This window comes from Emys orbicularis, chromosome 2, assembly GCF_028017835.1.
Source record: "Emys orbicularis isolate rEmyOrb1 chromosome 2, rEmyOrb1.hap1, whole genome shotgun sequence".
Lineage (NCBI taxonomy): Eukaryota > Metazoa > Chordata > Testudines > Emydidae > Emys > Emys orbicularis.
In genome coordinates, this window is record NC_088684.1 from 56553614 (window position 1) to 56625702 (window position 72089).

At 41.3% G+C, this 72089-nt stretch overlaps 1 protein-coding gene across 1 annotated transcript; it reads right to left on the reverse strand.

Moving 5' to 3' along the window:
* Positions 1-10050: 10050 nt before the first annotated feature.
* PI15 (peptidase inhibitor 15) lies at positions 10051-39200 on the reverse strand. The gene is made up of 5 exons (XM_065400164.1): positions 38928-39200; positions 13950-14068; positions 13464-13596; positions 13198-13313; positions 10051-10186 (listed from the first exon to the last, which is right to left on the reverse strand). The coding sequence occupies exons 1-5, from the start codon at positions 39198-39200 to the stop codon at positions 10051-10053; spliced, it is 777 nt and encodes a 258-aa protein (XP_065256236.1).
* Positions 39201-72089: the final 32889 nt, after the last annotated feature.

The window sequence follows — 72089 nt, forward strand, 5'->3', positions numbered from 1 at the left end:
CTAACAGACGTATTGGAGCATAAGCTTTCATGGGTGAATACCCACTTCGTCAGACGCATGTCGCATGGTGCCACAGGACTCTTTGTTGCTTTTTACAGTTAGAAACTGTAATTCTCCAGCATGGCCTGTTAAGAAACCAAATGGTCATTTTCAATTGACCATTGATTATTGTAAAGTAAATGATTTAGCTAACCCTATGGCCCTAGAGGTAGCAGCTTATCCAAAGATGATTTCTAAAATATCTCTAGAAATGAAATGGTTTTTCATATAGATGTTAGCAACGAATTTTGGAGCTTGCTGCTTGCCAGGGAATGCCAATATAGAATTGCTTTCACATGGGTGGGGGTCCAGTGTGTATGGACAGTCCTGCCCCAATGATATAAGGACAGCCCTGCTGTTTTCCATACTGGATTCCATCTTTAACCTGGTGCTTTTCCAGTGAGGGGGGGTGGAAACCCAGAGGGACAAAGGGTCCCCTCCTTATGCAAAAGATATATAAAGGGGTGGAACAGAACAAAGGAGAGAGAGAAGAGCCATCATGAAGAATCCCCTAGCTACCACCTAAGCTGGAACAAGAGCTGTACCAGGGGAAAGAATTGTGCCCAGTCCTAGAAGGTGTCCAGTCTGAGGAAAAAACTTACTGAAACATCTCTGAGGGTGAGATTATCTGTATTCAGTTTGATTAGACATAGATTTGCACATTTTATTTTATTTTGCTTGGTGATTTACTTTGTTCTGTCTGTTACTACTTGGAACCACTTAAATCCTACTTTCTGTATTTAATAAAATCACTTTTTATTTAGTAATTAACTCAGAGTATGTATTAATACCTGGGGGAGCAAACAACTGTGCATATCTCTCTATTAGTGTTATGGAGGGCAAACAATTTACGAGTTTACTCTGCATAAGCTTTATACAGGGTAAACCAGATTCATTTGGGTTTAGACCCCATTGGGAGTTGGGCATCTGAGTGCTAAAGACAAGCACACTTCTGTGAGCTGTTTTCAGGTAAACCTGCAGCTTTGGGGCAAGTAATTCAGACCCTGGGTCTGTGTTGGAGCAGACGGGAGTGTCTGGCTCAGCAAGACAGGGTGCTGGAGTCCTGAGCTGGCAGGGAAAACAGAAGCAGGGGTAGTCTTTGCACATCGGGTGGCAGCTACCAAGGGGGTTTCTGTGATCCAACCCATCACAGGCCCATTGCAAACAGTTGACAAGAAGGTGTGAATATCAGCAGAGAGAAATTAGTTTTTTGTAGTGACCCATCCACTCTCAGTCTTTATTCAGGCCTAATTTGATGGTGTCCAGTTTGCAAATTAATTCCAGTTCTGCAGTTTCTCGTTGGAGTCTGTTTTTGAAGTTTTTTTGTTGAAGAATTGCCTGTTTTAAGTCTGTTATTGAGTGTCCAGGGAGATTGAAGTGTTCTCCTACTGGTTTTTGAATGTTATAATTATTGATGTCAGATTTGTGTCCATTTATTCTTTTGCGAAGAGACTGTCCGGTTTGGCCAATGTACATGGCAGGGGACATTGCTGGCACATGATGGCATAGATCACATCGGTAGATGTGCAGGTGAACAAGCCCCTGATGGTGTAGCTGACTGTTACTTATCACCTTATTATCTTCTAGGTGTCTGGAAATTGATTGCTTAATTATTTGTTACATTATCTTTCCAGTTACTGAAGTTAAGCTGACTGGTCTGTAATTCCCCTTGTTGTCCTTATTTCCCTTTTTATAGATTGGCACTGTATTTGGGGAATGGGACACTCACCAATCTACATGTATTAATCAGCCAGGGGATTGTGAATTGGTTTCAGCATTAGGTATCGATAAACACTTCAATTATTTGGGAGAAGGTAAAGTACACTTCCATGTTAGAGAACCTGCTAATTTTCAAACTGAAACTCAAAATATTGCTGTTGTGGGCACTGTGGTGGCAGGTACCTGTTGCATCAACCAAAGTATCCAAGAAATTCAAGTAGGAGACCAAAAATAAATGGTATCCATCATTGTATTAAAGGATCAGGAAATTTCAGGGACATCTTGAAGGGGATTTTCTAACCAAGTCCTATCTCAGTTGAAAAACCAGACATATATTACACAACTTAATGCAAAATTAGAACATCAGGTAGGGAATATTAAGGTAAAAATGAATATTTTTGATGGAAAAATTGCAAAACAAGTTGAAATTATCAAAAATGTTATCCAGCATAGTTGGTGAGAATTGGTTTTGCAATGGTCACCTACCACAAATAGAGTTTTGAATGTAATGCTACATCTTATAGTTGTATTATGCATTATACAAATTGTTTGTGTATTAATTATGTTTTTAATGTGTTGTTGGACCAAAATAATGTATTTTAGACTGTGAAGTATTCAAGAGAAGATGAAAATCGAAATGAACTTGTTAAATTAGTTAAGTACATTGTAAACAGGACCTGAAATGAAGCATAACCCTAAGGAATATCCTCCCTTGAGGGCTGGCGAACCAAGGACAGGTAAGATCCCTAAAGGACAGGGGCAACCTAAGACAGGCCCATTGGGAAAGAAAAGAAAAGGAGTGGAATGTAGGCTGCGCTAATAGTATAGTGCCAGTATAATGAGTGCAGCCTAAGGGCTGTCTATCAAGGTGCCTCTTGTATGACCTTTGTGGATCTGCACATCTGCAGAATGGACTCCTGGCCTGAGGATTGCAGGTCTCAGAGTCTTGTTATGGTTATGATTCATGTGAAGGGCACTAGTCTTGCTCTGCTGAGCAACAGTTCTTACTCTGTCCAGCAACAGTTCCTGATTTGTTAATTTGTTTACCTATCAATCACTCCCTCATCGTCAGTATTTATTGGACAATTGTTAATACATATACTGTTACCAGTTCTTTGGAGAAAGTTATCTGCTGGACAGGTCACCCCACTACATCTCTGCTTGAAGCAACACTCTGATGTCCGTATTACTGACTTCTATCCAGACAGACCATGAGGGTAGCAGGAGAACCTGAGGGGATTACTACCACCCAGAGGAAGGATAGGATGGTAGCTAGATGGATAACCTCCCATCGATGCCACCTCAGATGGTCTTCCATTCCACCTCTCAGTCCCTAGTGCTGTTTCCCTGAGCTCCTTACTACCCCATATCTCTATCATCTGGTCTATCTCTAGATTTACAACCAGAGCTTCCTCTGATCCCTGTGGCTACTTCACCTCCCTTGGCCTCTTGCCAGACTCCCTACGCCAGGGCAAATCTGGGGCTTATTCTCCCACTAGACTTCCTCCTTCTTCCTGACCAACTCCCTTTGCCTCTAGAGAGTGACTGCAGGCCCCTTCCCTGTAAGCCTCCTTCTGGTATCACTTCCTGGGCTTCATCAGCAGTTAGGATTTATCAATCCCTGCCTTCCCTCCAGGTGCAGCATATAAGGTTAATTGGCCCTTTCTGGCCCACACTAACCCACTTAGGGCTTGTGTGGAGAGAACACCCCATCACACCCATTTTTCTGTTCCTTTACTTCCACACTATCTCTCAAAGCCCCAAAGCCCTTTCTGCTCCAGTAAGCCTCTGAGAGTTTTCCCTATTCTGATCCCAAGGATGTTCCTTCTCTCTGATTCTTACTGTTATCTCTGATCCTGTTTCTCTTTGTCTCCAAACAAACAGTTTCCAACATGTCTGATGAGAGCACATTAGTTAGATTAGATATAATACTGAAGAATATAGGTTCTTATACAATAATGAGTCTCTGTGTACTGTAGGTAGACTGAGGTGCTTTTGAGATGTGGCTTTCTCTGATTGGCTCTGGATGGCTGCTCTGTTCAAATCTCATGAGATTAGCTTGTCCTGGTCAGAAGCCCCAATAATATAGCTCCTCACCATTAATTCAAGCTGAGGCTTCAAATTCATGACACTTGAAGATAACAGTAGCAGAGATGGCCAGACCTGCTGAGACCCAAAGAGGGATTTCAGAAAGGCCTGTTGGGGCTCAGGAAGGAAGAGGAAGTAAATATCTAAACATTTTCAAATTGCAGTTATGTCCACCCCCTTAGGTCCCCTAACACTTGCTTTCCAATTTGACTTCTTTATCCAAATAGATTACGTAGGGTTTTAGTTAGACAAATAAAATAAAACAGCAAAAGAAACAAACAAAAGTGCCTCAAAGGAACATCAGGTGTAAATACGGATCATTTTAATTATTTATTTAAATGCATAGACATTACACATTAGTTCAAAATAATCTATATTTCTTTATGTTTTCATAACATCAAGAATTGAAACAGGAATACTAATTGATATCTCAGTTGTAACATATATATATCATCATATAATATGGAAAAAATATGTTCAATAATTCACTGCAACACCTGTGTCAAATGAACTTTCTTCTATGACAAACATTTTGAAGAAAGAAAGAAAGAAAGAAAGAAAGAAAGAAAGAAAGAAAGAAAGAATCCTAAAAATGTGTGAGAAACAAGAAATTTCATTGCATAAATACTTAAAACATTTTGGGGTTGATTTTCGATAGCAAGAACCAAATCTTCTGTTGTATGTATGAATGCCAAAACCGTCTATTCTGTTATGGTATGGTATGGAATGGTATGGTATGGAAGAAAATGAAGAGAAAAGCAAATATACAAGCATTTAGTAATTATAGACTATCTGAAATCAGTTTACTTATTAAATGAATCCCAGCACTCAAGCACCTCTTCAATGAAACAATAAGACCCTGCATAAAACAAAGAGATTTACTTCTTCAGAGCAATCCCATATTGCCACTAACTCCCTGTGAGGAGGGTATTACCTTCAACTTTGTATATAAATAGTTTCTGCCTTCTGTGATGATGTGCTGAAGCTCTAGTGAGTTTGTAGGAAGATTTTTATCAGGATGAACAGCATAGAAGGTTGCACTATATTGTTATGAGTTAAACATGGGGAAACCCGTTTTCCACCTTAATTTTGTCATTTTGCAGAAGACAAGAAAATAATTTTGAATTCAAAATGTTTTATTCCTGTTGTCTCTGTAGTGCTTCTCAAAAGAGAACTCTGCACAGTAATGCTGTTTAGCGTGTTGGAAGTGGGTGGCTCCTAAACTAGGAGTTTAAACCCATTCCATTAATCAGTCTGAATCAAGTTTTGCAATCCATACCAATATAACTAGGAAGTACTTCCTGTTTGCCAGACAATAACCGTATCCTGAGCCAAACTCAGTAACCAAAGATTGAGCAGAAAGAAGGCCTGGAAATTATGTTTAATAATAAACTAAAATGTCATAAATTAATCAGAAGTATTCTTTTTCCTCTAGAAGAAATGAGAAGTTGAGGGGATCATGTTCATTGTATGCATAACGATGGTGAATTCTGAGGGAAGCTCTGAAACCCAATGTATGGATTCACATACTTTCTGGTTATCAGAACCAGTGCATAGTTAAAAGCCAGGATGCAGGAATTTACATACTTTACAGTTACAGAAAACCACCAATAAAAATGGCAAGTCATTTGTGAGTTGCCCTCAGGTTGGCTGAATGAAATCAACAGTAACTGAGGGAAACTTTACTCACAAGACTCAAGGCTTTACAAAATATCTTATTACTATGTGGATAAGGCCCCTGTCAGTAATGATTTCAAATAGCCTATGAACACATTTTAATGATCCCAAATCTTCTCCCAGGGGAATAACCTACTTCAGAAACTCTAAGGTTCACTTTGCTCAAATGGCCCTGTGAAGCCATAGATCCCCCTTCCTAGGGATCAGTTCATTCCCCACTGAATTCCAAGGGAAATGAATTAGGCCTCAATTGAAGTCAATGGGAATTTTGCCACTGATTTCAATAGGTCCAGAATCAGACACTTAGTTAGGTAAGAGAAGATAAGGAAGAAAACTAGATTTCAATGGAGTTGCATGGATGTAACTGAAAGTAGAATTAGACTTCACATGTACATAACTCTCTTAGCAACACTGGGAGTTAAGCACAGGAATCTGGAAGAAAGTAAGCTCCACAGCTAAAGAAAAGACAGCAATTCCTGATTCTGGACCTATCGAAATCAGTGGCAAATTCCCATTGACTTCAATTGAGGCCTAATCCCTTTCCCTGGGAATTCAGTGGGAAGTGAACTGATCCTTAGGAAGGGGGATGTATGGCTTCACAGGGCCATTTGAGCAAAGTGAACCTTAGAGTTTCTGAAGTAGGTTATTTCCCTGGGAGGAGATTTGGGATCATTAAAATGTGTTCATAGGCAATTTGAAATTATTACTGACAGGGCCTTATCCACCTCCCAATCTTCACATAGGACACTTATTGACAATAATGAGAAAGTTCTTTAAGTGCAAAGTGTAATGAGGATAGGCTTTTTTGTTTTGTTTTTTAGAATAGTCTAAATTTTCCTCTTTGATGCATGTAAGGCTCTTATTTAAACCAATAGGAACCACGTACTTGCTTCCGAAAGCAGAATTTGGCCCAATAACTCATTGGCCTACCCACAGATGCTGTGCTCCATTGAAAATGGCTCACAAGCACTAGAACATGTATTGTAACATCAGAAATAAAACTTGTCTTCTGCAAAAATGTCTCCAGCACCAGAATATATAGTTTAGCACCAAAAAGGCAGCCTTTACTAACCATTTGCTCAGTAAATGACATAACAGTGAGTCAAAAATATCACAGGCAGTTATTATAACATGAAGGGCTGCACTGGGTTCTTAATGGCATTGCTGCATCCTTTTAGCTTTTTACGCCTATAACTCTTATAAGTGTCTCTTATTTTAAATCACAGTTATTCTTCATCCCTATTTTATTCCTTGTACAGTTTTATAAATATCTGTTTTATATTTAAAGTAGAACAAAAAATATTGTATCCAAAAGGAATATTTTTCCAATGGCCAGTCTATTGTTATAAAAGCACACTGCTATTCTGCTCTGTAGGGAAAAGAGTGCAGATTTGTAAACCTGTGAAATGGGTGGAAACCCCATGGTATTTGGGTTTTTTTGGGTTTCTCTTTTCTCAGCATAGCCCTGTAATGTTGAGGGAATATTATATGACACCTTTGGTCTTCAGCACAGTACTTTTATTCCAACAGCATTTTGTGTCAGGTAATCAATCAAGCAGCACTGACACGGGCTATCAAGGTAGATGTATGCTGGCATTGTCATTATTCAACTCAAGGGAAAGCTGATGAGAGAAATTGCAGGGATTCAAATAGATAATGCACGTTTATAAAAAATTGAAGGGTAAACTGCGTTTGGTTAGTCAAATGTCCAGTTAGCTGTAACCTTCTCTGTTAAATGAAATATGTTAAACTAAATGCTTGCTGCTGGTTTTCTCAGAAGCTGCTCTTATGAAATAGCTTATATCCAGATTATTTCCTGCTGCTGTAAATTACAGTGTGATTATGACAGATATAATTATCCGTAGCACCATTACTGTGTTTTGAAAAAATCTGCACCCCTGTTTGATAGTAGCAAAGTTTCCTATTACTTATATCTACAGAAAACAAAATATTCCAAATGATCAGCTTATTATTACCAAGTTAAAAAAAAAAGTTACAGATACAATAACATATATACCCGTTATAATACTTTCAGCTGAATTACACAATTATAAATTAATTTACAATTTCTCGTTCTGTTTGGAAAGTGTACCACACAATGTACAAGTTGCAAGTTACAAAGTGCATAGTTATTAAACATTAACCCTAATCCTTAGGCTCTGCAGCTTAGAACTTTTGTTAACATAGTCTCTGCCTGTTATTTTTTATAATTTTTTGCAAATGTAAGGAAATGCAAACATGTAAAATTTTATCTCTTACCCCTTCATCCTCCAAAAAACATCTGTCATGTGGAACAAAAATGCATTTTGCCTCTATATTCCTTAGTTAAAAGCTCCCATTGGGTTACAGAACATGGCCTATGTACCACTTAAAACGGAACCTTTCAAAAAGAGCCTTAAATGCTGCACAGAGCTTGTGTTTTCCCTCTGCAAAGGGGTGAATTTCACCCAGTTGGACTATTTGACCAAGTGAGGACTGCAGGACCTCAAGCCCATTGTTAACAGTAAGGAAAACCTGTAACATTTAAATTGCTACTAAAATAAAAGTTACAGAAACATCACATGTGGTTTTGTTTTTAAGTTCTCATGCCTAGTGGCATTATATACTTCTCTAATTATTGTCATGTCAGACAAAGGAATGTCAGCCAGAGAGATGCTTGAAGAGCTACAGTACAATAAATGACTTTCTCTGAGTTAGTGTCAAATCATAGATATCTGAAGTGTGATAATTCCATTTGCCATGTACTACTACAGCACTCATTCAGTCCATATAATTGATCCCTTTGGCAATAGGGTTGTCTACATGTAAATTATTCCCATATTTGTAATTTTAGTAAAGTTACCGTGTACTCTGGTGGCAGACTTTCTTAACCAGCCTTGGGAAGATGACATCTTTGCTTTAAAATAAAATGTATATATATATGATTCTGGTGAAGCACATGAACTTCCAAAGCTTATGAACTTCAAAGCTCCCAACATATCTGTGCCAGGCAGAGTGGAAATGTGGGAAATTGTAAACAACTAATCACTTGTATTCCCTGTTCATCATGAGCAAAATTCTGCCTTGTGATATGAAGGTACAACTCTCAGTCACTTCAATGACACTTGCACACATGTATCTGAGGGCAGAATTTGGACCCTGGTCTGTTATGGATACCATTCAGGACAAGCTATCTATACATATATACAGTGTTCTAGTTTCAGCTGTAGTCCCTTTCTCCATAAATTTTCTACTTAGCTCCCACAAGAAGTTTGCTTTTTGGGGGGAGAATAAATATATTTTTCTTCGCTGGTTTATAAAGATACTTCAGGAAATAGCTTCACCATATTGTTTAAAGGACTCTGTCAACTGTTTTACAGATTCTGTTTTTTTGTTGCACACTGTTAAAAAATCCCCCCCCCCCTTTTTTTAAATAAAAGTTCCCTTTTCACTTTGTACTTTTTATTTGGGATACCCTTTAGTCAAAATTGTGCAACACTTAGGCCTGATTGGAAGTTTTACCTGTAGCACTATTTCAGCTAGGGATGTGATTTTTTTTTTTTTTTTACTAACATATTTATACAGGTAAAAGCCCTAGTATGGATCCAGTTATACTTGTATAAAGGTGTCTTATGCCAATATAGTTATTCCTCTTCCCATATGGAATAGTTATACTGGTAAAGAGTGCCTTTATACCAATATAACTGCATCCACATTAATGGGGTTCTACAATGTTAACTATACAGTATAGTTAAAGTGATACAACTTTCTAGATTAGACAAAGCTTTAGTCTGGTTGGTGAACACTTGCAGTTCCATCATATTTCTTAGTGGTACAAGGGCCAGCATGACTCCCTATTCTTTACTTCTCTATCTCCACACAGGCATCATTGATGATAGCAGCAGCCGTGTGTGGAACTCTTGAAATACCTTAAGTTAATCACTGTTGTGCATGGGGGAGCTAACATAAGGCTGAATACTGGAGTTCCTCCTGCACATATGTTTACTCTTGCTCAGAGTCCCATTGACTATGCAGGAGTAAGCATAAGTGCAAATGGGAGTAACCATTTGCAAGATGAGGACAATGTAGGTGGGGAAGGGGGGGTACTTTTTTTGTACATTTGTACATTTTTCATTTTTAAAGCACTGGTGTAGTTGCCAGTGGCCATTATCTATCTATATCTATAATTTCAAAGGGAAGGGTCACATTTTAGACTTAAGTTGACAGTGCCCTTTTAAATTTTCTTTTAATATCAAACAGAACATATTCTTTAGGAAGTTACACTTTCTTAAGATGATATAAGATTATCCTTCTCTACATGATCATGGCCTGAAATGGAGAATTATAGTTATAAATTCCAAAGAGTTAAAAATGAATCTATACTGTACTCTGAAAGCTAATTATGCAAAAGGATATAAAAAGAAAACAAGGGTATTATTACTATATATATATATATATATATATATATATATAATATGTGCAAAATTCAATATACAAGCTTTTGTTACTCAGCTATATTATTTAAAAATAATGTAAACTTCTGTTAACTTATTTAAACCAATATAAGTAGTTTGATGTTATTCCTGGAAAACAAAGATTGTCAGTACAAGCAGCTCCATAACTAGGAGGGCAAGCGGAACACGGGACTCCTACTTTATACGGCACTTCTCCAATCCAGTTGCCCCTGAAAATATAAAGTAATACATATTTTTAGTAACTTAAGAAAAAATATCTCTTAATAAGTGCAAACTAAGTTTGGGTGATGTATTGCCTATCATGTATTTATAAAATATTTTCATATTGCATTGGTGACAGACACTATTTTCGGAATGACTTTTGCAACGTTGCTCTCTAGAAAGAGAAACCAACCAGAGGGCTCTTGTTAATAAGACATTAGTGTCACAGTGTTGTTGCAAAGTTTTAAAACTTTCATTGATTGCATATTTGTAATGTTTATTTTCAAGATGGGAGTGGGTCTTTTGAGGATCTTGTTACAGGGTTTAGCTGATCAGGGATCCATTTTGCTGGTTATTGAGTGTGAACTCATGTTGGTTTGCTCAAAGGAACTGGGAAAATGAAGGATTCGTCACACTGACATGTAGAAAGAGTGCAGGAACTGTGAGATGGCTGGAAAGTTTCACTGAAAGATGAAGTCAGGGGTCTACTGGGATTTCATGAGGGCCCAGGGATTTGGCTGGAGGTTGTGGGTGCCCAGTTTCTGCTAGAGGACCGAGGGTACAGGTAGGTAGCAGGCTGCAGAGGCAATCATGAGGAGTGGGGTAGCCTCAAATGAGGCATCTGAGTAAGCATCCAGACTTCCAGATGCTTATACAAAGCTCTAAACTTTTAGAAATTGACCCATCACTATTGACTCTGGGATTACAGGATGGTCACTGGAGAAAGAAAGCTAAAATTAGATTTTTACTTAAATGTTGCATTTCACTAAGAAAAGAACCTTCTAATACATGTGTGATGTGCTACAGCAATGAGTAATGCAGTTATTTGTGAAGCATTTTCTCATTCCCCCCCCTTCCCAGCCAATAAAGATGGAGCAAAAAGCCTAACTTTGGGTTGTGTCTTGGAAGAAAGTAGGAGTCTCTCAAATACTTTACTCATTCTTACTCCTATTCGAAATGGGCACAGCAGACTGCACAAGCAGGGAAATTTGCTAGCTTGATAACAGATACTGTAATCTAGAGAGAGTGCCACAAGTTGAATGTTGGCTTCATTCACTGTATCATGAGTGACTAATAGAGCTGTAGATTAAGTGTATCAGTTAATTAGGTCTAAACCATACACACATTTTTAAACAACCCTTCTTAACACTGTTTCTGAAATCAGAAACTCAAGTAGACAATGTGGACTACCTGGCATATTTTTCAACCAGTTTATAGTAGGGTATACATCAACTAATAGGAGGTATAGCGCTGATGTCCTGGGCAGATTCCAATTTGAATAATGTTATTCTGCACCTCTAAAACCCTCTAGTTTAAAATGGTTACAATGTTCTTCACTTCCTGCCCTCAACTATTGTATAGTGCTGTGGTATGTTGTGTAGCTGAGAGGTGCAAACGTCTTAGTGATTAGTGAAGTGAGACCTATATGTAGATATACAGGTCCTGACCTTGAAGTCCTTGCCAAGTTTCATTCATTCTTTTCAGGCAAATTTCCACTGACATCAAAACATGGACATAGGAATTGTCATGCTAGACCAGAATAGTGGTCCCTGTAATACCAAATCCTTTATCTGATAGGGCCAAATACTAGGGATGAAAATACTGGTCCCACTGACTTCACTGGAGCCAGGAATTCACCCAAAATACTTCAGAGGAAGATGTAAGAAACCCTTTAGCTTATGGGATAACCTGCCTAGAGGGGAAGTTTCTTCCTAGCTCTAGTCAGTGAGTGGTTGGCTTATGCTCTGAAGGATGATAGCTCATGTCTCGTTTAAAACACTCTTTTATCTTATCTAGTGTAACTATTGATGTTCTCATTATCCACATAAAAGTTTAACCCTTTTTTTAAATCCTTCTAAGCCTTGGCATCCATATTTAGTGGCAATGAGCTAATAACTTTGATAGAGTAAGGGCCTAGTAAAAACTGAGTTGGGACCTCAGGATTTCTTCTACAGACTGCAAAGTAAGTCAGAATTTTCAGAACAAAAGAAACAAAATGTAACATATCATTATTACAGGGTTAATAATGCATCAAATAATTAATCAAATAATTCAGCAGTTCTCAACAATGCCTCTTATTCATTTGCCATAATTGAATGAAATGAATGATATACCCTAATAATTTTGTAATTACTTTGTGTTTTGTAATTTTTGATACATATATACATACATTATAATGCCTGGGTTGCTATTAAAGAGAGGCTCAAGTTATGATATTTGAACCTGATTGGGATATCAGTCCAAACATCCCCAAAGTGTGGAGATTGGAGTCAGATCTGGGTTTACTGTCTGATCCCCCTCTAGTTCCTTTGCTACTACTTTTTATATTAATTGTAATAGTAAATATAAAGGACCTGCCTTCCTGTCTCCCAAAATAGAAGTGGTTTCTTCTTTCGAGGTTTTTTTCACAAAAATTTACCTGTTTGGGGGTTGCAACTCTTTAAAGAGACAGTTAAAAATTCTCTTCTTATGTATATGGCAGCTGAAATTACTCACACTCATTCACTGCCCTATTCTTTACCACTTATGGATCTGTGACATTTAACGTTTATCAAACCTGTACAACTCATTATTATTTGTTTGGGTTGTTTTATACAGCACCATGGGCATGCAAGGCCCTTTATAGAAGTTTAAGGCCCCAGTCTACAATGGGCCAGCTCATGTCAGTAAGTGCAAATCAACATAAGAATGGATTGCAGAACTGCATTCCCTAACAACGCAAGGGAGTGAGGAGAAAAAGGTGGGGGAAAAGAGTAATGCGAAGGATGAGCATTACAATAACAAAAGATAAAGAGATGTGCTTTTGTTAAATACACATCTTGTTATTCCCCTGTGGTTTGTTTATATACAAAAGTAGTACATTTTTATATTTCCAATTATTATATTTGTTTGAGGAAGCGGGCCCAGCACAAAAGCATGACAGGAATGCTAGCTGGAAAAAGGGAGTAAACAGTCCTATCAAATAACCCATACATGCATGAAGTATAAAAGTAAACAGAATGAAAAGAAAGCAACTCACTTTGGGGCATAGTTGCATACCAAGTAAACAGCTCGTCGCCAAACAGATCCCCAGACATTCATATTGTGGCATGTGTGGACTGCGCAGCCTATACGATTGGAAGTGGCCCAAACCATCTGAATAAATAATCATTATTCTTTTGGTGAAGTCAACATTGAAAAGAAATATTATTTACACACACACACACACACACACACACACACACATCACAGAAAAGTCCACTTTTGAACTATAGATTGGTGAAAGAAGAATGGAACTCATATAACCTGTGTATAATGTGTGCACATGGGTCCATAGCATCTCAGAGGGCATCTAGGGTTGCAGTCCTGAGGATATGGAAAAGCATAGTCTTTCACTTCATCATACCATGGCTTTACCAGCTGAAGAATGGATCGATACCTAGATTAATTTAAAGACATAGGTTGTGGGGGAGGGAAAGTTCATTTTTCAAAACTTGTTATGTTAGAACATTTGGCTTGGCATCCATAGTACAGTCCATTCACAAACTGCTATTATGTGGAGACCTGAAATCCTTGGTTACAGTAATATTTACCAATGATTAATTCTCATATTCCTGAATGGAATGAAAATCTTTATAAGCTGTAAACAAATTGAGTTCTTGCTATCGCACTAGCTAAAAGGTTCAGATTGGTGTAGACACCAGCTGTCAGATTGGAAATTGACACCAGCTGAGGATATGGCCCTCAATTTTTTTATAAAATAAAAGGTTTTACAAAATGACAGCTACCTACCTTCCAGTTCTTACAGACAGGTTTTGGCCCAAGAATCTCAGTAAGTAGGAAGGTCCATGGTCCCAAATGCATGTTGCAGCCCAAGCCTCTGCAGACTTGGCAAGAGTTTCATCCCAAACCTGACAAAGGAAAAAGTCCTTAGCAATGGTACTGAAAAATGTAGACAAATGCAAGATGCAGGTATGATATGAAATTATCAGGTCAATATAACATATCAGATCAATAGCTCAACACTTGAAGAAGATTTTTATAATACTTGATGTTAAATCTGTTGTTCCCATGAAAAAAATATGTTGTGTGTCTTACAAAAAATAAAATACAGTCAGAGATCTCCAGCATCCACAAGAACATGGCTACAGCATGTATGGGGACTTGTCAGATCTATCAGAGGGCCAGGATACACCACCAAAGTCCAGCACCCCGAGTATGCAGCTGTGCCCCATCCTGTATGGAAGGGTCCTCCTATGACACTATTCTCCCCATCCACTTTCCAGGAGTCTTTGGGGGCTCTTTGTATTGGATAGAGTCCAGAGTGGGCAGTGAGGATCCCGTGAATTGTTGGGGAGCAGGGCTAAGAAGACACACATTGTCCTGTGGAACATTCTAGAAAGGATAATGCAACCTCAGATGATATAACATATTCCATGAAACCCCCTACACATAGTAGGTGGAATAGCCAGCCTGGCTTCTTTGAAGCCACGTTGTCAGGAAAGCGAAGGGCCAGAGTGGAGGTAGAGGGTGTCCTAGGGACTCCTCCTCCAGGATCCACACTGAGCATGTGCTTCCATAGCTCATCCCACAGGGGATCAAATGCTGTTCCCCAGTGGAATAATCAGCAAACAATTCTGTGAGATCTTTTAGTGATTTCCTCCCCCTAAGTTTTCTTCCATGAGTTTTACTGTGAGAACAAATGATCCAGCACACAGTTCTTTATTACTAGGGATATTTGCATTAAAGGGGGATTTTTTCCCTTCAGGAGTTAAATAGTGTCTCCTGCTTGTATCTCATTTGTTCACATAGATCCTTGGTTTGTGGCTAGACTCAACCCTGCAAACAGTTATAAACAGAGGAATGTCAGTCAAATAATGTAAATAGCAGCAATCAATAATCTCTTACAGAATGAACACATATTCAGGGTAATGCCTCTAGTAATGAGCATTTTACTGATATCATAGAATATGTGCAAATCCCAATATATTTAAAAAATAAAGTTATGCTCAAGTAACAAAGTCTAGCTCCAGACTTGGATGCATGTTCATAATGTCTCAAAGTTCAGGGTATTCCAGTTCAGGCTTTTGGTCCAGGCCAGCTTTAACAAACAGCAAATAGAAACGCAAAAAATCCCCAAACAATCCGGATAAATATTTTATCCAGGCCAAAAATATATATTTAAAAACAAAAGCAAACCAAAAACATCCAGTGAGGCTGGAGAATGGAACATACACTTTGTCACATATGATGTAAGATGGACAATTGGGGATAAACATCATAGAGGACAATTTGGCACATAATGCCCATATCTTGACAATGAGCTAATGAGCTCTGATTGATTCTGGGAATTACAGACCAGTAAGAATTATCTCAGTACTAGAAAAATAGTTGAGAAAAATCATTGAAGTTAGGGTTATGGAGTGACTCAAAGGTACCCTCTTTCAGTGTAATCAAATATGAGATGCAGGAGAAGGCATTGATAGTTTAAGTTCATTTAGAATTTCAAAGTGCATTTGAGGAAAGAGCCTTTTGAGGAACTCTAGTCGCCACCAGAAGTAAAGTCCCATCATGGATTAAAACTGGTTGTGTCCCCCCCTCCTCCACCACCCCTCCCGGGCTACCTTGGCAGTTATCACCTATTTCTGTGACTAATTAATAAAGAATGCATGAATTTGAAACAACACTGACTTTATTGCCTCTGCAAGTGGTCATCGAAGGGGGGAGGGGAGGGCGGTTGGCTTACGGGGAAGTAGAGTGAACCAAGGGGGCGGGTTTTCATCAAAGAGAAACAAACAGAACTTTCACACCGTAGCCTGGCCAGTCATGAAACTGGTTTTCAAAGCTCTGATGCGCAGCACGCCCTGCTGTGCTCTTCTAACCACCCTGGTGTCGGGCTGCATGTAATCAGCAGCCAGGCGATTTGCCTCAACCTTCCACCCCACCATAAACGTCTCCCCCTTACTCTCACAGATATTGTGGAGCACACAGCAAGCAGTAATAACAATTGGAATATTGGTTGGGCTGAGGTCTAACCGAGTCAGTAAACTGTGCCAGCGTGCTTTTAAATATCCAAATGCACATTCTACCACCATTCTGCACTTGCTCAGCCTATAGTTGAACAGCTCCTGCCTACTGTCCAGGGTGCATGTGTATGGATTCATGAGCCATGGCATTAGGGGTAGGCTGGGTCCCCAAGGATAACTATAGGCATTTCAACATCCCCAACAGTTATTTTCTGGTCTGGAAAGTAAGTCCCTTGCTGCAGCCATTCAGACAGACCAGAGTTCCTGAAGATGCAAGCGTCATGTACCTTTCCCGGCCATCCCATGTTGATGTTGGTGAAACGTCCCTTGTGATCCACCAGTGCTTGCAGCACCATTGAAAAGTACCCCTTTCGGTTTATGTACTGGCTGCCTTGGTGCTCCAGTCCCAAAATAGGGATATGCATTCCGTCTATTGCCCCACCATAGTTAGGGAATTCCATTGCAGCAAAGCCATCCACTATGACCTGCACATTTCCCAGAGTCACTACCCTTGATAGCAGCAGCTCAGTGATTGTGTTGGCTACTTGGATCACAGCAGCCTCCACAGTAGATTTGCCTACTCCAAATTGATTCCCGACTGACCGGTAGCTGTCTGGCGTTGCAAGCTTCAGGGCTATCGCCACTCGCTTGTGAACTGTGAGGGCTGCTCTCATCTTGGTATTCTTGCACTTCAGGGCATGGGAAAGCAAGTCACAAAGTTCCATGAAAATGCCCTTATGCATGCGAAAGTTTCGCAGCCACTGGGAATCGTCCCAGACCTGCAACACTATGCGGTCCCACCAGTCTGTGTTTGTTTCCTGGGCCCAGAATCAGCGTTCCACGGCATGAACCTGCCCCATTATCACCATGATGTCCAAATTGCCAGGGCCCGTGCTTTGAGAGAAGTCTGCATCCATGTCCTCATCACTCTCGTCACCACACTGCTGTCGCCTCCTCGCCTGCTTTTGCAGGTTCTGGTGCTGCATATACTGCAGGATAATGCGTAAGGTGTTTACAGTGCTCATAACTGCCACGGTGATCTGAGCGGGCTCCAGGCTTGCCGTGGTATGGCGTCTGCAGGAGAGCAGAATGGCAGCGGAAGCGTGACAATGGTTTTCAGCTCTATTGTACCATCAGTTGCCAGAGCAGGAGAGCAGAGTGGCAGTGGAAGTGTGATGATGGTTTGCAGCCCTATTGTACCATCTGCTGCCAGCAGCACCCAGAACACAACAGCGGTGGCTGAGCTGAGCGGGCTGCACGCTTGCCATGGTATGGGGTCTGCGCAGAAAAAAGGCATGAAACGATTGTCTGCCATTGCTCTCACAAAGGGAGGGGTGACTGATGATATGTACCCAAAACCACCCGCGACAATGTTTTTGCCCCATCAGGCAGTGGGAGCGCAACCCAGAATTCCAATGGGTGGCGGAGACTGCGGGAACTGTGGGATAGCTATCCACAGTGCAACGCTCCGAAAGTCGACACTAGCCTCGGTACTGTGGACGCACTCTGCCGACTTAATGCTACTTAATACGCTTAGTGGGGACACACACAATTGACTGTATAAAATCGCTTCCTAAAAAATCGACTTCTATAAATTCGACCTAATTTCGTAGTGTAGACATACCCTAAGAGTAGTAAGAAAGTAAATAGCCAATTTTAGGTAGATGCTCCAGGGAGCCACAAGAATGTAACATTTTTTGATGACATTTGGATTAGACTAGAGAGATCTGAGCAATTTCAAAAAGACCTAACCAAAATTAAATTATATTTGGGTAACTAGCAAATTAAATTCCAAGTGGACAAATAAAAGCCAACGAACTATGTAAGTGTAGGCACACCTGTCTGAGGAGCCTCTGAATCTTTTCACAGATATCCTGATTAGACAAACCTCTAGGTACTGTATGCTGACTTTGAAGGATTGCAAGTCCCATGATGCACTCCCTGGATGCTCTCTGGGACTAGACAAAGCTTCCTGGGTCAGAGACTATTTCAGGGGGTCAGCAGCCTCCATTTTGTGAGTAAGGAACTGTCACAGACAGCTGCTTCTTCCCTTTGGACACATGACCAGGGCTAAGACTACACTACAGCTGACAACTTGTTAATGCTGAGCCCTTGCTCATGGACTCTGTCTCTACAGCTAGGCATTGAGGGCAGAAGCTGAAGACTGTTGGTTGTGCAGAAGATCTGAATCTGGTTTACAGACCATTGAGTAAAGAACAAGTTACCCCTGGGCTATTGCTCTCTAAAATAACAACTGTTACTGCCACCTACCACTGTGCAACCAAAGCTGGTCACAATACAAAAGTGCCTCACTCCTTGTTTCACCTGGACTGCCTTTGCTGGACTTACAGAGTGCCGGCTTGAACGCCTGTTCAGCCACTGCACCAACACAAGAGAGGGCTCAGGTCTGTAAACTTACGGAAGAGTGCATAGTCAGGGATGGGGTGGATCTGTGTATAATGCCAAGAGTGGTGGTGAGGTTTATGTTGCAACTTGCTGTTGAAAGCTGCTGCCTTTAGCTGAGCTACACACCACTACTGTTTTGGTATAGATATAACACGAGTCTATATGAATCTGTTGCATTTTGTATTGTATGTTGGTAGGATAACTTTAAAGTAAAATTGTTTTGGTTTTATTCTGGGTGTTTATTATCTGCATAAGAGCCATTATTTATATTTGTGTACCTGGAGGCAACCAAGGTATACCCATAGGTGTATACTGTGCCTGTCCAGGGCGAGGCACTGCCAGCTATCAATATTCATAGGAATTAGAGGAGTAATGCAGAGGGGTGGGTGAGGTTCTGTGTCAAGCGATGTGCAGGGGATCAGACTATAGGATCATGATGGTCCCTTCTGGCCTTAAAGTCTATGAGTCTGTGGGTGACTAGAGGATTCCCACCTAATTCCCCATCTCATCTGGGACCCCCAGGGTCTCCATTATCCTTAATGATGTAAGGTGACCAGGAAACTGGCAGAGGCGATGTGGGGGGAGTCACATGGGGTCACATGCCCGCCCCTCCAGATTTCTCAGGCCGCCTCTCGCTGGGATCCCAGCAGCAAGGAGGCAGTGATTCCCCCTGGCAGCGGCACTCACCATGTGTCTGTACAACGCAGGGAGGGAGGAAGCAGCAGGGCGACTGGCTGAGCTCCCCTGCCCCCCGCTACATGGGACTGCTTCTCCTTCCCTGCTGCTTCCCACTGCCTGCTTTACAGACCGTCCGCTGTGGTCAGTCAGGGGGGTGGATGCAGAGGTAATATGTGGGGCAGTCATGTGTCCCCCCCAGAATCTTTCAGTTGTGCCCCCTTCCATCCACAGTTATGTGTCACCTCTGGCAACAGGTGAGGGTTGCCTGCTTCTGGGTAACCTGGGAAGGATATGTGGGGGTGGGTAGAGGAAGTGGGGAAAGGAGGGTTACATAAGGAACAATTTAAAGGCCAAGCTTTTGAAGCTTAGTAGTGGACAAAATTACAGCAAAGATACCTCCAAAAAGGCACCCTCCAAGGTGAACCTTCAAAACTTGCTGAGTTCACAGTCCTAGCTGCAGTAATGGGGTTGTCCTGGAATAAAATGGTACTATAGTTCTAGCTCAGATCTGTGACTGCATGTGAAGATTTCAGAATCTTGTCAATGTAAAATTTATGAATGCTAATTGATTTTATGAAATTGCTGTATCAATAAATGTCTCAGTGTATATTGAATCAATCTTTTGCTATCAGGGTTTGTGTCACATCCCTCTGAGACAAGGGATAGGGTGGTTTGACAAGAACAATTAAGAGTCATTAACTTGAATGGCCTTTCATTCAAATGGAAGCACCGTAGAACAATGAGATATCTTTAGCCTAAGGGAAACTGGTGTTCCTCAGGTTGTCTGCAGAAGGTGGAGTTAGAGCAATGGAAAATCCCCATCAGAAAAAAAAAAGAGCAAAGACAAAAGGTTTTATGAACTGCTTTTTAAAAAAAGGACATGCTCAATGAATGAGAGGAACTTTTGACTGATGTGCTGGATCTGTGCCAGCTTGTTACAGAAGTTAGCGAGTCCATAGCCAGGATGTGAAGATTTTAGATGTAATAATCAGAGGACTGCGGTCTAAAAGAAAGATTTGGGGGGACCCCAAAGCAGTGACCAAAACCCAAGAAACTTAAGAGTGGTGAGGACTCACAGGGAGAGAATTGTGTACAGGTGTTAATTATTTTGCCTAGATCAGTGCATCTCTTGTACTTTGTCTTTGAGTAAAGTGTGATTGCTTTAGAAATTCTGCAAAGTCTGTGTGCTACTTGGTTCAACCCTCACATGTCCCTGAAGGGCTAAACTATAAACTGAAGTACTCATGAGGGTGGAGCTCTGGGGAGAGTGTTCTTGAACAACTTGGGCATCTTGGGAGGGGGGTCAGCATTTGTCCTAGGAGCCCAGGGCAGTTGGACTGAAGAGTCCCATTCCCTAAAAGTGGTAGCAGACAGAGAGTCTGTGGCCAGGAAGTATGCCAAGAGGCCATAGCCAGAGACTGTGGCTAGATCCTGCCCAGACGTAGGGGAGCTCAGAAGTACATGGTTCCAGCACATGGGTCTAAACACAGCTTCCTGGTGAGCAACCACAAAGGGGAGTTCAGTCAGGTATGTGACACTCCATAAACACCCTTCATTGCTAGTGATAATCATGCTTTTGCCATGAGCTGTCTTTGCCAGAAGCACTATACGGGGTGTGTGTGTGTGTGTGTGTGGTGGTGATGGGGGGGTGCCCATTCCCATGTGATCCTGGCTATGGGCTCACAATCATAGAATCATAGAATATCAGGGTTGGTAATATCAGGGTTGACCTCGGGAGGTCATCTAGTCCAACCCCCTGCTCAAAGCAGGACCAATTCCCAACTAAATCATCCCAGCCAGGGCTTTGTCAAGCCTGACCTTAAAAACCTCTAAGGAAGGAGATTCCACCACCTCCCTAGGTAACCCATTCCAGTGCTTCACTACCCTCCTAGTGAAAAAGTTTTTCCTAATATCCAACCTAAACCTCCCCCACTGCAACTTGAGACCATTGCTCCTTGTTCTGTCATCTGCTACCACTGAGAACAGTCTAGATCCATCCTCTTTGGAACCACTTTTCATGTAGCTGAAAGCAGCTATCAAATCCCCCCTCATTCTTCTCTTCTGCAGACTAAACAATACCAGTTCCCTCAGCCTCTCCTCATAACTGTGTCTGTGCAGAAATAGCACTTAGCTTCTGATTTTGACACAGTATACTTTTAAAAATTAAATTATTTTACCTAATAGCATCTTAGATTATTAAATCTAAAAACTGTACAAATCTCAGTTTTTTCCCCCACCATTAATTCTATGTTTACCTTTTCCACTCCACAGACAAAACAGAGCTAATCCATTCACTTCATTCTATTCAGTTTTGCTTTCTGGGGCTCATACATCAGCATAATGCTGCAGCATTTGGGAATGTTTGAATCCAAATAAAAAAAAAATCTCAGGACTTGTAGGAGCTACTGTAATACAGAATAATCATACATTCCATGTTTCCTTTCTCTGCATGACCAATGCATTATGAGGGCTCTCTGGGGATATGAGGCATGATGGCAGCCATCATACAAAGGAATAAGAGGACAAGATAGTAATATGAGCAGGGATTAAAATAAAAATAAGCACAGCTCCCCATGCTCCTCCCTAATTGGGAGAGTGCTACTCATACAGATCTCCCCCTCATCTAAGCCTGTGAGGTAAGGACTCATCAGGGAAGTCGGAACTGGGAGCATCAGGAGAAACTGGATCCTGGTTGAGGTGTTTCTGTGGCTCCCAGACTTTACCACCAATAGGTGTAGAAGCAGCACCTAGGGGAGAAGAAGAGATGTCCTACCAGCAAATTCCCTATCCAACTTTCCTTACAGAAGCACTGTCCCCTTGCTGGCCCCCACTCCCTCAAAGGCCTTGCCACCAGATCCTGATTCCCTCTAGAGGCAAAGGCAGACAATTTATCCAAAAAATATGTCTACTGCAGTATGTATTATCTCATAATGACATACAATCTTCTATAATATAGAAAATTATATCATTACTTCAAACTTTTCTGAGGAAGGATAACCTGAAGCCTGCACTTCTCTTTATTTTTGTCTCAATATATATTTTCCATGCTGGTCAAGTCTAAGTGAGCGGCATTTATGGGAATGGGGGGAGAAGCACAAGGAATGTGTCTCTACACAGATTCATACATGTGCATACACACACACATACACACGTTTGTTTGTGAGCATGATATTGTTTTATACACACATTTGCTCTTGTTCCCATTCTCTTCTTGCTATATCCTATCACCACAAGACGATGCAATAAACTAAGAGCTGATAATAGCCAATCCCATGGGCCCCAGGATCTACTTTAACCATCTGATAAGGGGTTAGAAAAAAATATTATAATGACAAAAGTTGACTCTGCCCTTGAACACTGCATTCCTTTAGGGTCAGCCATCCCAAACAAGACAAAGAAATAGAAAAAAAATCTGATGGCCATTATAATGACTAATAGCATGGAGAGGCAATTTCCTTATAAGAGATTTAAAAGAATAGGATTAGTTAGTAAGAGAAAAAGAAGAGTAAGGGCACATGCGATAGAAGTATAAAAAATAATGAACATTATAATGATGGTCAATCAGGAATTAGTACTGATCATGCAAAGGGAACTCAGCAACGAAAGAAAAAGGGAAGAGTGGAAAAGATTTGTATACACAATGGATCAAATTTTGAGGGGCTTACTCATTCATTAATCATGCAAACTCCCACCAAAGCAAACTGCCTTCTCTCTCCATCTCTAGATGCCTTATTCTCTAGAAACGTTATTGGTGTGGAGGTATTCACCTTCCTTCCATTGGAAATAGGCACCTGCCAGAACTCACTGGATCATTGTATTGAAATCCTCCCCACTCCTCAAATGATCCTAACTGAACTGCAAAGGAGTTACAGCTCTTGTCGAAGTAGCATTAGTAACCTGAAGTGTACATTCTTAAGCCATATTTTGCAGTTTCCCGAGACAAAAAGTCTTTTCCTAAAAATTGTTCTCAACATGTGTGATGCTGTATGATTGAAAATGACCATTTGTATCATTGCTGCTACCACTGTTATACAATTGCAACAACTCTTATGGAAGGTATATCATGTAAGGTGTCAATGGAAAAGTTACAGTCTATCAGATATAATTATCCTGGTTAAATCCATGTATTATCTTTGTATTTAAAGTTATGAATATTAACTATGTATTTGTATCCCAAATGTGTTTGTTATGGGGTGACACTTCTCAAATAGATTTACATCAAGGCTAGACAGCTATATGTGGATGGCCTATTAAGGACACTTCACTCTAACAATGGGCCATAGAAAAAACTTCATCTTGCCCATATAGCTCTCCCTGAGGATGCCTCAGGCACCGAGGGGCCAATGGCCAACCCTGTGAGTCAGCAAGTCATGTAAGGACATGTGATATGCTCATGTGACCCTGGACTCCATCTTGGGACAGTAAGTTTCAGGGGTCTGTGGGCTTTGGGATAGTAAATTTCCATGCACATGGCAGAGGATATAAAAAGGCAACTGAGACATCTCCATTTTGTCTTCATTTCCTGCTTCATTTCTCTGGACTGGATTTCTAACAAGGAAGCTCTAAACAAGGACCGATGACCCCCAATTTGTTTGAGTGATTCCAGAGAGGCTAGCAGTTTATTCCATCACTGCTACAAACTTGGTACAAGGACTTTACAATTATTTGTATATATATAATCTATTAACCATTTATAACTCTCTCCTTTTATTATTAAACCTTTAGATTTTAGTTACTGAAGGGCTGGCATCAGCATGATTATTGGGTAAGATCTGAGTTATGTATTGACCTGGCTAAGTGGCTGATCCCTTGGAAGGACCCCAATTCTGATTAAACTGGTTTTCAGTAACCACTCATCATAAAGTCCAAGTGTCTAGATGGTGAGCCAAGGGCTTGAATGCATAAGGGGGCTATGTTTTTGGCTTCTTGTTAACTAGTGTGGTGATACAGAAGCTCATTTATGTTACCGATTTGGTAAACTCTAATGATAGAATAACCACCAGTTTGAGGTGTGTCTGCCCTATTTCTTAGCAGTCTGTCCTGAATTTGGTATTCTCAGTCGTGACCCACTGAGGCATGGTGACAATATGGTCTCCATAGTTTTCTATCTAATACTAGACTTTAAATAGGATTATATATGAGCACTATCAAATGGATTGTAAACTGGCAAAGGATAATGATAAATTACAATGCTTTTTCCATTTGGAGATGGACAAATGTGTCCAGTGATATACTGCAGTGATTAGTGCTTAGGCTAGTTTTATTCAGCATGTGACTTGGCATAGAGAACAAAGAGTGTAGCTGCAGTTGACACTAAATGGGGAGATGTTGCAAACATGAAGCAGGACAAAAAAATAAATAAATCAAGGGATTTGGAAAGGTTGAAAATATAGACAAGAAATCCCATGATTATATTCTCCTCAGACGAATGCATCTGATAAAATGTAATCCAAAACATATTTATTCAAAGAACCAAGATACTTAAGAAAGAAAGAAAGAAAAAAGAAAGAAAGAAAGAAAGAAGCCAAAGTCTGATTGTATTCAGCAAACAAAAGGCCTGTCTCTGGAAGCCATCCATATATGTAACTCCTGCGGACTTCAATGAGCGTTCCACATAGACAGGTTTCAGAGTAGCAGCCGTGTTAGTCTGTATCCGCAAAAATAACAGGAGTACTTGTGGCACCTTAGAGACTAACAAATTTATTAGAGCATAAGCTTTCGTGGGCTACAACCCACTTCTTCGGATGCATATTGACAGGATCACAGCCTAACTTTTGGTCTGGATGGCAAAAGAGAAATGTGTATACAATTTCAGGCTGTGTATGCAGAAGTATCTTATCAGAGCAGGGAAGCAGTAAGGCCCTCTTTTTATGGTATTGATGAGACCACCCCTAAAATACTGTGTTTCTTTTGATTTATTAATTAATCATCATTAGTTTTCAGTCACCAATACAAGTTGCTAGCAGTTGTGAAACATAAAATAAGGCATAATTCTTGCATTGAAGAGCTTGCAATCTAAGACAAAGACAAAAGGTAGGGAAAATAGCACCAGTATTTAGTAAAGGGGTCCAGGTGATGAAAGGCCATGTCATGATAGTACACTTTTAAACAAATATTATCAGTCAGATCCTCAGATGATATAAATGAGCATAGCTGCAATGCAGTCTTGCCCAATATTTTTGCCATTTGCCAATAATAGTTAGACAGTTTCTTATAGGAGTCACAGTGGAAGTGATTTCTCCAAAGGGATTTGACTGTTGAGAGGTAATGGCCTCATGAACCAAACCAGGGAGGTTTCTACATGTTAGTTGAAATTCATGGATGAAATCCTAACCTTGCTGAAATCAATGGGACTTTTACTCCTGGCTTTAGTGAGGCCAGAATTTCATCCCTGTTTTTTTTTAACTCTCTTCAAGCAAGAAGTACAGTAAATCCTATCATTCCCATCAAGTACAGCAAACAACAGAGGAAAGTGTAAAACATACTGCTAATAATGAATGAACTGTAAGAAGTGAAATTAGTATTCTTTCATAAGGATTTTTCAATATAGTTTGCTAACAAACAACCTCCATTCCTGAGGTGTTTGTAACTCTGAGGTTCCACTATAGCTTCCATAGTGCCCAATTTGTAGCTGTTAACAGCATCCTGTCACACTATCAAACAGATATCTTTGAGACAAGGAAAAACAATGTATTTTCTAACTTTGCTGGGGCTGTCTGCAGTCAGAAGTCCTCCATCACCATTGCTTTCACAAAATCTAATGCAAGCTTGCTAAAGGGCTGCTGAATTATACTATACATATGTTTCAATTTCTAGATATACTGTATTTATTTCTTGGTAATTTCTCAAGAGCAAACTGCACCTTTTAAAATGGTCTCTAAACAAAATTACTTCTGTTTTATTAGTGAACTAAAATATTGAATGTGCTTATTCTTAAATACACTATTGCACTTGGCAGCAGCTGTTCAGGACAGTTTGAACATGCAAGCTTTGCTAAGGGCATCTGTGGATGATGAATGTGCAATGTCAAGATTAAATTATACTGACTAAAACAAAACAAATTTAAAAATCAACATTCTCCATTTTTCTGAGCATGCTATTGGGATATATCAAACTTTAATGACTCAGATTTTATTAGCATGCTGAGACCACATACAATTTTCACTCTGTACATGCACTACAGCAGTTTTCTTTTGCATTCATTGAGTGCCTGCTGTCTGAATACTCAATTTCAATAGAATTAATGTCACCTCTTTTTTTAGGTTTGCTTTTTTGGAGGAGTACTTACTGGTTTCAGTGTAGAGCAGGCTAAGGTCCCACTGTAACCTATCTTGAAATAACACATTATGCATTTATCACTGGATTAAAAGTTAAGCATTCATCTAGGGCTTGTCTACGTGAATATTTATTTTTTGGCAAGCTGGGGTGTGAATCTACCCTGTGCTAACCTCCCATGCACTAACTATCCGTGTGGATCCTGCTGCTGCACACTAACAGTTTGGGAGTGCACTTAATCTACTCCCATTTCAAAGCAGGGTCTAATTCAGCACCCATTGATATCAATGGCAACTTCAGCGGGGGCAAAATGAAGTCCATGATTGTATTCCCTCATTATATTCAGTCATCATGGAAAAGTGGGGTCATGTAGAGTTAACAAGGACAGCTAAATGTTTCAGCTTAAATGCTCTCAGCAATACAATATGCAAACCATGCTGATGTTTAACTGCCACTGTCAGATGTCAGAGTTAGCATCCCATTAAACTATATGGAGCAATTCCTTTCAGAACTGTTGTTTCAATTTGTCTGTTTTTGGAATTCCTGGTGGCTCATGAACCACACTGCATCAAGACATCCTGAAGATTTTCTTAACTAGAAGGGCTAGAAATACACACACACACTATGTATACTTAATGGAAGCTTAAAATCTGTGCAGATTGAAGGGTCTACAAGAGAAGTGCCCATGTGTGAGCATTGGTTTAGTCCCAGTCACAGCTCCAGAGGAGCTGGAGTTGATATACAGACCTCAGTCCCTGAATAGCACTGGAAGAAGCATAGGGCTCTTCACATCACTCCCCATCAACTTCTCTAGGCAGCTTAGAATGGTACTGACCAGTTCTGGAGGCAGCTGCATTCAGACTCACAGTCTGATAGCCTAACACAAGTCAAAAGGGAAAAATGGTAGAGAACTTTGAACCTCAGACTGATGCATGGAGGACACCACTCTCAACTTGAAGAAAATAAACAGGCAATCCCACACCTCTGTGTGTATGTGCAAATATTGCATTTAAATGTTATACTAGAGTATATTTATTTGACTCTATTTCTACTGACACAAGCGATTGTTTCCTCCCTGTTATAAAAAATTATCAAAATTCCATCACTGGATAATCTTGTACCAGAGGAAAAATCCATAGCCACTCTAGAAATCAATCACTCACTAATGAAGTAGTTTTCTACCACATCTCTTTAATGCATTGTCAGAGAAACAAAGAAAAGAAGATGCATAATTTTAACCACCCATATTGCCCCATCCTCACTGAGATTTATGATCTGACTTTTAAATTCTACAAGACGTGTTGTGATTTTTTTTTCCCCCGGGGAAAGAAATTGCTACTTTATTCCAAATGCACCAGCAAGGTCTGTCAACAGTTTACTATATTTCTTATGCTTAGGAGTGTTGTTACAATCTTCTTTTTAGTGGCTTACTCCGAAAGTGGACTACAATAGGTGCAGTTAGAAAAACTTCTTTTAGCTTTTTACAGGACAGTAAAATAGCATTGATTCTGGCAGTATTCCCTATTTTTGAGACAGTGAATAGTTCCTTAAACCAATAATACCTATTTATAGTTGAAATGGTGTTTTTAAAGCCAGCTCTTTAACTATGTCTATTGTGTAGAAGTGATATTTTAGAAAGAATTACTGATTTTGGTGACTGAATGCAACCAAGTATTCCAGTAAATATATAAATGGGCCTCAGAATTCTGAATTTGTGAGAAATCAGACTCAAGATCCATAAATAAAATAATTTTGGTTTTGGTTTTCTGACAAAAAAAAATTTTTTTTCAAGGAAATCAGTCACTGTCAGTAAAATAATTTCCTTTAGTTGAAAACCCATTTGTCTGTTGGAAACAAAGTTTTGATGGAAAATTTTTGAGCAGTCCCAATGTTTATATCTCAATGCTCCCTTATTATGATGTGTGAAAAGGGAAGAGAGGAGGTACAGAATTCTTCTCTCCTACAAAGGGGAGAAGGTTGTCAGGGGCAGCAGGAGGTGCTGGAAAGGTAAGAGGGCATCGTGTGGAAAGGGACAAGTCAGGCAAGGTATTCCGTGATAGTATCGGCACTTCTCTTATGCGCCCATACATTTCTGCATAATTTGTGCTTTCATTTAAAACATTTAAGTTTCTAGCCCTTATAATCACAAATAAAATGTTATAAACATGAGTAAGTGTAGTGCTGTCTTCCTGAATCTGCTAAGAGACAGGTACCTTAACTGGCCAATTCATATTAATGGGATGTTAACTCTGAAAGGTAATGACAATGATTTAAATGACATTAATATTAAACTGATGATCATTTTAGGAGAAACGTTCAGCTACTCTGGAATACTGGGAAGATCTTAGGTTTATGGGAAGAGTACAGAGTATAGCCACACTTCTCCCTGTTTTGATGCTGGTCCCGTGTTGGTATGAGCTCTTAATCGTTCCTTGTACAGATAATAAACTTGCCTAAATAGAGATATATTTTAATTTGACTAATTTAAATATTTCATTTCAATGTAAACTTTGGAGTAGAGAGTCTTTCATGTGTAGTTGTATACATACCTGAAACCTTACTTGCACGTGCATGCTTACAGCATCATATTGCAAATAAAATGCGGACATAAGTAATTGTGAGGCCATTTGTACCCTAAGAAATTAGGCTGACCCAGCTACGTTGCTCAGGGTTGTGAAAAACCCGCACCCCTGAGCAATGTTGTAAAGTTGACCTAACCCCCAGCATAGACAGTGCTAGGTCAACGGAAGAATTCTTCCAAGAGCTTACCAACTCTTGGGGAAATGGACTAACTACAGCAACAGAAGAACCCTTCCTGTTGCTGTAGTGAATGTCTATGCTGCTATAGTAATTTAAGTGTTGACATAGCCATATTGTCATGCAAATATAAGCAACATCCTCTTGGTTATTAACATGCACATTCCTTTTATATTTGTGTCCTCATTTACATTATATTCATGGCTGCTGATGGATTTTTCTTTTCAGTTAACAAACAAAAACCAAACCACCACGATGGGCCAAAGAGAAAATGGCAGGTAAGACCCTACTTTTACTGATGGTCCATCAAAACCATTAAATTTTTACATCGAACTTCCCATTTTATTTCTCACAATACATACATTTTTTCTTATTTATTCAACTGGCTATGCAGATCAGAAATACTTCTTCATAAAAAGTTAAAGCCTAGAGAAGGAGAAAATCCTTTGCAAAAAGACCTCTCTGTGACAAAAAAAAAAAAAATTGGGGAATGGGAGGGGGAAATGGGATGACTGAGGAATGAAATCCTTGGCCCCAATTGGCCAGGCTGTCTGTTTTGTTCTTATATAGGTTCTTATACCATGCTCATCACTGTAGCATTTGAGCGCCTTCCTGTGGTGCATTAAGCAATGCGACTGCATATCTGTCACGTGTTGTCTGTACAGTTAGAGTACAGCTACACATGTAATCATGGGGAGGAATAGCAAAAGTGGCTTGCTGCTGTCCTATTATGCAGGGCTTTGTCCAAGGTGATTCACTGTACAGATCCCAACTGGCCATGCTGGTACCCTCTATGGAGACCTACCACATTATGCAAAGAGATGCAGAATTTCCCTGCACAGCTTCTCTGCTGGCCCCTCTGTACAGTGGACCTGTAGCTTTTTAAATGTTCTCAGGTATTTTGTGGACATGTAGGACCCCCCCGTATTTGGCCCTAAGCTTAATAAAACAACCACCATTCCTTCTGCTTGCATGCTTTTTTAGCAGGGTGATTGAAAATGCCTCCTCTCTTCTCCCTCATTCTTTCAGTACATACTGTGTGATGAAAACATATGAGCTCATTGGAATTTATATAGACAGATTTGGCAAGCTTTATATATTTATTTGGGCTGTGAGATCATTTGGATTCAAGGCTGACTCTCTCTAAGAATAAGAATAGTTTCTTTGCTCTCAGCTGCCACCTGTTAGAAATGTTACTATGCATACTGTAACTAATTAGTACCTAGTGTGTGTCTAAATCCTGCCTTAATATGTGCAGCACAAATTTGAAAATGTAGATAGAAATTCCAAAAGTCCACTTTGCAAAGAAAAAATCCTGATTTATCACACAAGGCCACCTGTAAGATGTAGCTCTCTTTTGGATATTATTGCAAATAAATACGAGCAAACAGGTTCACATAAAATAACCCAAAGGGAAATTGTTCTGAGTTTCAAAGACAGTTGGTTAACATTTTAAAATATATAATACAGCTCTGAACTTCTGGTAAGCAGAAATGCTGAAATACTACAAGGAGGAAGGGTTGCCAGCCCTCCAGGATTGTCCTGGAGTCTCCAGGAATTAAAGATTAATCTTTAATTAAAGATTATGTCATGTGATGAAACTTCCAGAAATATGTCCAACCAAAACTGTCAACCCTACAAGAGGGCCACTTCTATGGTAGTCATTCCCAGCATGACCAGAATCAGATGTCTTAGAAATCTCACAAAAAGCCTGCTGTCATGAGACTTCAAGCCAGTTTGCAGATTCAAGAGGTATAGATAAGTTTTATATAAATATCTACATTTTTGGGTACCTATTCAGTCTAAACCTATACTCCTAACTGTTTCAGGTTTGCCCATCACTAATGGCCAAATAGTTTTCTTTCAGTTCTCTGCTTTTCTTCTTATCTTTAGAACCAGCCTTTAAAACAGTAAAAAGCAAAGAAAGAAAATCAGTAGGCTGACAAATTTAATAGTAATAAGTTCCTTTCATATGTTATTATTTGTGTATCTTTTGGAAAAGTCAAGTGAAAGAGTTACAAACCTCAAAATATTCAGTGTTTGCCTAACCTACTCCAAGACTCATTTTACTTGGCACGATCTTACTCAGGAAGAGGTACCAAGGGGATCTAACTTTATCCAACTGATGATCATACTGATAATTTGCCAAGAGCCTGAAGGAAGAGTCATTTGAAATCTTTCATCTGAAATATTTTCAAAGAGAAATGTCTTTTATTCAAGAACAAAAATGTTAAAGGAAATTTTGTTTCTTTCAAAATTATCCTCTTTTATATGAACAACCTGAAACTTTTCTAATTTTGATATAACAAAAACTGATTGTTTTTGGGTTTCATTAAAAAAAAAAGTCAGAGAAAAAAATTTCTTTCGTTTCCTTTGAAAATTTTCATGGAAAATACTTACCATTTTCCAAACAATTCTACCAGAAAGACAGATGTAAGATACACAAAAGACCCTATTGGAGCTGCTTTGTTCTTCAGAATCAAGATATCGTCCAAGGAGTGATAAGTCTCAACATGTGATGCTCCATCTTGATACAAGTTGACAGGCATTGAATGAAGATATAGAGAACCATTGTTCTCTGGGGCCACATCTTCACACTCCGGGTCAAACTGGCTCTGGGCCACATTGGAGAACTGCAGAGGATGTATGTCATAGGCCTCACTATAGTCAGCATAACTGGACTGCACTATCCAATAGAGAGCAGGTGGTGTCTCTGCAGTTTTTGTCTCTTGCTCTCTTTGGCATGCACATTTCTACAATTCTGGAGAACACATTCTCTTTCTCAGTTTTGTCTCAGAGGTAGAAGGAGGACAAAAGTGTAGAGAGGTTTGAAGTCACTACCTTCTCCATTCATGTATGAAGCTAAGTACTTTGTGTACTTTGGATCAGGATTCTTGTGAAAAATGTCTGTCTTTGTTTTTAGCCAAGAAGTTCAAGAGGTGCTATATTTAATAATGAATGAATGTCCAATTCTGAGGGCTCAGGGTTACTGCCCTTCTATAAGAAACCTCACTACGTTTTTCTTTTTCCCCTGTGACTCAAACTCCCAGAAGGCTTTCTGCTGATATTATATTTACATAATGTAAATATTCATCCACACTTTAGGATAGACACTCCAAAACATTTATGCCTAAAATAAGTGAAAGGAGCTCTCATGCCAAAGCAAATTTAAACAGGGCATTCCTTACCATTTTATTGTTTGAGAAGTTCTTTAAATTTTGCAGAGAAGGGATGTTTTCCAGTGGAGGTCTTTTCTGTTTATCTTTCAAACTGTTCTCCAATCATTCACTATGAAACACTTCCTGGCTTTTGTTTTTGACATACACAAAAAGAGCTTTACTTGGTCTAGTGGGATGCTGATTCACTCCCTCAGGTAAGTGAGAGCATCCTAAAAGCTGCTCTGACTTATGCTGGCTGCCAGTGTTACCTGAGGTCAATACAGCAGAAGTGGACCATTGGGCACAAGGAAGCCACAACTAAGGCCCCTTTACACTGCAGTTTCCCCTGACCAGACACCAGTACATTAGGCATGAATATGCCAGATTTAGAGTCAATTTGTTCTGCTGGCATGACAGAAAGCAGCCATAACATAGGGGAGAATCTGTGACTTGTCTGTCCATTACTTTATTTCAAGCGTTACCATTTATATAGGATTTTTGAGAACTATGTGACTGAGACAATTCAACATACATAACTTCTTGAACAAAATCCACTGTGTGTTATTCTTGTGTTGGTGCTATTGAAGTAGTTAGCAATCCATCAATTAAAATGATTGGGCCTAATTTTCATTTACACAAATGCTGCCTTTCACTGCTCTGGTAAAGGAGCCTTAAAGTGGATGTAACTCTAATTTACATGTATTAACAATAAAAACATGGGAGGACATAACCTATGCAAAGAGATTAAAGACATTTGATATTGGACAGACCCAGACCAGTGGGGTACAGGAGTCTGGTAGAGGGCAAATATACTGGTCACTGGATGAGTAGTTTTCTGTTCCCTGAGTGACCAGAGCAGGGGCTGCACTAGAATAATCAGGAACCTGCTAGAACCAGTTAAGGCAGGCAGGCTAATTAGGACACCTGGAGCCAATTAAGAAGCTGCTAGAATCAATTAAGGCAGGCTAATCAGGGCACCTGGGTTTTAAAAGGAGCTCACTTCAGTTTGTGGTGTGAGTGTGAGGAGCTGGGAGCAAGAGGTGCAAGGAGCTGAGAGTGAGGCTAGGTCTACACTACCCGCTGAATCGGCGGGTAGAAATCGATCTCTCGGGGATCGAATTATCGCGTCTCGTCGGGACGCGACAATCGATCCCCGAATCAACGCTCTTACTCCACCAGCGGAGGTGGGAGTAAGCGCCGTCGACTGGGAGCCGCGGAGGTCGATTTTGCTGCCGTCCTCACAGCGGGGTAAGTCGGCTCCGATACGTCGAATTCAGCTACGCTATTCGCGTAGCTGAATTTGCGTATCTTAAATCGACACCCCCCCCCCCCCCCCGTAGTGAAGACCTGCCCTGAGAGTGTACTGTGCTGCTGGAGGACTGAGGAGTACAAGCGTTATCAGACACCAGGAGGAAGGTCCTGTGGTGAGAATAAGGAAGGTGTTTGGAGGAGGCCATGGGGAAGTAGCCCAGGGAGTTGTAGCTGTCATGCAGCTGTTACAGGAGGCACTATAGACAGCTGCAGCCCACAGGGCCCTGGGCTGGAACCCGGAGTAGAGGGCAGGCCCGGGTTCCCCCCAAACCTCCCAATTGACCTGGACTGTGGGTTCTTCCAGAGGGGAAGGTCTCTGGGCTGTTCCCCAACCCACATGGTGAATCTCTGAGGCAAGAAAATCCGCCAATAAGCGCAGGACCCACCAAGATAGAGGAGGAACTTTGTCACAATATGTATCATTCAACTTAGAGAAATGATGCAAATAAGACAACTTTTGGTAAATACTTGAGAGGTAATGATATGAAATGTAACAGGGAGATACATTCAATTAGTTGGTTACAAACAGTATATAAAGAGTAATAATCTCAACTTCTAAAGGAAATATTTAGGTTAGACATTTAGAAATAATTTCTAATGCTAATGTAGCCCCATTTCTTTTTCTGATTTCATGGTGTTTAGCCCGAACATTTCACAGGTTATACCAAGGTAAATTATTTGCTAAGAGATGTTACTGAGACATCATCACTATGTTCAAGCCATATGTGTTCAATGGAGAAGACAGTTCTGCAAGGGGTTGGAGCAGACTGTATGGACTAAGAGATCCTGTCCAACCCGTTATATATGACTCTTAAAGGAGTTTATCCTACAGTCCTTACAAGCATAGTTGATTTCAATGCACATGAGCAAAGGCAAACAGCTCAAGAAACAAAACATCTTCTGAAATATATGAAAGAAGAAAAGAAACTAGTACCTTGACACCTGCAGCAGCACTAGTTGCATAATGTTAATGTGGCAAAAGTATATAAACAGCAAGGCATTTTATCAGCAGTGCCAGAGTGCTGGAGCACAAACCAAGTAAACTCACTTTGTTGTTTTATGATGAAAGGCTTTCAGGTGTCAAATAAGCCTCTTTAATGTGCTTGGAATGGTAAGCAAAATTGCTTCAATCTATTTGACCTATCCACCACCCAGTGTGTACTTCAAAAGCATCTTCAAGAGTAACTGGATGGCTAGGAATGTTTATACAGAGACTTTCACCTTTAGCTCTCTAGTTTTAATCCAACTAATAGTATTTGGAAGTTATGACCATCTAATGGATGCTTATGGCCTCTCTGAAATGAATTTATGAGCTCATTACTGCTCTTGGTGAACTTAAAGATGCTTTCTAAATACACACAGGGTGAGGCATCAGTTGAAAACTAGTAACTTGCTGGTCATTAATATCATGGTGAAACATATGTAGCAACATTTTAGGCAAAGTTATGAATTCCCCCTGTATGATATTGTTACAAATGCACACAGCCCTGAGTAGGAAAAAGTTGTTAAAGAAAAAGTTAGGTCTTTCCTAAGCAAAGGAATGTATGTTTACCTATAGAATCAAAACTAGGGCCAAATAGATTAATTGATTTTAATCATCTGTTTGCAGTGTTGCTGTAGCCATGTTGGTCCCAGGATATGAGAGAGACAAGGTAGGTGAGGAAATATATTTTATTGGACCAACTTCTGTTGATGAAAGAGACAAACTATTGAGCTATATAGACCTGAAAATCAGCTCTGTGGAGCTTGAAAGCTTGTTTCTCTCACCAACAGAAGTTGGTCCAATAAAAAATATTACATCACACACCTTAGCTCTCTCTTTAACACTCTGCATCAGATATCGCTTAATACAATAGGTCTAATATTTTTCTTGCTTTCCCTGGTGTAAAACAAGAGTAACTCCTTTGAAATCAATAAAGTTACACTTGTGTAAAACCCATATAAGCAGAGGAAAATCAGGTCTCAAATAATAATGTCAAATAACTCAAACCTTTAGTGCGAGGAGCTCCAGTTTGCCAATGCAAAATCCAAATAAAAACGTTAAGACCAGAATTTGTTTCACATTTATAATATGTCTGAGACTGATGTGTGGCAACAATAAAAAATATATCCCCTTGTTCTTATCAATTTGGCTATCAAATTAAATGTGTCATGGAATCTCAAGAGGTCTGGCAATAAACTAAGCTGGCTACCATATACAAATCTTGTGCATTCTTGGCCTTTCCTTATATCAGTAGTATATCCAAGAGAAGCCCTGTAAACATAAGAATTTAAGACAACAGGTGTCTCAGCACAGGAGATGGCATAATGCCCAATGGGCTCAAAATATTACTAAATGTAGAGACTGCATGGGAGGCTGAACAGACTTGGGGTCAGAAGGAGACGTTAAAGGAGACAAGCATGCATGGGGGGAGGGGCAAAGAATTGGAGTATGGGGTCCAGGTTCCTGTGCTAAATCCTAAACTCTATCAATAGAAGGGAGTGGAAAGGAGTAAGAGTATAGGGCATTTCTGAGGAAAAAATGGATGCAATCAGGGGGAAAGAGCAGAACGTGATTTGTATGGACAGTGGGGAAAAAAACAAGGAGAGACAACATATTTCTTTGTTGTTGTTTTTTTCCAAACCAGTTTTCCCATCCCTATTTTAATGTATTATATGAAAAGATCCTCTTTCAGCTTGCCTAACAAGATGTCTACTCAATGCACTGAAACAGCATCCTCAGCTACTTCAAAGTTCTCCTGCACCTGACATGCTTTTTCCTCATTGTAAGGTGACTAAGACAATGATTTAGGAAGACCAGTTTCACAACTAGCTGTGCCCTTTCGCAGACGCCTCCGGGTAGGATGACATAATTCTGTGAATGTTCAGCATGATACATTTGGTCAGTTGGCAATGACAATATGTCCCAAATATTATATGTGGGAATGGATATTGAGTGTCATAACCTCATAAATGTAACAGAGACCTGATGTTCCCAGCAGCACATTACTGATGAAATTATACATACTGAAATTTCATGAAGAAATTACATGGAGGACTCACAATGGAATCCAAGCTTTCCATAAGACTCCAATACAATGCTTTTGGGTGAGGGACAGCTAGGTGAATTATTGGTAGTGCCTTGAGCTACAACTTGCAGATCTAACTGAATTGTAATCTCTAGTCCTTTTGCCCAAGTTCTCTGAACTCTGAAGGAGGAAACAATGGAACATATGACTGTCATTGTGACCCTTGCTGACTAATTAAAACAGGAAGCAGTGCTTCAGAGGAGGCCTAGTTCTTGTCTTGGTTGCTACTGAACTGGCTGATGCTCAAAGCAGCACAGATACACCTGCTGGATGGCTGATTGCAAGATATTCTACAGTGAGGAGGGCAAGAAAGGGAGTAAAACGTAGCTTGTCATGATTTTCACCCCTACTGCCAATGGCAGGATCTTGGTTCTTTGTCAAACCTGTCAGGTCTAAAGGTTACCACTTTGGGGTGAAGCCCCGCAGAAAGCCCAACAATATGTAATGAAGCCCTAGCAGTTTCTGGGAAGTGTTAATTCACGCAAATAAATTAAATGAATGGAGTCATCTTCCTCTTTCCTGCTCTTCACAATTTCTTTACTTTCGTCTTGTCAATGATTCTTTTACAAAACTCTTGAGAATATGAATTCTTTTCCTGACATTGCTCTTGAAGCAAATTTCAGCTGGTTTCATTGTAGTCAATGGCACAGTACATTTCCAAAAGACACAAGGCAAAGGGAGGGGGAGGCTAGACGGCCCTTCTCCCAGACATCACAGTGAAGTTTATTTATACAGAATCAATAGAAACCATCAGTCACAGAATTCAGTAATTAAAAGGCTGATTGAGCTTGACTTTTGACCTTCTTATTTTTTTCTGCCTTTGACCTTTCCACTTAACCAAACTTCAAACTCAATCTCCATCACAGACACAAGCCCTGATGCTGCAAGGTTCGGTGCACACTCAGTTCTCTGAGGTGCCCTTGGGAGATACTCAGCATGTTGCATGATCAAACCCAGATTTAGGTAACATCTGTGACAGAGAGAAGTCCAAATTGTTAGTCATTAGCTACTAAAGGGGAGGAGTTTGTTTTTACTACCATCAACCCCTTTTTCTGCATGTCATGTTAGTGGTGTCATGTTTCTTAAATCTGTTAACCAGCTGTTGTCATCTGAGATGCTCCTGTGTCTTTAAGTGAATATTATACTCCATATACAAAATTTGACTGCCCTTTAAAAACAATGTGAATTCCTTACTTGGTAGGTAAAAGGACTTCTGCTTAACTGGCCTATTTTTAATGTTAGAGTACTAACGTATGCATGTATTGAAAGTTGAAACACATATTACAAATACGCTGGCTGAGCAGTTATTTCAATGACAAAGCATTAAATCATAATGAGGAAATAACTAATGTGTTCAGTTAGCATACTGTAGGAACAGATATTTCCCAGAAAGAACTTCAGCCAATAAAGGGAAAAAATACCTAGGGATATCATGCGCACTGATTTCTGAGTAAATCCAACATGTTTAGAGAAACATTTTAAACAAGTACTGTATCTGACAGAGAAATAAAACCATTATATGAATACAAAATATGCATGCAAAATAAAAACCATGATCACCTGACAAATCAATCTCTGCAAATAATATATGTGGAAGAGACTAGCAATGTTCATGGGATGCATTTTTTTTTAAATACACCAGTGTTATAACGTAGTGTTCTCCCTAGTAATTCAGAAATGGAACTATTAATAATTAGGATCTTAACCACTTGGTTTAGATGCTAATTATTTAAAAGCAGATTGTATACCCCTTACTTACCCTCATGAGCAGTGACTCACATGAGTAACCCTACTGACTCAAATCCCATTGACTTTATTGGAACTACTTGTGAGAGTAAATGTTCACCAGGGTAAGTAAAGGGTTCACAATTTGGCTCTTAGCTCTTATTAATTATTCATTACAATACTTCAGTTAAAAAAAAAAAAACTTATAGTAAAGCCATGCAGTGGTTACAAATCATTTGTCTACTGAGCTAAAAAATGTTGGCTTGGCTCTGGAAAATGAAATCACTGATTTATAGTCTCTTACGTTTTCCAGCAGATCTAATGAAATGTTATTCCCCTCTCAGAAGTAAACAAAAATCCACTTACCATATACTCCATGTTTGAAGCAGGTGGAAAGACTTTGCCTCTGACTTGATTATGATAATCAAGGATGGCAATCATGTCATTCTGTGAAATGTATCGCTTCCGCCTGACTTTGGGGATTTTTGCAGAGTCCAAGTGAGCTGCCAAAGCTGCTTCAATGTCAGTGAAATTTTTGTTTGAGAGGAACAGGTCAGTGGAATTGGGTAATGCTATTGCACTTGTTTCACAGAGAATGAAAAATAAGAAGGCACAACTGATTGCAGAGATTACTGTCATTTTAGGGCCAAGGGAGGAAGATAGGCCACAGGGTTGCTCAGCTTTAAGACAGGAGAGCAGAGGGCAGATCTGTGGAAGAAAAGGTGTCAAAAGATGTGATTCTATACACAAATTTATGGCTTGATAGAAAAAAGGAACCTTTTCCCCCTAAGATCAACAGGTTTTTTTTCTTTCACAACTTGTTAAATCTCTGATACAAAGCAATCTAGAGCTATTCCTTCATAACACAGTGTATGAAAGTGAACCTTAATATGAACTTTTAAAAAATAAGGTCAAATAAAGTGCCATCATATCTGGACTGCCATAATCACAGATACACTTTCTGCACAATGACTGTACTAATACACACCATCAGTTTGTACTACACACCATACTCCTTGTTCTAACTGGGCAGACTGCAAGGAATCTCACAGAATTTTATTTACTGGGGATGAAAAAGACATTCCAGGGCATGTCTTTTACTGCTTGCACTCATGGCTCTGATAATGCCTCACATACAAACTAACAGGCAAAGAACATTAAAAAGCATGAAAATAGGACATCTTAGTAATAATATTCAAATCTTACTCCAACAAAATGTGATGAACAGTAATAAAAATGCATGCAAAGCAAACTTATTGAGTTGAATGGCTTACCTCTGTGTAATACCAAAAATCAGTACAGTATACTGTGATCCCAATTTATACAGCTCTTTCTTATGCTGTAGTGTGAACCATTGTAATGAGGATTGTGTCTTATTACAAACCCTCAAAGAACAAAAGTCTGCTAGTTTTGAAGCTGCTGGCTACAGGAGCTACTAACAGCTTTTATATATTACAGTCTGTATGATCCAGAAAGGGCAGTCTCTAAGTCTCTTCCTAGCCAAAATGGGAGGGGAGGAGTTTTGCACAGAACACACAATGATTGGGTGGCATCTTTTTAATGTAGGTGGTTAAGATATTGTGTCATACCCACAGCTGCTATACAACAAAGAAGCAAAAGACAAACCTCTTTTTTCTCAGTACTTCCTACCTTTTCTCTTACAGTTTCCCCACCCTCATTTGATTAAATTTATCTTGATTTCCTAATGCTATTTTATGGTGATAATGGGAGGTATATATGTTTTGTTTTAAAACATCAGTATTCAAGTAACAAGCAACACAATTTATATAGGCAATGACTGGGTATAAGGTAGTGACCTGGTAACTCAGACAACATACAAAGTGAGTGCTCAGAATAGTCCATGGGAATGCCTTTAAAGAGTGGTTTCTCACTGAGCTATGCTAGTGGGCTTACAGAGCATGCAAGCAGCAGCATAAAAGAGAAGTGTTTAGTTCATTCATTGTGGAGTGCACCAGACACTCAAAGCCCTGCTCCTTCTCGCTCACTCTTTTGCTCTGGCTTTCTCTCTCCCTCTCTCTCTCATACACCTACAAGTTCCAAAGCAAGGATCAATAAAGCTTATAACTAACAAATAGGTCAGTTACCTGAATGTCTGCCTCTGAGAAACAACAGAAACAGCATGACTAAGAGTGAGAGAGGGCCAGGGAACCATCTGTTTCAGATTTAATAGCATATACATTGGAATTATTTAGGCACAGAATGGTTCAGCCACTCATACAGCAAAGCTGAGGGCACAATACTGAGGCCATGAAGAATGTAACAGCAACAGCAGCCAGTGGCTAGCAGCCAGCAGTCAGATATTAGGGGGCTAGGGATTGGAGCACATTCAATTTCAGGCTGAACGAGTTGCCAGGAGTAGGAAATTTGGGGCACTCTGTAAGACAAGGCCACTCAAAGTATTTTGTGATGTCATAAACAAGATGTGGAATATTCACAGGACATGGGGAATGGAAACACTTTCAAAAGAGGACTCATCATTAATTTATACACCATACATTATCACTTACTGAGTTTGCTAGTGCACTAGTTTGCAGTATTTCACTACATGAATTTGTAGCCAGGAAGTGTGATCCAATGGTCAGTTCATGGGACTGGAAGCCAAGACTTTTAGGCTCTATCAGGGAGCTGTGTGTGTGGTCTACATAAAGTCATTTAATCTCTCTGTGCTGTATGTACAATAGTCCTTCACAGACATGTTGTAAGACTCACATATCTGGCTTTTGTTGATGCACTTTGCAATTAAAGGTGTTATGTAAGGATAAGGTGTATTATTATTATTGTAGTAGTGTTATTATGTATGCCCAAATTGTCCAACACTAGTGCCTAAATTGTACTCACAAAATATTCATATGGATGACCAAACAAAAAATTTTGAACACCGGCATATTCTGCGTGTATGGTATTGGATATTGGATAATTTGTTCCATTTAATTTTCTCCCCTATGTAAATAAAGTGCATATTTGTGTATATTACTGATAAGTAACTGTCATCTCCTTGTTTGAATATAACAGGACAGATACTCAGATAGTGTAAATTGTCAATGATTTACACAAATTGAGAATCTGGCCCAACCTATCAAGAAGTTCAAAGGATTAATTTTGTAAAGCAATCACATTTTAGATTGGTATCATTATTACTTAACATTTATATTGTGGCTAAAGGCTACAATGAAGTAAAGCCCCATTGTGCTAGATGCTGTACAAATATGATGTATTAGCAAACATTATAAAATATCAACACCTCTGACATTTGTAAAATTGGGCTGCAAATCTCTTAAGAACAGGTTTGCTTGTGAGATTTCCTTTATTTCCATGCATGTCTAATGGGCATTCACAGTAAATGCTCATGTAAAAGTAGACACACAACTACGTGCAATCCTAGCAGGTGTAGCCATGAAGAGCAGACTGTGAATATGAGAGTTCTTGGTGCATCAGAGTGCCTTGACACACACAAGTACCAACAAGTACTCAAATAAGAAGCAATAGCAAATGCTGAGGCAATAACTCCTACGAAATTCATAGAGTCTAAGGCCAGAAGGGACCATTGTGATCATCTTGCACAGGCCATAGAACTTCCCCAAAATAATTCCTGGAGCAGATCTTTTAGTAAAAACATCTAATTTTGATTTTAAAATCGTCAGTGATGGACAATCCACCATGATCCTTGGTAAGTTGTTCTAATGATTATTTACTCTCACCATTAAAAATGTATGCCTTATTTCCAGTCTCACTTTGTCTAGCTTCAACTTCCAGCACTGGATCGTGTTATACTTAATTTTAACTGAAGGATCCTAGGCAATCACATGCATGAGGTCTAAATTAGGTTTTGTTCTGAAGTAAAAGAGTCAAGAATTTGAACTGCAGTTGAAATTACTCAGAAAGCCAAATGAAGCCAAATCAGCTAAATTCCAATGGGTGTGATTGCCAGGAGTCACCAGGGATGTTTATGCCAGTGACAGAGGTAGAGAGTGTAAGGAAGAATGAAGGAGGACAGAACAGTGTAGCATCAAGGATGACTAAAATCTGTAAGAAGAGAAGTGAAATTTGAATGGAACTATTTACCTTGATACCCAAAGAAGGTATTATGCACTTCACAAGACAGGGGAGCATCAGACTAAGGAGCCCAAGTGGGGGTGGGAGAGGTAACAATCTGACCAGTGTTAAAGGGAGATTATCGGGAGTAAAAAGAGGCAAGTAATCCCGGTTAATGAGTCCGTAGTTAGAAATATGGCCCAAGATATCTGTGAGCCTGATTAATGACAGAGTGTGCCAGGACAGGATTCCACCAAAGGGTTCCTGGGTAGCTTGAAGAATGATGGAGAATGTCTCATGATTTTAATCCGCATGACAGCAAATGTCACCAATAAAGGAAAATCAATGAAGATTATCTTCTGAGAGATAGGGAGACAGACTGCAGGACTGGATGGTCTTGTCTATCATTTCACAAGGTAGAATGTCCACACAGATCAAAACAGCAGAAATGACAGGATGCCATAAGAGGCATAGATACAGATTTTAATTGGGAGACAGGCTGTAGGTTTGTTTCAAACAGAATAGGAAACAGGAGTATGAAACTCACTAGTGCCTGGAAATGTCACGTTAAATAAAGTGGTGAGACTAAGGACCCTTGGTTCTTCTGCAGTGGCCTATTGGGCTGATGAGGCTGAGGGCTGTGATGCCTGTTGTATCTCTGAATTGTCAACATTTGGCTTGCATCCAAGCCTTGCATCCTTTTACTGAAGTAGCAGCCTTCTGCAGTTTCAGAACTGAAGAACCAGATTTCCCTCGGCAGGTCTTCACTACAGGGGGGGGGGTCGATTTAAGATACGCAAATTCAGCTACACGAATAGCGTAGCTGAATTCGACGTATCGGAGCCGACTTACCCCACTGTGAGGACGGCGGCAAAATCGACCTCCGCGGCTCCCAGTCGACGGCGCTTACTCCCACCTCCACTGGTGGAGTAAGAGCGTCGATTCGGGGATCGATTGTCGCGTCCCGACGAGACACGATAATTCGATCCCCGAGAGATCGATTTCTACCCGCCGATTCAGGCGGGTAGTGTAGACCTAGCCCCTGTGTGCATGCATGGGTGAAAGTGAAAGAGAGAGATTTGTTTAGCATTGTGTATGTCATCAGCAGGCACATCAATTTGTCACACAAGGGCCTTCACATCAGCCTGCTGTTATAACCCCTCCCCGCCCCCCCGTGACTATGCAAGAAGACCAGGTGGCTCACATTTGCTAATAAATGCATCTGTGGGAGAAGTGTAGTAAATTTACTCCTACCCACCACTGGTTTACAAGAGACAGGGTAGAAGGGAAAAGAGAGGGGATATAAAGTTTAGAAGAAAGTATTGAAATAACAGATTGGAGAGTGAAAGTGAGGGAGAAAAGCATGCAGACACTTCTCAATTTCTGGCTTAGTTAAAAACCTTGATGGATCCCTTCCGTAAATGGAATGTGCTCATAGATTCCAAGGTCAGAAGGGACCACTGTGATTATCTAGTCTGACCTCCTGTATATCACAGGCCATAGACCCACAACCCCATTCATTCAGACCAACAATCTCTTCAACATGAATTCACTATGCTGAGAGGTTGTAAAAAGACTGAAAAATAATGGATTTTTTTTAAATTTTAGGTACACTATAACATATTGGCAGACTAGATTGTTTGGAGTTTGGTTATGAAATATGATGTCTTTTAACTCTAAATTACCAGTCTGAATCCAGGTTTGAATATTAAATGTCAGCCATTCAATGGGTGATCTCTATTGATTTATCAGTGAAGAAGTATGCACATTACAAATGCCATTCTAGCTGGCACTTTTATTGGTGTTCTCTACAGATGGGCGGGTTAAGGATTGAGCCAGTATGGAAGGTACACTATCATCTCACCCCAAGAGGTGACCCCTTCAAATCAAATCAATTTTACTTAGGTGCATAAGGCTGGATTTGGGGATCAACGTAAGACACTCAGGATTGAAAGATTTGGCCTAATTTATTTACTTTGATGTATATTTATGTTTTTAAAATGACTGTCCCAGGTTCCAAGTACTTTTGCCATAACATTTTAAACCCTACAAAATGTTTAAAAATAAAATCAATTTCATCAGCCTACTCCTACCCTGTAGTCCCAGTAAAAATAAATAAGTAGAACACTGAAGAGTGAAAAATATCACATCTTCAAATTCCCAGCCATCAACCCACTGCACCAAAGCCTAAAGAAAACTGATGAATTTCACACTGGACCTTCAGGTCAACAGATTAGGACTATGTCAGACCAAAGTAGGGAATGAATTCCAAAGTCAAAGGCCCTCTGCCACCAACACCCTCTCTGTTGCACCAAAAGGATCCAGCCACAGTGCTGAACTCATCTTCAGCAGTATCACATGGGGGGATGGATACTATTTCAAGCAGACAAGTCCCAAGCCAGCTACGACTGTATAGGTAAAATCCTAATAACCTTTAAATTCCATTTGGAAACCAATTGCTAGGCAACAAAGATGGAACACATGAAGTACTGGTGTCATGTGCTCAGAATGAAACACACTTCTGACCAAGCAGGCTGCTACTTTGAGCACCAGCTTTAGTTTCCCAATTGATTTAATATGTTGTCTCATGTAGAGCATGCTGTAGTTTAGTTTGGTGGTTATGGTTGAGGATATGGATGTCAGCAGTAGCAAAGTTGGCATCTGAAAAACACTTAGAATAATTTCTTCAAATTGGTCATCTCAGTACCAGAAATATATCAACAAACTGGGACTCCTGGGTGCTACAATACTACTACTATTACTACCAATAATAATAATAATTAATAATAATAAATGGAGGAAATGTTAACGACTCCTGGCAAGAATCCTACTTCACCAAAAATTGCTGCTGAGCATACCAGATGCAGATATGTCTCCTAGAATGTCCCTTCTGGATTGCCAGAAGTTCTCTTACTAGGTGTATTATGATGTTCCATTGATTTGAAGCAACTAGCATACTTTTGGACATAGATAAAAAAATCATTTCATTGGAACATCAGCAGCACAGAGGAGAATAGCAAGAGTATTTACTAAACAGAGTGTACTTGTCATATTAAAAGTACATTTTCCAGATGTTTTGTTGGTTCCTGTTATATTACGCCATTCTGTGCAGTGCTATGATGTCCCTTTAGGGTTCTTATCGTAACCAGCAAAACGAAAATAAATGAATGTTTTAGAGTTGTGCGTCTTCGTGTAGATAAATTACAAAACAAAGTCTCCCAATCCATTACCGTAGTGTCTGCAATGCTCATCATTTTGACTCCTGGTGAGTGAGCCTAAGCATTTTTGTCATGCTGTCTCATAGCTCTGCAGTAATGTTTCCCCTTCATATGGTCCTTTGGAGATATTTAAGCATTTTTATAACTAAAGCTGTCACTGAAAAAAATCTAGTGTATTGTAGTACTAAAAAAGGTAAGATTTCTCATACTGAGCACAGAGATTTATATGTTTAATTTCTGTTGGACTGAGCAGCCATTTCAGCAAAGGATAGTATACAGAAGGGAAAGGAAGACTATTGGAATAGATATCCTTCTGTCTGTCAGGCAGCAAGGATATAACTCCAGGAAAGCACAATCTGGTCTGAGTGATATTTCTTTATTCAACACTATTAATACTTCTTTTCTTATGAAGAGGTGGACAGAGACCCGGCATCAGCATTGCAAAATGCAAGGCTATTCATCATCACTATTTCTTACTGACATAGAGGACTCAACTTTCTGAATATGCCGCTTTTGTGAACAATAGATAACGTTTAACTCAAAAATGGCCAAAATGATTTCTGTGTGTGGAAAGTTAATTTTGAAAAAATCCTTGCTAAATTATTATGTGGGAGGTAGTGTGGTCTAGTGGATTACTAGCCTGGGTCCAGAGTCAGAAGAACTGAGTTCTATGCCTGACTCTTCTACTAACGGCTGGATGACCTTGGGTAAGTTGTTTCCCCTCCAAGCCTTTGTTTATTAGGAGTATAAGCTCTTGATGGCAGGGACTGTCTCAATATAGGTGTTCATGCAGTGCCTAGCACAATGTAGCCTCTAATCTTGGTTTGCACATCTTAGTGCTACTGTAATACAAATAATTGACTTCAGAGGGAACAGAGCTAGGTTAATTCTTTGAACATCTATCTATTTAAGAAACGTATATGTCCCCCATTCCCACAGCATCTCAGTGCCACACAGTCTTTAATATTATTATCCTTATAACACCATTGTGAGGTAGGGAGGTACCATTCTACCCATTTTACAGGTGGGGAACTGAAGCACAGAGAGACACACAGGTTTTTAAAGCTATTTCGGAGCCTCATTCCCATTGATTTTAATGTGAGGTAGGTCCCTAAATACCATTAAAAATCTGTCCCTTGATCTCTCTATGGCCTGGTCTACACTACGAGTTTAGGTCGACTTTAGCCGCGTTAAATCGAATTAAGCCTGGACACGTTCACACGACGAAGCCCTTTCTTTCGACTTAAAGGGCCCTTTAAACCGGTTTCTTTACTACACCTCCGACGAGGGGATTAGCGATAAAATCGGCCTTAGGGGGTCGGAATTGGGGTAGTGTGGACGGAATTCGACGTTATTGGCCTCCAGGAGCTATCCCACAGTGCTTCATTGTGACAGCTCTGGACAGCACTCTCAACTCAGATGCACTGGCCAGGTAGACAGGAAAAGCCCTGCGAACGTTTGAATTTCATTTCCTGTTTGCTCAGCGTGGAGAGCACAGGTGACCACGCAGAGCTCATCAGCACAGGTAACCGTGGAGTCCCAGGATCGCAAAAGAGCTCCAGCATGGACAGAACGGGAGGTACGGGATCTGCTCGCCATATGGGGAGATGAATCAGTGCTGGCTGAACTCCGAAGCAGTAAACGAAATGGCAAAATATTAGAAAAGGTCTCCAAGACCATGAAGGACAGAGGCCATAACAGGGACGCACAGCAGTGCCGCGTGAAAATTAAGGAGCTAAGGCAAGCCTACCACAAAGCCAGAGAAGCAAACGGAAGGTCCGGGGCAGAGCCGCAAACATGCTGCTTCTACGCGGAGCTGCATGCCATTCTAGGGGGTGCAGCCACCACTACCCCACCCGTGTGCTATGACTCCCTCACTGGAGAAACACACAGGGAAGAGGGTTCGGAAGAGGAGGATGGAGAAAATGTAGATAGCTCACAGCCGCAAGGAAGCGGAGAAACCGGTTTCCCCAACAGCTAGGATATGTTTGTCACCCTGGACCTGGAACCAGTAACCCCCGAACTCACCCAAGACCCTGAGGGCACACAGGGGACCTCTGGTGAGTGTACCTTTGTAAATATTACACATGGTTTAAAAGCAAGTGTGTTTAATGATTAATGATTAATTTGCCCTGGCAATCGTGGCCAGTACAGCTACTGGAAAAGTCTGTTAACGTGTATGGGGATGGAGCGGAATTCCTCCAGGGACATCTCCAGAAAGCTCTCCTTCATGTACTCCCAAAGCCTTTGCAAAAGGTTTCTGGGGAGGGCTGCCTTATCCCGTCCGCCATGGTAGGACACTTTACCACGCCAGGCCAGTAGCACGTAATCTGGAATCATTGCATAACAAAGCATGGCAGCGTATGGTCCCGGTGTTTGCTGGCATGCAGACAACATCCATTCCTTATCGCTCTTTGTTATCCTCAGGAGAGTGATATCATTCACGGTCACCTGGTTGAAATGGGGCAATTTTATTAAGGGGACATTCAGAGGTGCCCCTTCCTGCTCTGCTGAACAGAAATATTCCCCGCTGTTAGCCACGCGGTGGGGGGGAGGGGTGAAGTGATCATCCCAGAGAATTGGGTTTGTGGGGGAGGGGAGTTAGTTGGGTTTGTGCTGCATGTTAACCCTGAAACCGCAGCCCCTCCTTTTACATTGCAAACCCATTTTAAATGGCCAACCCAACGGGTGCTTGGTATGGGAAATGAGAGCACTACTGTTTGAAACCATTCCCACATGTTAAGAAGGTTAAAAAAGCCAAAAGACTGTGTCTTACCATGGCTGCCTGCAAGCTGAAATCTGTGGCCTGGCACTGCGTGAGTGATCTCTCACACCAAACCGGCAGGCCCTCAATATAAGAGGAAAAATGCGACCTTGTAACGAAAGCACATGTGCTGTGTAATGTGAACAGCAAAATTTAACGTGAAAGAGTGTACCCATTGTTCTCTAAAATGTGTCTTTTTTAACCACCTCTCCCTTCTCCTCCACCAGCTGCAAATGTTTCTCCTTCACAGAGGCTAGTGAAGATTAGAAAGAGAAAACGTAGGACGCGTGATGACATGTTTACAGAGCTACAGATGTCCTCCCACGCTGACAGAGCACAGCAGAATGCGTGGAGGCAGTCAATGACTGATTACAGAAAAGCCCAATATGAACGAGAGGAGAGGTGGCGTGCTGAATCGCGGGATGAACAGAGCAAGTTGCGGGCTGAAGATGATAGGTGGCGTCAGCTTGCACACAGAAGGCAAGAGTCGATGCTCCGGCTGCTGGAGCATCAAACTGATATGCTCCAGCGTATGGTTGAGCTGCAGGAAAGGCAGCAGGAGCAGAGACCGCCGCTACAGCCCCTGTGTAACCAACAGCCCTCCTCCCCAAGTTCCATAGCCTCCTCACCCAGACGCCCAAGAACACGGTGGGGGGGCCTCCGGCCACCCAGTCACTCCACCCCAGATGATTGCCCTAGCATCAGAAGGCTGGCCTTCAATAAGAGTTAAAGTTTTAAACTGCAGTGTGTCCTTTTCCTTCCCTCCTCCCGCACCCATCCCGGGCTACCTTTGCAATTATCCCCCTAGTTGTGTGATGAATTAATAAAGAATGCATGAATGTGAAGTAACAATGACTTTATTGCCTCTGCAAGCGGTGCTCGAAGGGGGAAGGGGAGGGTGTGGTGGTTGGCTTACAGGGAAGTAGAGTGAACCGGGTGGGGGGGCGGAGGGTTCATCAAGGAGGAACAAACAGAAGTTTCACACCGTAGCCTGGCCAGTCACAAAACTCGTTTTCAAAGCTTCTCTGATGCGCACCGCGCCATGGTGTGCTCCTCTAACCGCCCTGGTGTCTGGCTGCGCGTAATCAGCGGCCAGGCGATTTGCCTCAACCTCCCACCCCGCCATAAATGTCTCCCCCTTACTCTCACAGATATTGTGGAGCGCACAGAAAGCAGCAATAACAATGGGGATATTCTTTTCGCTAAGGTCTGAGCGAGTCAGTAAGCTGCGCCAGCGCGCTTTTAAACGTCCAAATGCACATTCCACCACCATTCGGAACTTGCTCAGCCTGTAGTTGAACAGGTCCTGACTCCTGTCCAGGCTGCCTGTGTACGGCTTCATGAGCCATGGCATTAAGGGGTAGGCTGGGTCCCCAAGGATCACGATAGGCATTTCAACATCCCCAACGGTTATCTTCTGGTCCGGGAAGAAAGTCCCTTCCTACAGCTTTCGAAACAGAGCAGAGTGCCTGAAGACGCGAGCATCATGTACCCTTCCCGGCCAGCCCACGTTGATGTTGGTGAAACGTCCCTTGTGATCCACCAGGGCTTGCAGCAGCATTGAAAAGTACCCCTTGCGGTTTATGTACTCGGTGGCTTGGTGCTCCGGTGACAAGATAGGGATATGGGTTCCGTCTATGGCCCCACCACAGTTTGGGAATCCCATTGCAGCAAAGCCATCCACTATGGCCTGCACGTTTCCGAGAGTCACTACCCTTGATATCACCAGGTCTTTCATTGCCCTGGCAACTTGGATCACAGCAGCCCCCACAGTAGATTTGCCCACTCCAAATTGATTCCCGACTGACCGGTAGCTGTCTGGCGTTGCAAGCTTCCACAGGGCTATCGCCACTCGCTTCTCAACTGTGAGGGCTGCTCTCATCTTGGTATTCTGGCGCTTCAGGGCAGGGGAAAGCAAGTCACAAAGTTCCAAGAAAGTGCCCTTACGCATGCGAAAGTTTCGCAGCCACTGGGAATCGTCCCACACCTGCAGCACGATGCGGTCCCACCAGTCTGTGCTTGTTTCCCGGGCCCAGAATCGGCGTTCCACGGCATGAACCTGCCCCAGTAACACCATGATTTCCACATTGCTGGGGCCTGTGCCTTGTGAGAGGTCTATGTCCATGTCAATTTCCTCATCACTCTCATCGCCGCGCTGCAATCGCCTCCTCGGCTGGTCCTGGTTTTGCTTTGGCATGTTCTGGCTCTGCATATACTCCAGGACAATGCGCGTGGTGTTCATAGTGCTCATAATTGCCGCGGTGATCTGAGCGGGCTCCATGATCCCAGTGCTAGCTATGGCGTCTGGTCTGAAAAAAGGCGCGAAACTAGTATCTGACGGACCAGGGGAGGGGCGAGTGACGACATGGCGTACAGGTACAGGGAATTAAAATCAACAATGGTGGCTGTGCATCAGGGAGAAACACAAACAACTGTCACACAGAATGGCCCCCCCCAAAGATTGAACTCAAAAGCCTGGGTTTAGCAGGCCGTTGATTTGACGGAGGGAGGGGGAAGCAAATGAATACAGAACAAATCTATTTTTTACATCTTAAGACGACGGTGCAGCATGACTGATAGCCCTCGGCATCTTCTGGGTGCTTGGCAGCAAATACTGGGCGCTTGGCAGTTATGATGACGATGGCCTTCAGGCCTATTGCACAATCTGCTGCTCAGGGAAGACTCTGCTAATGTGCAATGATCCAACAGGGCGCTTGGCAGAAAATGGCATACTACGACTGATAGCCATCATCGTCATTGTGAAGGCAGCAGAATATGACTGGGGGGATGGGGGACTGGGGGACATACGGAGTTCCAGCCACTGCTGTACGATGACGACAGTTACCAGTCGTAATACACCATCTACTGCCAAAAGGCAAAAGGTAAGGGGCTGGTGCAATGCAGCCCTATGGCTGCCAGCCCCACAGCTACCAGCACCCAGATCGCCGATGAAGGCTACCAGTCATGCTACACCGTCTACCGCCAAAAGGCAGTTAGCTGCTGCTGCTGTGTAGCAATGCAGTCCCACGTCTGCCGGCACCCAGATGACATATGGTGACGGTGAGCTGAGCTGAGCGGGCTCCATGCTTGCCGTGGCATGTTGTCTGCACAGGTAACCCAGGTAAAAAGGCGCGAATCTATTGTCTGCCGTTGCTCTGACGGAGGGGGAGGGGCCTGACGACATGTACCCAGAACCCCCCGCGACACTGTTTTGCATCATTCGGGCATTGGGATCTCAACCCAGAATTCCAATGGGCGGCGGAGACTGCGGGAACTGTGGGATAGCTACCCATAGTGCAATGCGCCGGAAGTCGACGCTAGCCTCGGTACTGTGGACGCGGTCCGCCGACTTAAGGCACTTAGAGCATTTTATGTGGGGACACACACAATCGGCTGTATACAACCGATTTCTATAAAACCGGCGTCTATTAATTCGACCTAATTTCGTAGTGTAGACATACCCTATGTCTCAGTTCCCCATCTGTAAAATGGGTATAACCTATGGGATCTCATAGGAAGTGTCTGGCAGAGCAAGGAATAGAAGCCAGATCTGCAAGTCCCAGGCTAATGCCCTAACTGCTGGGCCATCCATCCACCCCTCACTAAATGTGGATTTGGTGCCCAGCTTTTGGCACCCAGTTTGAAAATGCTGGCCAATATGCAGGTTAAAAATTAATTGAGATAAAATAAAATTAGATGGGAGTCTAGGAATCAAAGCAGTCAATTAAAAATTACAAGTCTATTATTGCAGGATAAATTATTAATAGGTCCAGAAGATTAAGAATCTGTGCATGGAGGGACCTGTTATAGGTAGATTTTCTCTTCACTCTCAGGTCTGGGGAGGGGTGTGTGTGTATGTGTATATATATATATTGATATATTGAGCTATTTTTGGTCGACCAATGCGGACGGTGCCAAACCATTGAAAAGTCTGCTTTAAAGTCATGCTTTAGACCAGGTAAAACTCTTGATTCCCAAGATGACACAAGGTAGACAAATCGTGTTAGAGACCGTTCTAGCTGAATTGAAAAGCTCAGTCCCAAGGGTTGGAGCTAACTGCAATGACTTTTCTTCCTAAAGGTAAATATCTTTTCCCTAGCATCAGTTGTATTGTATAATTTTGGCATCCAAATGATTTAACAATTTAGTGGGTAAAGTAATTCTATTGGCTTCAGCTGAATTCAATGAAGTTAATTTAGTCAACTTCATGTAGAACATAGATATGGCAAAATTCTCCATCACAAACGGCCTTTCACTGCAACAAGAGTATTTACGGTTACAAAAATTCCTATTTTTGACTTTGTAAAGCCACTGACTTTACATCCTGATGTAGAATTCACTAATTTAAACAATGTTTTTTTTCCACCATTAAGGCAGGGACAGTCAGTAATTAGAAAGATTTTGTCTCCCCCCACAAGGATACAATCACTTAATGGTTGGGACGTTCTCTTCCTCAAGACTGGATTCAGTCAACCTCATGTTGGGATTTTTGCCACTGAAGCTGAAGTCACAGAACTATAGGCCTGGATTTCCCTCTTTAAAGGTGAATTATTCCTCTAAACCTAGAGCTACAAGTTGTGATAAGGGCGTATCCAAAGGGCTACAAGCTGATTTGATTCACATAGAGCTATAGACCACTGTTGCTGCATTCATATCCACTCAGTGCTCCCCCCAGCAATTGCTGCCCAATAGACTGTCTGCTCTCTCACAGTGCAGCAGCCTTTATGAAGCATAAAATACAACAATGCAACAAGATCTAGGATTCATGTTAGGAAAAAAAACACTGGGCTAGCCTTTTCCTCTTCTTGTTTGGGGGGTCACAGCTGGTCTTCTCTTCCTGTCCTTACTGTAATGGAAGTGTGGCAACAGAGACAGGAACAGGAGTCCAGCCTTAACTATAAGCAAAGATAGAGAAGGCCAGCTACATTGGGTTTATGTGCAATGTTGACTACCATTTTTTGCTTTACATGAGTTTACTCCAGATGCTGCCATTTTTAACTTTAGTTGGGCTCTCCAATGCTTTTGATAAATGCAAAACATAAATTTTAGCTCAAATTTTCCACACTAATGAATGGTGCAGCCCACTGGACAAATATGGCACACCATGTTCTATAATGTGGCACACAGAATCCCTTAGTTTTAACAACGAGGTTCAGCCACAGACAGTATAAATGGTGCTCTTTGAGCAAAGAGGCCATGCAAGTTGCATAGTCAGACATCTTGGATCAAGATAAGGCATCACTGGAACTAGGATGCTCATGCCATTCTCATGGGTCCTAGCATTAAAGATGAGGGCTGAGATTTTCAAATCAGTACAGCTTCTTGTAAGTATGTAACGTCTAGCTGTGAATAGTCTGTGGGGCACAGGAAGTAAATGACATTTTTTAAATGTCAGTGGTCCATTGAATGGAAAAGCTCCAGGGAAACTAAGAGATTAACAGGATGGGTTAAAGGACCTTCACCCTAATGAGATTAAAATGGTGAGAATGGCCTTAATAAACTCAATTTCCTAAACTGAACCACTTTGGACAGAGGTATTTTTTTTCTGTTCATATAGTTGTAAGTAATTTTGTACTGCTTGTTCCTTGGAGGCTGAAAGATTTGAAGATAGAGATTTGAGATTTGATATTACCTGAATCAAAAATATTATCACTGGAAGTGTAATGTTTTTTCTGATTCCTTTTGATATCTCTCCTGTCATCATTAGCTTTCCCCTACGCACATCTGCATTCAATTTGGGAAAAATTGGCAAAGACTGAGGTAGACACCTTCAAGTCTTGTCAATCTTCTATGTCTTGTTAGATTATTTACGCTTTTATGAATAGAGCAATACAACAGCCTCTTTGACCTTAAGCAAAGACCTCAAACAAAGATCTCTGGTAATACAACTAGACAAAATATTTTCTAAAATGGGAATGCTGGTGTCAAGTTTGTTTTTATAGTGAGTTTGCCAAATGATGCAAATTCTGGAATTCTACATTCTGTATTAATGTGAGACTGTGTACAATATTATTTTTGATGTAGTTCAAAATGTTTTTTTCCCCAGTTATATACAGCAATGCTGATATTTTAGCAAGTAAAGACATTTTTCAATCAAAGTTCAAGCAATGAAATCTAAATAATTCAGATTTTAAAATCCTTTTTGTTTTTCAAACAAATGAAATGTTTTATATACTGTGCTAACTAGAAGGATTTCACAGAATTATTTTAAGCATAGGCATAAATGTCCAAATTCAGCTGTAGGCAAGGGGTCACTTAAGTTGCTCTGATTACACCTGGGTTTAATAAAGCCCCAAGTTTTTATGTGGTTACTGTGTGTACTCTTGTAATTACTGATAATAATATCTTATATTACATAAGAATCCTGATCCAAAAGGATACTAAAGTGTTTTGCAAGTTATACACAGGAATAAGTTCATTCACCATTGAAATGCTTCCAATCTTTAGGGTCCATTTTTTAAGGGAAGAAACTTTAGTAATTCTTAGTACAGGGAATTGGTAGTTCCAGATGCAAGAGAAACATCCGTTTGTTGCAAAAGCAGCAATCCCATGATTGTATCAGAAGCTGCTGAGCGGCCCAGCATGGTCTGATAGTCCAACTGACCACAACCTAAAGCCAGCAGAAGATCATTCATAACCCTGACAACTCCAAAGGAAGCTGAATTCAGACCAGAACCTACCATATGTCATTGGTGTTCCTGGAAATTAAGTCATTGCCTTCTCAATTACCTTTCCCTCATAACAGATGTTTAAGACTGGGAAGGAACTGTTCAGTCAGGAAGTCAAGATCTATCCCAATGTGAAGTCCCCAAGGACCCCAGTCTATGAGGACTTCAAGAACAATGTCAGTACCAGCTCAGAGAACCTTGAAATTTATTATAGAACTTGGTCATCTGTACACCAGCAGAACCATAATTTACACAATTTCTTCACACGCCATAAAGTTGAGGGGTCACTGAATACCCAGCTGTCCCAAAATAGGGCCACAGATATTATTCAAGAAGGCTTTAATATTAAATGCAGGGTTACAGTGACATTCAATAGAATCATCAAAAGTGCTGGATTTATTCAGAAATGACCTGCCATTACCCTACCACAGTTATGCAGGAAGAATCTGTTACACCCAGTCAATGTAGGTAATTCTCAGTAGGGGCCATGGGAAGATTTCAAAGGATCCTAAAATGAAGCAACTTTTCCAATCCCCCCTACTAAGAGTCATCTAATGAGTATGTTCAAAACTACTTCGCTCCTTCACTTACCCCTCCCATAAATTCCCTATATGGGGACATCATCCAGCCATACCAATGAAATAGTAAAAACAAAACAATCACAGAAACACTTTGGCCAAAATGTCAAAATTGGAAAGAGGCCCAAATGTCTACCTTTCAAAGGTAGATGGCCAGATTCATATTTATACACTTAAATAAGCATCCTGTGTGACAAAGTCAGGCTAGACAGCTGTAAGAGAGTGGTGGAAGGCAGTATGTTAGCCCTAGAATAAAGCTTTCCCTTTAATGTGAAAAGGGGTAATCTCAGGTCAGTTAGGGACACCTGAGTCCAATTAAGGGCTGCCTGAGACCTTTACAAACTCCTCTTCTGGTGAGAGAGGAGGAGGAGAGACAAGCCTTGCTGCAGGGGTAGTGTGGCCTCAGGGAGAAAGGCTTCTCCAGGGTGGGAGGCTGCTCTCCTCCTTACAGGGGAAGCTGCCTAACTGACTGCCTGTTTAGGAGAAGGACTGGCATCCTGGGGCCAATAACAAGGTTACACACATACAGAGAGGAGGTAGGAAAAGGTATTCCCCTTTTATAACTTTCTTGAGGTCCAGCTTAAACAAGCAAAACAAAAGCACCTGGGGTTAGCACAGAGGAGCCCACAAGCCTTACAAAATAAAAGAAATGAACCTAATCGCATTTTCCTAAACATTTTCTGATCTACTTACATATCTGGGGTTTCAGATAAGTAGTTCTAGGTATGATCTGATGATTTTTTCATACCTGGCTTAAAGCTTCTTATAGCATTGCTGCTCTGTCTCTCCTCTCTCTGGAGAACAACCACAGACAGACTATGGGAAAGTTTTTTTCCCAATTTTAAAAAGTTCTAGACCTCCCATTGGCTTTTTTGGTCAGGTGCCCAATCCCTTCCTTTTACCTATGGACTTCTTAACCCTTTACAGGTAAAGCAAGTAGAGAACAGCTACTAACAGGGATTTTACAGCTGTCTGGCTGGCTGGGTGTCCATAAAAGGGAGCTACCCCCTCCACCCCTCATTTATCACAACTCTATACTATGCTATTCAGGTTCTTATACTGTGCTCATCACTGTAGTATCTGAGTGCCTTCCAGTAGTGCACTAAGCTACATGAGTATCGTTTGTCACACAAGGTTTGTTCTCTCTCTAATCTTCCCCCTAGGGAAAAATTGTGTGTGCAAAGTTGTGTTTTCTTCTGGTGTTTTTATTAATTATTTATTTTATTATTATATGAACAGACTGTGCTGTGTTTATACTACAGAAGGCATGGTCACAACGTGTGTCTTTCACTTGGAATAGAAGTTGCTAAGGTTTGTGATGATCCTTAGTTCCTGTGGGTGTTTTTCCTCTGTTCTTGGACCAGCCTCCAAGAAAACTCTGTTTCCTGCACAGATGGTAAACAGTAAGGGAACAATAAATAAGTGACACTTAAAATACCCATAAAACTTTTTCAGTAAAAATGGTACCTTCTTACTCAACAGATCTGCTCCTTGTGTGTATTCTGAAATACAGTGGTGTCACTTTTTCACTACAATACTTTTTGCTATGCTTTATAAACAGGACATTTCTGCCAACCACAAGTAACTCAATACAGAAATGATATATTTTCTATTAGGGCTGGTTATGTTTCTTTCATGAGTTAAAGACCTAATTCACTAGGTTCTATAGATGTGAATTTTCCTCTGAAGTGAAAGGTTAACAAAGGAGCTATGCAAAACTTATTGATTTCAGTTCACAGAGTCTTATGTAAAGCAAATGTTATCTTCCCTTTCGGATGGATTCACAAGATTTGAATTTCCCTTCGAGTTTCAGTACTGAATAAATTCAAAGCAATGCAAAATGCAGTGAAAGTCATGGTTTTGATACAAAACCACAAATCAGATGAGATTTCTTAGAGACTGGGCCCAGGTTCACTCAAAAGATTCATGAACCTTTTGATGAATATGGCCTTGGCTACACTTGGGGATTCACAGCGCTGCCGCGACAGCGCTTTGAAGCGCGAGTGTAGTCGCGCCGCCAGCGCTGCGAGAGCTTTCTCGCAGCGCTGCAAGTACTCCACCTCTCCGAGGGGAGTAGCTTGCAGTGCTGCGAGCGAGCGTGCAGCGCTGCAGGCGCTGATTACACTGACGCTTTACAGCGCTGCACTCGCTGTGCTCAGGGGGGTGCGTTTTCACACCCCTGAGCGCAGCAAGTTGCAGTGCTGTACAGCGCCAGTGTAGCCAAGGTCTGAGGGCTCAGTTTTGAGTGTGTAATGATATATAAAACCAGACGTGTTTCACATGGGTTGTAGGTTTTGTAATGAAAGTTTTGCACATCTCTGATTAACAATCACTTATCACTCTAATCATTGAGAACAATGGGCTAAATTCAGTGGTGTAACTCACTGACTTCAATGGGATGAATACACTGCAGTAGGGATGAATATAACCCAATATTATTTGCACAAAGCTAAAGAAACTCACTACTCCTTACTAACTTTGACTGGAAATACTGCTTGTCATTATTACTCTGAAATGTTTCTAAATAGGTCATTTCAAATGAAGTGACCATAGGGTTTGTCTACACAAATATTTAGTTCGGGGCAAGATGGGGTATAAATCTACCACCCAGAAGCCTGCTGTGCATCAAATGTCCATGTGGACTCTGTTGCTATGCACTAAGGGTTCCCAGGCTTTAATCTACTTTGCTTTGAAATAGGAGTAGACCAAAGTACACTAAGGCTTGGTCTACACTTACCCCCCAAGTCGAAGTAAGGTACGCAAATTCAGCTACGTGAATAACGTAGCTGAATTCGACATACCTTACTTCGAACTTACCGCGGTTCAGACGCGGTCCACACGCGGCAGGCAGGCTCCCCCGTCGACTTCGCGGTACTCCTCTCGTCTAGCTGGAGTACCGCAGTCGACGGGGATCACTTCCTGGTTCGATTTATCGCGTCCACACCAGACGCGATAAATCGAACTCGGAACTTCGATCCGCAGCCGTCGAACTACCCGGTAAGTGTAGACTAGCCCTAAGGAACTGTTAGTGTATGGCAGCAGGGTCCAAATTGACACTTAGTGCACAGGAGACTAGAGTGGGGTAGAGTTAATTCCCTGCTTGCCACTAACTAAATGTTCATATAGACAAGCTCTTAGTGAGCTAAATGTCATTTATGCCACTCTCAGTTCCACCTGAAGATCTTTAGTTCCATCTTTTTTGTTTTTCTCATTTTCTACTTGGGGATGGAGTAAATGGCTGGAGGACTCCTAGGGGCGTTACTCTTCTCTCAGTTATAACTTTTTTATGTTACTAGAACACCATTGTTTGCAAAGGAGTTACTCTTAATTTACATTGATGTAACTGAGATCCAAATGTCGCCCTAAGTATTTGTGTACGTTACAGACAGTTGCTTTTTCAGATTGTTTTGATTACATATGCTTAGGTCATTCCAGTCTGAAGCCATCCTATGTATGTGAATTGTCATTTCAAATATTTCAGCTTTTGAAGCAGTGAAAGTGCAAAATATATATATAGATAAAAGGACGGATTCTTGTCTCACTTACACCAATGCAAATTTGGAGTAACTCTGTTGAAGCCATTGGAGTTATACTGGTGTAACTGAGAGGAGAATCAGCTTTCTTCCCCCAGTAAAAGATGAGAAAATAAAAGAACTGAAGGAGAGATTTTTACAATGGGAATTTAGTGTGATATAAATGACATTTATCTCTCTTTTAGCACACTATGGACCCTTTATTATTTTTAATGACCTATTTAGAAACATTTCAGGATAACATGACAAGCAACATTTCCAGTCAAAGTCCGTAAAAGATTAGTGATTGTCTTTGAACTGGTTCATGCGTCATACTGCTTTCATTTGTAATTTATGCTGGCAGTTGGACAATCTGCTTAAGTGAATCTCACTTGGCACAACATAAACCTGGCAAGGATTTCTGGACAGTTATGTGCATTCACTTTATGAACAAGTACACCATTCTGTGCACTACCGTATACTGTATCAAATTAAACAGCCCCACATCATCCTCTCGTTTTGCCTGCAGTTTTGCTTTTCCAGACAATTGCTGGTCCAAATGATGGTAAATCATTGCCTAACTACCTCAAGCTCTCTAAAAGTGGGGAGCCATGGCTGCCTGAACTGTGGCCCTGGCCCCGCCTCTTTGACCTGAGGCTTCGTGCTGTGCCACCCCTTCTCCTCAAGTAGGGTTGTCAGGTGTCCCATTTTCAACTGGAATGCCCGGTCGAAAAGAGACCCTGGCTACTCCGGTCAGCACCGCCAACTGGGCCGTTAAAAGTCCAGTCAGCAGTGCTGCGGGTCTAAGGCAGGCTAGTCCCTACTGTCATAGCACAGTGCTGTGCCCCTGAAGCAGCCAGCAGGTCCGGCTCCTTTGTGGGGTGGGGGGAAGGGGAGCGCCATGGGGCTCCGCGCACTGCCCCAGCCCCGAGCACCGGCTCCACACTCCCATTGGCTGGGAACCACGGCCAATGGGAGCTGGAGGGGTGGTGGCTGTGGGTGAGAGCAGCACGCGGAGCCTCCTGCCCGCTCCCCCACCTAGGAGGCGGACCTGCTGGCCGCTTCCGGGGCACAGCGCGGAGCCGGGACAGGCAGGGAGCCTGCCTTAGCCCTGCTATGCTGCTGACCGAGAGCCGCCTGAGGTAAGCCCGTGCCCCAATCTCTCACCCCAACCCCTTGTCCCAGCCCTGAGCTCCCCCCAAACCCAGAGCCCCTTCCTGCACCCCAAATCCCTCATCACTGGCCCCACTCCAGAGCCTGCACTCCAGTCTAGAGCCCGAAACCCCTCCTGCACCCCAACCCCCGGCCTCAACCCAAAGGCCCCTCCCGCATTCCGAATCCCTCGGCCCCACCCCCCAGCCTGGAGCCCCTTCCTGCATCCCAAACCCTTCATCCCCAGCCCCACCCCAGAGCCCACACCCCCAGCCCAGAGCCCAATACCCCCTCCTGCACCCCAACCCCCTTCTTCAACTCGGGGAAAGTTAATCCTTATAAGTGGTTCTTTTTAAATCTAGCAAAAAGCCTAGGTTCCAAATATATTTTCTTCTTTTTTTTGTTTTTAATAAAATTTACCTTTTTTAAGAACAGAATTGAATTTATGTATCCTAAGAGGTGTGCATAGGTTGTTTAATTAGCTGGTGGCAATAGCTGATTTCCTTTGTTTTCTTTTTCAGCTCTTCCCCGGAGGGAGGGAGAAAGGGCTTGAGGGTACCCCACAGGAAGGAATTCCCAAGTGCGCCTTCCTGGGTCCGAAGGGTTTTTTTGCACTTGGATGGTGGCAGCATCTACCCATCCAAGGTCAGAGAGAAGCTGTAACCTTGGGAGTTTAATACAAGCCTGGAGTGGCCAGTATTAATTTTTAAAATCCTTGCGGGCCCCCACCTTCTGCACTTGAAGTGCCAGAGTGGGGAATCAGCCTTGCAAGAGTGCATACAGAGAATGTCCAGTGGCTATTGCCAGCTCAGGGGGTATTCTGCGAGGGGGCTCAATGTTTAAGCAGAGCGCAAGTTGTTCAGATAGCACCTATCCACTACGGTGAAAAGGCAGAGTGGGAGCATGTGAGATATGGACATATTGGGGCATTGCTTAAAGAAGGCAGAGTTACAGTTGTGTGGATGTTTACCTTCACTCTGTATTTCCTGATTTTTCAGAAGTTTGAGTGTAGCACTCTGGAAAGGTATGAGCTATCACCAGGCAACTGTAACTCTGTGTTAAAGATTTTTGCCATTTAATTTCCTAGTTTTTAAACAAAAACAAAATGTTCACTGGTAGGAGTTAATCGTCTTTTACACAGTTGTAGTTCTCACCTATGTCTTCAGTTGATATGCCACTGTGGTTAGGTAATAATCAAAAGACCTAGCTTTTATATAAGCATTTTTCATCAGCTGATCTCAAAGAACTTTAGATCATTATTCCTAATTTAAAGATGGGAAACTGAGGCATACAGAGGTGAACTGATTTGCCCGGGGTCAGCAGGCCAGTACCAGAGCTAAGGATAGTCCCAGTCCAGTGGCCTTTCCACTTGGCTACACGGTTGCTATGTACAACCCGTACAAAATGCTTCTCCTGTACATTTTGTTATAGTGGAATGGAAATAATGGTCATGCTTTGAAATGTTTGCAATGTCTGGATGCCAGTGAGAGAAATTTCATCCTTGGTCTATGTTCCATAAGCTTGAGATTTTTATTACAATGTGGTTACAATAACTTATAAGCATCGAAGAGAAGACTTATGTATCTTTCTCCTTCTTCACCCTGCCCCACCATTCCCCACAACATGTGGTCCCCCACCACCATTTCCAGCTCCCAACCTTTCCTAGCCCATTAAGTGGTTAGTTGGCAATGTAGAAGCCAGTAACATGTAAGAAGTTGCTTCTTGCTGTCTCCCGCATACACATATCACAGGCAGCAGCTTACTGGAGGGTTGCATACTACCTTGGTCATGTAGCTTGAGCAAGGCCCCTCACTGCGACCACTCACCCTCTGCTTCAGCCAGACTTCCCCAGCACCTCCTTGAAACTCAGCCGCTCCCCCACACATGGGCAATGTGTAGCTTAATTATTTATTTTCTGGATTTCAAAAGTTTAAATTTGCATTACCTTCAGTCTGACAATCCCAACTCACATGGAGGGGCAGGGAGAGGGGCTTGAACCCCTGCGGAGAGGTAGGACTCTCCTAGATCCCAGTACACACATGGAAGGAGAGAATTTTGGCCCGATGGAGCCGATCCTACCCCTAAGCCACCAGTTTCTTCTGCTACCTCTCATATTCTCCAACTCCTCTTGTCTTGTCCCACTCCCCATAAACCTTACCCCAAGCCCTCATTGCAGACCCAAGCTCCTCTTCTCCTATTAACACCTAAACTTGCACTCCTAATCACCCCTCGCCATCAGTGAGCATTCACATGTGTAATTTATTTTCTTTTTAATGGTACTTTCAGCCCCTTGGAAATGTTCTTATGTACTCAGATGACATTTCTCCAAGAAAAAAGAAAAAACAAGTTGACAGACAGACTTTTCCCCAGAGTTTAAATTTCATTCTCAGATTTCTGCCCAGACTAGATTTCCAACTCCAGAGTTGCAGGATCAAAGAGCTGGTAAGTGGCCCATTCATCTCAATTAGATGTTCTCAGTTGAAAGAGACTATCCCATGGATAGGACTACAGCCTAAAACAATAGCTCTGAGGTGTGTGAACTGCTCCATTCATCTCAGTGGTCATTCCCTTCCTCCCTCCCCAGTGCTGGAGAGTTTCAGATATATGTCAAGCATATCCATTCTCAGATCCTCATTCCAGTCTCATCAGTGTGTTCATGGTGTATGAATGTTCTAAACTCACCATCCAGAGGGGCAGAACTTCCCTAGATCCTGGCTCACAGGATGGGTAGGGAAAGAGGATCAGATATCTCCAAAAGGCAAGCTGCCCCAGAACCTGGCTTACCTGAGGGGGCAGGAAGTGGGGCTCTATTATCCCCTGAGGGCAGGGGATCCCCAGATCCCAGCTCACATGAGAGAGGTAGGGGACAAGGCTCAGACCCCTATATCCTTGCACACAGACAGAAGATGAGAATGAGAGGCAGAGAGGTGCCCCGTCCCTATTCTTCCTCAGTTCCCCTGCCATTCACCCACTATCCCCTTCCCAGTGTCCCTCTCCCTCACCTCAGCTCCCAACTCCTCACACCTCCCCTACCACTCATCCCCATTTATCACCCACCTCTCAATGCAGCCCCAAATTCACTTTGCCCCTACTCCCCACACTCCCCCACCTGCTAATATACTCCTCCCCAATCTGTTATTTACATAAACTAGACTCATGGATAAAGGAGATAAAAGAACAGCTTCTCCAGTCCAACATTTGTCCCAAGGCTGACACATTTCCAGATGTCTAGTTAAGGGACCATACTGCATTTATTAAAGGAGACTGGGAAAATTCTAAAGTCCATTCATTTAAAAAAAGTAAGAAAAAAGGAGAATATTAATATTTTGAATATTATTTGGAGGATTGGTAATAATGTCAGTTCTGGGGTATCCCAGTTTATGCATGTTTGGGTTGAATCCATACTGGCAAGGACACAGTCATTTCATCATGCATTGCACTAGCGATCCCGGAACCACTATACAAATACTTATGTCCATTCCACTTGATCCCTACCAGTAGCATGTGGACCAACACAAGGTTTGGCAGTGGCTAGAGAATTAATCTTTACCACTGTACCTGAACTCCTTGAGCATGCAGTACACCAAATTCTGTGAATACCCATTGCAAGGGGTCGGAGAAAGCTCTGTCTGTGTTAGAGAAAACCCTGACATTTCCTCCTTTACTTTGGAGACAAGTGATGCCTCTTTTTGTCTCTTTCCTAGGTTTTTGTGACCCCCTTCACTGTAGTGGTTGAGCACAAATCTCTGTGTGCTCACACACATGGATGGGGTGTATTAAACAATACCTCCTCTATGGAGAAGTAAAAGCAGCCAGGGTTACTTGTATGTCCATCTCGTCATTTATTTCTCATTATCCTAATAACCAAATGTACAAATGGGATTTTACAGATCGTCCCTATTGATCTCTCCCTACTAAGAAATGAAACTCTTCTCTCCTAGTGGGCTATTCCTCTGTACTGTAGTCAAATCCGTTTTAGTCCCTAATGTGAGGATAAATCTACACTGTTTAAAAGAAATTGAATATTGAGACAATAGCTTATTTAGCCATGAAAAAATGTTTAGAGATGAAGAGCTAGATCCTCCAGTCCAGCTGGGGAAGCAAAGATGGCAGTATGCTTTCCCAGTTCTGGGGTCAGTCAGGGATCAAATTGGTCCCTGAAGTAAATTTGAGAAGAATCAATGCTTCTCTAACTTATGCTCAGCTGCCCATGGCCTCAATGGGCTGTTTTGGCTGGAGATTAACCAGGCTCAGAAGCAATCCCCCTTTATCCTGACTGTGACCCTTGCACCAGGGGCTAGTAAGGTAGCATTGCTGGGCAGTGCTCTGGAACAGGTACTCATGTTCCTTTGGATTGGGACCCAAAATCCTTGGTCCTACACGGTTTAAACAATGCTCCCAAATCTGCAGCCACATAAAGCCCTTAGCCCTAGCCCATCCCAAATGCTGTGATGTTTGCTTCTCCTGTGCCACAGATCCATAGCCTGGAGTGTGAGCTGCTCCATGCTGACTGACAGATCTGTAGTGATAAAAATAACCTGAGCCACAGGGGAATTGGAATGCCAGTCCAGTCCTGTGTGGGGCACATTTTCCACTCCTTCACTTTAACAGGAAACCTCCAGCCACTATTGTCCTACTTCCCTTCACAAACACACATGCGTTCTGGACTCTCTCTCCCCCACTCTCACCCCTCCAAGGCAAGCCTTTCCCAGGCTCTTAACCTAGGTCCTAGCAGTCAGTAGGCTTCTCAGGGCCCCAGATTTGCTTGAAGCAGTCCCCACTTTCTCTGCTTACTCTGGGCCCATAGTAGTGCTACAGACTGAATGAAAAATGTGTGGACTATGCAGATCCAGTGGAGCCAAAGGACTTTTCCATTAATTAGTGCTATTGCAGATGAGGGGGGTCTCTCATTGACCTACAATACTAGCTCTGTTTAGGAAAGATGTAGGAGTTGACATAAGATCTGATCCTGCAAGTTGTTGAATGTTCTCAACTCCCAATCGCTCATAACCTCACAAGACTGGATCCATAATCTTTAAAGGTAGCTAAGAATCCAGATTCAATGGGATTTGAGTACCTAACTCTCTTAGGTCCCATTAAAAATCTTAGCATTTAAACCAAATTAGTTATCAAAAAACATTATTTTAACATGGGATGCCTTGACTGTTCTATATAGACATAGTAGTACTGTAGATCAATGCACAAGCATCCTATGGCAAAATATATAAAATAGATCTTTGATCCTTGGATTGTTTTCCCTTACAAATTTTCAGTGCTGCTTTGAAATGAGAAATACATTTTCCCCCTTAAAATTTGGCTGTCTGTCAGAAGGAGAGTAATATTAGGTGTAAATCACAAGGGCACTTGTTCCAACTTAAATATTATTTTTGTACTAGATCTGAGACTATTCCCTCATATATCAACTGTTCCCATGCAGACCAGCATCTGTTTAAAAAACAATCTGTTTATTTTATTATATCTCCCAAAGTTGTGCTTATGAAATCATACGACAATACTGGGAAAGGGAGTGACTTTTTTATTTCTTTCTGTTCACATATATGGCATCTTGCTGTGATGAAGCAGTGCCTGTGGAATCAGTGAACTTGGCCATTTTATCCTATCTGCAGTCTCAAAATAAGGCATGGAAAACAGATCTTAATAATGTATGTGTATCATTTTAAAATATTAGCACTGCCACGAAAGAATAAACAGCTACTAAAACACTCAGTCTAATTTGATATTTGTGATTTCTAAGCTTTAAAGTTTACATTTTATTTTAAATAACAGAAAAGGTAATCCAAAACTGAAATTTAGGAGCCTAAATATAAGCTCCTGAATTTATGATTAGGCACCTAAATAAAAGCTTTATGTAGGTGCCTAAATACGGATTCAAGAGCTAACTTTATGCATATTCATGAAAATTTGGGCTTTAATGTTCTATTCATTGTAGATGTGTTGTCTGTTTAATAATTGGTACATTGCATTGGTAGTAAATGTAGTAATTAGGATTAATTAACTGCTTATTCCTGCTCTTAAAACAAATTATTTGGCAATTTTCAACAACTACAAAATAATAAATAGTAATAATAAAGGTCCCAATTCAGCAAGGTACAATGAGATTATGAAGTTAATGGAACTAATCCTGCTTAAAGAAAGATACATGCTTAAGTACCTTGCTGAACTGGATTAAAAATTACTAGGCACTTGTGTAGAACTTGGATGACTTTCTTGGAGATAGGCTATCGTTCAAACAGAAGTTATGGGATCGATGCAGGAATTAATTAGAGTGAAGTCCTATGCCTTGTTCTATGCAGGTCAGACTAGATGATCATAGTTGGCCTTTCTGACCTTAAAATTTATCAATCCTTCCATCTGACAATTTCAAAATGCTTTATAAATGTTAATGAATTAAGACTCACTATAACCTTGTGAGGGGCATAAGTAATATTATTTCCATTTTACAGATGGGGAAATTGAGGTGCAAAGAGGCTATGGCCTAAATTGCAGAAGTTTATTGACCACTCATTTTTGATTCAGTGCTCAGCTTGAGAAATTTACAGCCAGAATGTCTGAGCTTGTGTTGTCTTCTGTTACACAGGTGGAAACAGAACCCAGATCCCTTTGGCTTTGTCTACACTGGCACTTAGTCGGCAAAGCTTTTGTCGTTAAGGGGTGTTAAAAAACACAACCCCCAAACGACAAAAGTTTTACTGACAAAAAGAGCCTGTGTGAACAGCGCCCATCCCAAAAGAAAGTGCTATTTCAGTAATGCAAGAGATCCAGCAGCACTTGATTTAATCAGTCTGTGGTGTGTTTGCAAAGTGAGTAAATTGAGCTGGGAATCTTAGACAACTTTGCCTGCTTCCACTGTACTGTGCCTACAATGATAAAAACAGATTACAAAAATATGCCTGCTATAACAGAGCCTAATTTACTTTTCATGAAATGTTTTGGAAGAAAATCAACTATTTTATAACGTAAAATCATACATTTTCTCTGCTGTATAGATCTTTAATTCCTAGCCTAAGAAATTATATACTGAATTTCTCATAGTGAAAATGATACTGTGTCCCAAACAACAATCGTAGCTGAGCTTTCAGCCTGTAGATGATAGTATAGTGCTTGCCTATAAAAAGGGAAGAATTACCCACAGTGTTATCTGAATTACTGCAGTTATTTCCTATCCTGAGTCTAGGGTAAAAACTACAATCTCTAATTGTACCTCAAGTGACCTTATTTCAGGAATCACATAAACTTCTTTTTTTAAAAATGTTCTTATTTTAATGAGTTTTCTAGTGGTAGAAGAAATCCAAACTCCTTTTAGACAGATCGATGCCCAAAATCTCAGATGTACTATAGCACAGTGCTAATATGCAACAAAACACCAACTCCATTGGTCCAAAATAAACTATTTTAATTGAAAATGTATTTTCAAAAAACATCCTTGGGTAGGATTTTGTAAAAATACACATCACCCCCACCTGCTTTTCTGGAGGAAAGATTTTTCAAAGGGACTTCCTCTCCCTTTGCCCCCAAACAAACAAGGATTGTTTGAGACCGCGACCATAACGTGGAGGCATATATTCTAGGCAATTTCTCGTTCATCATCCCTCTGGGATGCTAGCTAAATGGGTATTGGTCGTATATATATATACACACACGCATACAGTATAAAAGAGGAAGCTATCTTTAAATGCATATATATAGTTACATTATCAATCTATTCCCCATGCCTGCCATTAATTCCACACAGAGCTCTTCAGAAGAAAAATAACTCTGTGTGGCTTGAAAGCTTGTCTCTTTCACCAACAGAAGTTGGTCCAATAAAAGATATTACCTCACCTACCTCATCTCTCTAATATCCTGGCACCAACACGGCTACAACAACACTGCACATATTAATTTCACAAAGCACTTAACCACAATGGTAAGTGAGAAAATGGTCGGCTATAAGTAGAATGTACATGTGAACCATTTTGCTTTCTTTATGCAATAACAATGAGGCTAGGTGACAGCAAAACTGCCTACCAGCCTGTGTCAAATGCAATAAAAAGGCGTATCAAATTGTGTGGTGTCATACATAGAACATTAGACACTAACAACAGAATAAACATAAATATCAAGACTCAAAACACAGCATTTCCTTTTTCCTGATGGTAAAACAGTATCAGTGGCAACAGATGGTTCTGTTTTAGTTTTTGCCTGGCCTGCAACCATGTCATCTTGTGCTGTCATATTGTCAGATTTTATAAACTAAATTATCTCAACTAGGGCCTTTGGGCACTGTCATAATATAAATATTTACTGCTACTGCTCAGTCATGCTTGTGATCCAGTAATGAGCTAATGTCCCAATAAGACATTAGGGGCACAAAAACTGCTGGAAGCACCATACTTTGTAAAAGTAATAAAACAAGAATCTAGCTACTTTTCTTAAAATGAAATGGTGTAAGAGGTGGTATCCTATGTCAGTTCCAGATGTTTTGTTTTCCTAAATTTTCCTTGTTGATTCAATTGGATAAGTTGTTCTTTGTCTTATATTTGTCTTATGTCTCTGTACTACTTTCCACCCGAGCTGTGTCTGCATTTCAATAATGGTTGAAGTGATTCCTGTCTTGTATATATAATTTGTTAAGCATTTTAACATCTTTGGATGGAAGACTCTGTGTACTGTAAATGGCAGGTAAATATTCATAATTTTGAGATGTCTCCATAAACAATAAACTCCAGGAGGCAATACAACAGGCAATGGAATATTTCTTCAGAGCAACTGCTAAAAAGTTCTGCATGTGTGCATTATTTAAATAAATACTCTTACATAATTCCTTTTTAAATTTGTTTTTATTAATGACCACAAGTAAAATTATATAGCAAGGAACCAGAGAAATAGCAAAGCAGTTAACCAAAATGAGCATAACTAATAAAAATGAATATAGAAATTTTAAAAGGTATTTTCCTTAGTGCATGAATTAGGATAAGAAGGCAACTGCGCTGAGCTTTCCTTCAGAAGTCAAACTGAACTCAGACCTAGCTCTTTTTCAGATGGGCCTCTGCACTTCCAGGTTCTGACTGGGAGCAGAAGCAAAAGCATTGAAACACAGGGGAAAGGCACAATAGGCCTCATTCAAAAAAGCTCAAAGTCATTGGGAGATTTTCTATAGATTTCAATGGGCACTGAATCAGGCCCAATATTTCCAGCAAGACTGGATTTAGGAATTACTAGAAATGTCATAACAATGCTGGTTCTTGCTAGATTTCCAGCCCAGTTGCAAGACCAAAGCGGTTCAAAAAAGCATTTGAAGTTTTGCAACTTTATCCAGACTGAGACTCTGAACTTCTTGTAGTTTACCCATTACTGCTTCCTCCAGAGAAATGTGTTAATTGGTAGTTCAGTGAGCCCTGATTTCTTCTCTTTGGTTTCTTGTTCCTCAGCATAGCTGAATGACTTGGAAACATGCAGAATTTCTATTAGGACATTTTTCGCTTACAGTGATTTGTTACCTCATAACAGCTGCAAATATACACGTTAGTCTATGCAGTGTAGTGAGCTTTGACTGACACCCTTACATTGTCCTCAGGGTATATTAATGTTGACCTTCTAGGCTTATTATTATTGATTTTGCCAACTGACAGTATAAATGAAGGATTCTTAGAATGTCTCTTTTACACATGATGGTAGATTGGAAATATCCAACTGAATCCACTGTGATCCAAACAGGTGTAACAGGGCAACTCAAACATGAGATGGACAAATCAAATGAATTTAGTTTTGGACTGGGAGACCTTTCATATAATAAGTCAGATCAGGGCCGGTGCTACCATTAAGGCAAAGTAGGCGGTTGTCTAGGGCGCCAAGATTTGGGGGCGCCAAAAAGCGGTCCTGGGCTGGGCTGGGCTGCCGGCGGCGCGCTGACACGTGCGGCTCAGACTCCCTCTCCCAGCGCAGCAGCCACTCCACTTCTCCGGTCTCCTAGGCTTGCGGCGCTAATCAGCTGTTTGGCGCCGCAAGCCTGGGAGGGGAGGATAATTAGAGCAGGGGCGGCGTGCTCGGAGAGGAGGCAGAGCAGAGGTGAGCTGGGGTGGGGAGCTGCCGCATGGATCCCCGGGGGGGGGGGCTGCTGTGGGGAGGGGTGCCTCAGGGCGGAGGGGGGGCGGGGAGCTGCCGCAGGGCTGGGGGGGGGGGTGCGCAAGGTGGAAGTTTCGCCTAGGGCGCGAAACTTCCTTGCACCGGCCCTGAGTCAGATGCAACCTTTTGGACCCTGCTAAACAGAGTACCTGACTGAAAAGAAGTAGGCTAATAAATGCCTTGCAGTATCATCCAGCCAACTCTAAGTAAGAAATATATGCGAAGTCAGGGGCCTCAAAATGTGGATGGTAACGATGTTGGGCCAAGTCCTGTACAGCGCTGAATGCCCTCAACTTCCAATGACTGACAGAGGAGTTGAGGCTGCTCAGCCCTTTGCAGGAGGCTCAAAGGGTAAAATTTTCAAAAGTGTGTAAGTGACTTAGGAGCCAAGTCCCATTTTGAAAAGTGATAGGCACATAGGGCCAGATTTGTAAAGGTATTTAGGCATTGTTCGGCTCAGCATGGCAATGCCTAGCTGACTAAGGAGCCCAAGTCTCATTTTCAAAAGTGTCTAAGTCACTTTTGAAATCAGTATGGTATCTTGTATTTAACAGAAGAAACTAATGGGGAGAATCTCCGTTCATCAACATGCCACAATCCTGATCCAAGAAGTAAGACAGATCCAGTGATGCTGATATGAAATGCTGAACACCTTATCAATGCCTGGAGATGGTCTCTTCCTAGTCCATCCCCTTCAGCAAGAGGAGTTGAACAATACAAGTCAACACAGTCTATTGCCAGAGAGCATCAGTGTTGCTTCATCCTCTTGGCCGCTGCACAAATCAGTGTAGCTGCCAGCACTGGTTGCAAAAGTAAGGACCTTCCTGGGAAAGAAGCAGGATCCATTTATAATGACAATCGGGGAATTGGTTTTGATCAATTTATCTCAGATGAAATTAGGAATAACTCCAATGAAGTCAGAAAATTGGGGCAGGAGAGATCAGAATTAGATTCAATATGTTTCTATCCCCTGCCCAAAACAAAAAGATGTGCCAGAATAAACAACAAGCTCAGTCTGTCTAGTTCATAGATTCCAAGGCCAGAAGGGATATGGAGATATACCTATCTCATAGAACTGGAAGGGACCCTGAAAGGTCATGGAGTCCAGCCCTCTGCCTTCATTAGCAGGACCAAGTACTGAATTTGCCCCAGAACCCTAAGTGGCCCTTTTGAGGATTGAACTCACAACCCTGAATTTAGCAGGCTAATGCTCAAACCACTGAGCTATGCCTTCTCCCTTCCAATCAGCTTGTCTGACTTCTTGTATATTTTATTTATAGTGTCCACTTCACTATGGTATCTGAATGCCTGGCAAGGTTAAAAGTTGAAAAAAATCTCAATTTCTTTCCTTCCTTTCCCTCAGTTGGTAGACGTTGAGGTTTGTGTTTTGTTCTAAAAGCAGTGGCTTTTTGTTTTACTTTTAAGGTGGGGTTATCAAAAATGTTTAAGCAGAAGTTC

What these genes read in the sequence shown, in the direction of transcription:
- PI15 (XM_065400164.1), bottom strand. Translation starts at nt 39,200, where the DNA reads ATGACAGTAATCTCTGCAATCAGTTGTGCCTTCTTATTTTTCATTCTC. An exon ending in TGTGCACACATTATACACAG is followed by an intron (nt 13,314 to 13,463) that starts GTTATATGAGTT and finishes TTATTTATTCAG; the next exon opens with ATGGTTTGGGCCACTTCCAA. An exon ending in GTATGCAACTATGCCCCAAA is followed by an intron (nt 10,187 to 13,197) that starts GTGAGTTGCTTT and finishes TTATATTTTCAG; the next exon opens with GGGCAACTGGATTGGAGAAG.